The sequence below is a fragment of the Mirounga angustirostris genome, unplaced genomic scaffold, assembly GCF_029215605.1.
Source record: "Mirounga angustirostris isolate CCGP_5_RB_7025 unplaced genomic scaffold, mMirAng1.0.hap1 SCAF_4, whole genome shotgun sequence".
NCBI classification, from domain to species: Eukaryota; Metazoa; Chordata; class Mammalia; order Carnivora; family Phocidae; genus Mirounga; species Mirounga angustirostris.
The window spans coordinates 20,162,426-20,234,514 of NW_026991712.1; the positions used below are offsets into that span (position 1 = coordinate 20,162,426).

General features: G+C 39.2%; 2 protein-coding genes across 2 annotated transcripts; one reads left to right on the forward strand and one right to left on the reverse strand.

Annotated features, from left to right (window-relative positions):
* Nucleotides 1–5,535: 5,535 nt before the first annotated feature.
* Nucleotides 5,536–7,616, forward strand: LOC123860486 (vacuolar protein sorting-associated protein 45-like). The gene is given in 3 exon segments (XM_045899189.2): nucleotides 5,536–6,271; nucleotides 6,273–7,276; nucleotides 7,279–7,616. Coding segments are annotated over 3 exon segments (1,713 nt in total). The 5' UTR covers nucleotides 5,536–5,660; the 3' UTR covers nucleotides 7,377–7,616.
* A 23,687-nt stretch (nucleotides 7,617–31,303) lies between these two features.
* On the reverse strand, nucleotides 31,304–38,459 carry CCN3 (cellular communication network factor 3). Its single transcript, XM_045895999.3, has 5 exons — nucleotides 38,260–38,459; nucleotides 37,903–38,128; nucleotides 36,567–36,818; nucleotides 35,150–35,364; nucleotides 31,304–31,858 (listed from the first exon to the last, which is right to left on the reverse strand). The coding sequence occupies exons 1-5, from the start codon at nucleotides 38,329–38,331 to the stop codon at nucleotides 31,562–31,564; spliced, it is 1,062 nt and encodes a 353-aa protein (XP_045751955.1). The 5' UTR covers nucleotides 38,332–38,459; the 3' UTR covers nucleotides 31,304–31,561.
* Between the last annotated feature and the right edge of the window lie 33,630 nt (nucleotides 38,460–72,089).

The window sequence follows — 72,089 nt, forward strand, 5'->3', positions numbered from 1 at the left end:
TATTGGATTCCCTCACTTGGTATGCATTTAAGTTTCCTCCATGTATTTTCATGGCTTGATAACCCATTTTTTTTTAAGATTTTATTTATTTTAGAGAGAGAGAGCATAAGCAGGGGGAGGGGCAGAGGGAGAGTGAAAATCTCAAGCAGACTCCCCACTGAGCTGATGCAGGGCTTGATCTCATGACCCTGAGATCATGACCTGAGCCAAAATCAAGAGTAGGAAGCTTAACTTACCCAGGTGCTCTAGCCAAATAATAGTGGTGAATAAGAGTCCCTTGTCTGGATGTACCACATCCATTCACTTTATCCATTCACAAACTAAAGGACATCTTGATTGCTTCTGAGTTTCCACAATTATGAATAAAAGTGTCATAAACATCCATGTGTGGGTTTTTGTGTGTATCAATTAGAGATAGATGTATAGATCAAACCCATTTAAATCCAATCACTGGATTAGGAGGCATGAGAACCCTAGCCTTTTGCTTAGATTCATTGTACTCAATAGATTTCCAGGCAGGGCTACTAACATAATGTAGGTTTACCTTATGATATAAATATGCTCATTTTTTTTTTCAGATGAGAAAACTAAATCCCAGATAGTTTAAATAATGTGTTTTTTCCAGGAGCGCCTGGGTGGCTCAGTTGGTTAAGTGTCTGCCTTTCGCTCAGGTTATGATCTCAGAATCCTGGGATTGCCGTGTGTGGTCGGGCTCCCTCTCCCTCTGCCCTTCCCCCGCTGCTTGTGCTCTCTCTCTCTCTCTCTCTCTCTCAAATAAATAAATAAAATCTTAAAAAAAGAATGTATTTTCTAGGTTTCCGGCCCCTCTGACACCTAAACCCAGGATCCTTTCTCCATGTCAGATTCATCACTTCCCCTTTCAATGTCTATGATGCTAATGGCCCAAGCAAGAGCTCTCAAAGCCAAATTTTTCCATGTCTTCTCTCCATATTTTTTTTTTTCTCAGCTAGATTTTTCGCTGTCAGTGGCTTCGTGGACTTGGCAGCTCCTCGGGGGGATACTTGTTTGGGGTTGGAGGTGTGGATGATGGCGACACCAGGGTGTGCTTGGATTAACTCTTTGAATGTACTGCCCAGTCTCATTTCAGGTCAGTTTCATAGACTCTTTGGATAACTTGGCCTGCGCCTCCAAACAAAGACAGGAAATGGCACAAACTTCAAAGTTCCTGCATGCTGCCAGTGCCGTGATAATTTATTTGAGCTTCAATAATTGTAAATTAAGCTCAAATAGACATGGAGGCCAGAACTAGCTGGAGGTGTGGGAACAGACTGCTTTTACACTCGCTTCCTGAAAATTTAGAACATTTTCCATTTTCAGTGTTCAGAAGTTTAGGGTCAATTTGAAGGTCATAGCTATTTTCAAACCTTTAAACAGACCTGAGCTTATTCTTGGATCTTTTCCTTGATCAAGTTAATGTTATTTTATTTATGTCCCATATATTTTATCAATATTTCTTTTTTATTCATTTTCCATTCTACAGTCTTTTTTTAGAAGCAACTTTATTGAAGTATAATTTACATACAATAAATGCATCTTTGAAAATACAGTTTCATGAGATTTTATAAATGTAAACACCCACACAAACATCACTCCAGTTATGGATATTTCCACTAGCCCCAGATATTTCCCTCTTATCCTTTTGCCGTCATTTTCACTCAGTCTAGGGGCACTCGCTGATTTCTACCACCATTACTTTTGCCTGTTCTTAAAGTTCATATAAATAGTCATACAGTGTGTCCTCTTAGGTCTAGCTTCTTTTGCTTAGTGTGTTTTTACATCTATCAGTAGTTCATTATTATTCTTTTCCATTGTTAATATAACATTTAATTATATGTCTTTTTAAAGATTTATTTATTTTAGAGATAAAGAGGGAGAGCACAGGGGGAGGGGCAGAGGGAGAGGGAGAGGGAGAGAATCTCAAGTAGACTCCCCACTGAGCATGGAACCCCACATGGGGCTCGATCTCATGACCCTGAGATCATGACCTGAGCCGAAATCAAGAGTCAGATGTCCAACCGACTGAGCCACCCAGGCGCCTCACATTTAATTGTAAATTTATGTATTTTATTCTTTAAAATTTTTATTTTGAAATAATCTAAGCTTACAGAAAAGTGGCAATAAGATTACAAAGAGTTCCTATAAACCCTATTAACATCAAGGAAATACATGTGTTTCTACTAACCCATGTATACACTTATATCTATATTTATTTTTGTATCTATCTATCTGTATGTACCTACTACAGGTAAATATACAGATCCTAATATAAACACACACATCAGAACAAACATGAGGTCACACTGTATCTCTGACCCCAATCTAGCAGCGTTCCAATAGTTGGAAACCTGGCTCTCATTACCTACAACTTATTCATGAAATCAATCATTCCTAGCATACACATAAAGTACTTTTGGGATAGTTATCCATAGTCCCATGAAAAAGAAACTGTCCAACCAGAGTACAATGTTTGCTTACAGTTTTTGCCTTTAACCTTATAGCATATAGTCAAAACACCTTTTTTTTTTTTTTTAAAGATGTGTCCTTTCAGCCCTAAACGCTTTTTTACAAAGTTATTTAGGCCAGCTCATTTCTCCCCCATTTGCTCCAGTTGGGTGATGTCCTTCATCTGTAATAAAGTTAGATTTACTTGTTACACTCTGAATTTCATCTTGGTTTCTCTTCACTAACCTGGTTGAGTTTTTAAATTTTGCAATGGTAAAATACACTTTTTGTGAGGTGTAGTTTTATGAGTTTTTTAAAAAAAATAAAATCATGTATCTACCACCAATAGCATGAAGAATAGTTCCATTATTTCTTGGTATTATCCCATTGAATAAATAGTTCATTATTTTTAGTAGTATGTATAAAGCTTCTATGAACATGTGTGTGCAGATTTTCATGTGAACCAGTTTTCACATCTCTAGGATAAATGAGCAGGAGTGAAATTACTAGGTTGTAGGATTGTTATGTCTTTAATATTTAAGACAAATTTCCACATGATTTTCCAGATTGACTGTACCATTTTACACTTCCACCCAGCAATGTCTGAGTGATCCAGTTTCTCCACATCGCCAGCATTTGGTGTTGTCACTACTTTTTATGAGTCATTCCAAAAGAAGTGTAGCAATATCCCTCTGTGGTTTTAATTTACATTGCCCTTATGGCTAATGTTGAATATCTGCTTTTTTTCCAACTGTTCACTCTCTTTGGTGAAATGTCTTTTCATGTCTTTTGCCTAATTTCCAGTTGAATTGCTTGCTTTTTAATGTTGAGTTTTTCGAGTTTCCTTTTGTATTCTCGATAATACTTCTTGGTCAGATTTGTAGTTTGCTAATATTTTATCCCACAATATGGCTTGTCTTTTCAACCTCTTGTCAGGATCTTTTTTTTTTTTTTTAAAGATTTTATTTATTTATTTGAGAGAGAGAGAATGAGAGACAGAGAGCATGAGAGGGAGGAGGGTCAGAGGGAGAAGCAGACTCCCTGCCGAGCAGGGAGCCCGATGCGGGACTCGATCCCAGGACTCCAGGATCATGACCTGAGCCGAAGGCAGTCGCTTAACCAACTGAGCCACCCAGGCGCCCTTGTCAGGATCTTTTGCAAAGCAAATGTTTTTAATTTGGAAAAAATCCAGTTTATCAGTTTTTCCTTTTATGGGTCATGCGTTTAGTGTCAAGTCTAGCTTTTGATCCTAAAGATTTTCTCGTACAGTTTTCTAAAAGTTTCATCATTTTACATTTACATCTAAGTTTGTGATCCATTTTGTGTTAACTTTTTTTAAGGTGTGAGGTTTAGACCAAGGTTTATCTTTTTTGTCTGTTAATGTCCACTTGGCCCAACGCCATTATTAAAAAGGCCATCTTTCCTCCATTGAATTGCTTTTGCACTTTTGTGAAAAATTAGTTCTGTATACCTATTCCTCTGCCAGTACCACCTAGTCTTGATTACTGGAGCTATATACTAAATAATACCTTGGTTTTCAAAATCGTTTTAGCTATTCTATTTCCTTTGCCTTCCTATATAACTTTTTGAGTAATCCTGTTTATATCTACAAAAAAATCTTGCACAGATTTTGATAGCAATTACATTAAAACTTTATATCAGTTTGGGGATAATTGACATCTGTACTGTGTTGAGTTTTTCAATTCATTGTATGGTTTTCAGCATACAGATCCAGATATGTTTTATTGGATTCACACCAAGCTTTAATTTATTTAAACAGCTTCTATCTAAGCTATTTTATATTCTGGGCCTGATAGTTCTGTGTTCCAAAGTCTTGGGAGATCTAAATTGTTGGTTGTTGCTGGTAGCTTTCATTCATGGTGGCTTATCTTCTGTGCTTGGTGACGTTTGATTATCATCTCATATATGGGCTGCTTTGAATTTGTGGGAATGAAGAGTGCTACCCTCCAGAGATGGTTTATATTTGCTTCTGCTCAACTGCAAAAGTTGATTCCCACTTGGCATCTTTCACGATCATCGGTAAGGGTAGGGTCCAAAATATATCTCCATCCTTGGAACCCTCCTGTTGCAAAGCTAGTTTTCTGATTTGCATTGAAAATATATCCTTTAGGCAACCTTAGCTTTTGTCTTTACTTACTTGTCCCTCAACTAGTTTGAGGTTACTCTATTATTATTATTCTTTAAAGGCAATCTTGGAAATTTCCTTTTCTTCATTCATTTTGAAAGCACATTTTTGTGCAGAATTGATTGTTTTTTCAAAAAAAAAAGGCCTTAAATAATAGAAATTCATGCATGTCCTTTTAAATTTCTAAGTTGACTTTCCCCTCTCCTAAGCTTGGCCGACTCTAATGGATTCAACACAGTTCTTTTCTGCCTTCTTTGCATATATATTCTTCTATTATATTACTCACCTCTTTAAAATGTACCTTTTTTACTAAAGGTAAATACTTACCACCTCTTACTTTTTTTGTACCTTTACCCTCCACTACAGTGCCTTGCCCCTAATAAATGTTGGTTGAAATTTTTCTACCTTCCATATTTTCTATTGAAGTAGCCTGCACGTAGTTGGAGATTTGGAGATGTTTATTTAATGAAGAGTTTGCTAGAGTTAGAGAAAAATGGGAGTTGAATTTTCTTCTTTGGAAATATTCCAGATATGACTGTGGAAAGATTTCTGAGTGGCATGAAGAATGGAGGTAAGGGCTAGGAAATTTACATGCTGATTTTCTTTGAAAAATCACAAACAGCTAAACAAATTGGGACCTAAAGGAACTTTTCATTATCAAAACTGATTTTTGCCCTAAAGTAAATCACTTGAAATTGTACAAAGTATATGTAACTATAATGCTCCCTGGTGGCCATTTTCAGCCAGAGCAAAGAAAAGAATTGTAGTGTTCAACAAATAGATGTGCTGGGTATTCTGAAATGCAAAGACTATAATATTTTCTTTAATGTTTTAAGTTTTTAGTTAAATTCTAGTTAGTTAACAGATAGTTATAATGTTTTTAAGTCAAAACTGTTTATGCAGAAATCTAAAAAAGTTTTCCTTTCTCTATAAAACATTCCAATTGCTGCAGAAATAAAAACTATCCCCTATTGAAAAAAGGCCGGGGGTTAATTTAGCAAGACAAAAGGGGGCGGGAAGGGCTGTAGGGTTAACCTGTCAATTCACCACCATGAACGTGGTATTTGCTGTGAAACAGTACGTTTCCAAAATGATAGAGGACAGTGGACCGGGTAGGAAAGTATTCCTCACGGATAAAGAGACGACTGGCATAGTGAGTATGGTATACACACAATCAGAGATTCTTCAGAAGGAAGTGTACCTTTTTGAATGCATTGATTATCAAAATCGAGAGATCATGAAACACCCGAAAGCAATTTGTTGTCTTCGTCCTATGAAGGAGAATGTGGATTATCTGACTCAAGAGCTCCAGAGACCAAAATACAGTATATATTTTATTTATTTCAGTAATGTGATCAGCAAGAGTGATGTGAGGTCATTAGCTGAAGCTGATGAACAGGAGGTTGTGGCTGAGGTTCAGGAATTTTATGGTGATTATATTGCTGTGAATCCACATTTGTTTTCCCTCAATATTTTGGGTTGCTGCCAGGGTCAAAATTGGGATCCAGCCCAGCTATCCAGAACAACTCAAGGACTGAGAGCTCTCCTTTTATCTCTGAAGAAATGTCCCATGATTCGCTACCAGGTTTCATCAGAAGCAGCAAAAAGACTTGCAGAATGTGTTAAGCAGGTAATAACTAAAGAATATGAGCTGTTTGAATGGCACTGAGGTGCCTCCATTGCTGCTTATTTTAGATTGTTGCGATGATGCCATCACCCCGTTGCTAAACCAGTGGATATATCAGGCCATGGTCCATGAACTACTGGGCATAAACAACAATCGGATTGATCTTTCCAGAGTGCCGGGGATCAGTAAAGACTTAAGAGAGGTGGTCCTATCTGCTGAAAATGATGAATTCTATGCTAACAATATGTACCTGAACTTTGCTGAGATTGGTAGCAATATAAAGAATCTCATGGAAGACTTTCAGAAGAAGAAACCAAAAGAACAGCAAAAACTAGAATCAATAGCAGACATGAAGGTTTTTGTTGAGAATGACCCACAGTTTAAGAAGATGTTTGGGACTGTATCAAAGCATGTGACAGTGGTTGGAGAGCTGTCTCCGTTGGTCAGTGAGCAGAATCTGCTGGAGGTTTCAGGAGTTGAGCAAGAACTGGCCTGTCAAAATGACCATTCTAGTGCTCTCTGGAATGTAAAGAGGCTCCTGCAGAACCCCAAAGTGACAGAGTTTGATGCTGCCTGCCTGGTGATGCTTTATGCTCTACATCATGAGCAACACAGCAGCAATAGCCTACCAGGACTAATGATGGACCTCAGGAATAAAGGTGTTTCTGAGAAGTATCGAAAGCTCATGTCTGCAATAGTTGAATATGGTGGTAAACGGGTCAGAGGAAGTGACCTTTTCAGCCCCAAAGATTCTGTGGCTATTACCAAACAGTTCCTCAAAGGATCGAAGGGAGTAGAAAATGTGTATACTCAACATCAACCTTTCCTACATGAGACCCTGGACCATCTCATCAAAGGAAAGCTTAAGGAAAACATGTACCCTTATCTAGGCCCCAGCACACTCAGAGATAGACCTCAGGATATCATTGTGTTTGTAATTGGAGGAGCCACCTATGAAGAGGCTCTAACAGTTTATAACCTGAACCATACCACTCCTGGAGTGAGGTTTGTCCTTGGAGGAACCACAGTGCATAACACGAAAAGCTTCCTAGAGGAAGTTCTGACTTCTGGACTGCACAGCCGAAGCAGGGAAAGCTCTCAATTTACATCGAGCCCAGCAAGCAGAAGATGAAATGGTGATGGCGAGGTGAAGAGAATGGCGTGACTTCCCCTCTAGGCTCTCTGCAGGCCTTCCCCGCTGGCTAGCGGTGTTGGAGAAGAGCCTTGGGTTTTGTGCTTGTCGTTATAACCCATCTCAAAGTAGCCTGCTAATTCCTGAACTGTTGGCACAGATACCAAGACTCCCAGTCATGAGTTGTGAATAAGTCTATGCCCATCCCAACCCACTTTTCTCATGGTTTCTGTATTAAATAAACAGATGTATTCCTTGTAAACAAAACAAAACAAAACAAAACAAAACTATCCCCTTTTAAAAAACAACTTTACATACTAAAATCTTTCTTTCCCCACCAAAATTTGGACTTTTGCTCTTTGACAGTTAGCAAGTTGAATTACTCATGACCCCTGCTGCCAAAAAGATCAGAATGTTGTGGGGATATAGATATATAAATAAAAACTCTTACTGAGACAAATTCAATAATATGGGTTTGCACAAAACCCAAAGAGAAGAAAGAGAGTAGATTGAGGATGGTCTAAAGAGGAATTGATCTTTGATTTATGCTTTGAAGGGTAGGTATGCCTCTATTAAATAGAGCAGTAGGAGAAGGGCATTCCAGGCATGGTACAAAAGCTTGGACAGGCAAAAAATACCACCTTCTCAGGCACTTTCTGGTAGTGGCTTGCACATGGGCTATATGTCGGGTTCTGGCAGAAAATATTGGAAGGAGATGAGTACAGGAGTCAAATAATGTAAAAACAGTCATAGTGTATGAAGGAATTTGAGTTTATGTGTTAGAAATGGAAGATCACAGATAGATTTTTAATCTGGACAATGATTAGATTTTGGTTTCGTGAAAGATCTCTGGTACTGGTATGGAGGAGGGGTTAGAGGGGCATTAGGAGTACAAATCTGTTGTAACAATCCAGTAAAGAAGTTATAAGGTGCCTATTCAGAATGTTGCAGTAGTGAAGGAGAGCAGGAGAATAATTCTAGAGAGATTTTGTTATACACTTGGACAGACTTGGTGACCAACTGGATGGAGGAGGTGGAAATGGTGAAAGATGTTAACTGTCTGCACGGATAAAATACTACTAACCCAGATAAAAAATATAAAGAGAGAAGCAGACTTGGGCAGAGGTCAATGATAATAAGGACAGTGAATTTATTTGGGAGTAGGTTCAGTATGAGACATCTACAACATATGGTAGAGAGCTTTTACTAGGCATTTGGAAATATGAGTCTGGAGCTCAAGAGAGAGAGATCTAGAGTGGTGTTATATCTGTGAAGGAATTCCCCACACTTTGAATGTGGTTGATTTAGGGATCACATCTAATGAGTGGGAAAGAATGGAATTGATAGCTTGTGTCTTCGTAGACTAGGTTATAAAAGGCACTGTGGATTCCTGCTTGCTTTCTTCCTTGGATCACTTGTTCTGGGGGAAGCCAGTTGCCATGTTATGAGGACACTCACTTATAAAGAAATCCACATGGCAAAGAAGTAAATTCTCTGGCTATCAGATAGCAAGGAACTGGGCCTTTCTGCCAACAGCCATTAGTGAGATTGGAAGAGGATCTTTCAGTCCCAATCAAACCTTCAGATGGCTGCAGCCCTGTCCAAAATTTGGACTGCAGACTCATAAAATAGCCTGCAGCTAAGCTATTCCTGAATTCCTGATCCACAGAAACTCTGCAATAATAAAAAAATAGGCATGATTTTAAGCCACAAGGTTTGGGGATAATTAGTTATGCCTCATTAGATGACTAACACATGAGGCCATGTGCAGGTACAGGGGTCAGCATCCCTGGCTAGGTAGCTGCATCTCTGCTACAGTTCTATTATTATAGAAGAGGGAATAGATTTCAGTAGATAGCAAGTTGAATTGTCTTCTCCACCCTATGGTAATTAATTTGGATTATATTTAAAATACAATGGTAAACTGTTAAATGGACAGAGGAGTGGACTATTCACATGCTTTGTTATGAAAACAACAAAGCAGGGTTAGAGAAGAAATGGGAAGATGGGTCAGAAACCTTTTGAAGTAGTTTAGGCAAGAGTTGCTTCTGCTGTGAGCCAGAGTGGAGGCAATGGGGAGACAGATAGGTGACAACTCAAACTGTATTTTGAAAATAGTAAATATGAGAGGGCTATGGAAAGGATTAAAGTTTTTCACCATTCCCCAAAAGTGTCCAGGCAAAGGGAAGAGGCCAAAGGATGAAACCAAACAAGATGAAGACCTTCTGAAGCCAGTGTGTGAAATGAGTGGAAAGGACACTGGGCCAGAGTAACTCTCAGATCTACCTACAGAGCCCTGTGATTGACTTTGGTCTGGTTCATGAGTGTGCCTGTTGGGTGTGTTTAAGACAACCCAATGTAGCAGATGAAATGTAGATTGCATCCCCAGAACTATCTAACGTCAGGAACATATGTGAGGGTGAAAGCTGCTATATTTTGATTATGGTTCCAACATTACATATGTTATCACATATAAAAATTCTCATGACAAACCTGTGAGAGAGGTCTATTAGATTTTCATTTTGCAGAAAAATAAACTGAGAATCAGAGAGATTAAGGGACTTGACCAAGTTCACAAAGCCAGAGTAGGATTTGAACACAGGTATGTTTGACACCAAAGTCCTTCCTTTTAACCACTAAGTCCACTTCCCAGCCCTGCTCAGAACCCAGCACCTCTTTAACACTTCCAACCTGACCAGTTTGGGAGCTTCCAGAGACAGCTCCCTTGGCTATTATATTCATATTCTCAGGATGGTTGTTGACAATGGCAATGGAAAACCTATTTCAAGCAATTTCATGGACAAGTATTGACTCAAGGAAATCAGAGCCAGGTAGAAAGAATATTGAGGATTTTCAAATGGTGTCAGTAGCTAACAGATTGAACGTGGGGATACACAAACATTTATTTTGGAGGATTCTCAAAATGCTTGATGGAAAAATCTGGGGGGTGTGTGTGTGTGTATGTGTGTGTAAAGGATTCTGCAGATGTAGTTCAAGGTCAAGAACAGAAACTTTGATTATGGATGTAAAGGTCACTTCATTTGTATCTGCAGACAAGAAGGATCCGGTGACTTTGAGTTACAGCAGTGCTTGATCCAGGGAGTAATTTGTGCAGAACTGATAAGCCATCGATTTGAATAAACCTGAGTAGACTTGAATATAGAAGCTTAGAGTTAGAAGGACTCTTAGAGGTCATATACTTTAGCTCTCTGGCTTAAATGAGAACACTTTTCTTCGTAGGAAAGACAATCATCTCCCTCATCCTGGCCTCAGAATGATAAAAAAAATTATATTCTATGTTTTCTTAAAAATGTAGCCTTCTTACAGAATGCAAATATTTTATGAACATTTCTCCCACATTTCTCTGACATTAACTGGAATTTGAGATAAAAAACTCGGGTTATAGACCATGGCCTAATATTTTGGAGGTATAATAATAACGATAATAATGTATCATAACTATTATCATAGCATAATTTCATAATTTGATTATGAATTAATCATAATACTGTTTTCCATATCTTCTGAATTTGAAACATCATCTATTCTGTTGCTTTATAATAATAACGATGATGATAGTAATTGTTATTGTCATTATAAAGCAATAGAATTAGGCAGTCCTTCAAATTTGAAATACCTTATGAAAAGAATGGTATTTGATGTTTGTACATACAACTATCTCATTCATTGGTGAAGTAGGTATGATGATCTGCATTTTGTGTATACAGAGGCCCAAAGAGTTTAAGGCACTTGTTCAAACTTAACATAGATAATAAATGGAAGAGGTAGGACCTGGACATATGGCCTATTAATCTTGTCTTGCTAACATTCATTTACCTTTATCAGAGTATTACTTCAGTCCGTTGTTCTTGGGAAACAGTGCTTTCCCACATGTATTTCATGGATTGCCTTGAATTGGGTTGACCATACCCACAATGCAATGGATGATGCCTTACTGAATCCAACCAGTCTTAGTTGGATAGCAACCACACTTCCTATTGTATTACCATGGTCCTCCACCCTAGTCCACCTCCTTCTTCTTATTGCCCCCTCTCACCAGGGTGGGAAATTTTAGGCAATGAGAGAAGTTCAACTAATTCTCACCACACTATCTATCCATCTGCCTTAATCGATGCTTACTTTCTCTGCCTTGCCTCTCGTTATTATGGATAAAATGTCTATATACATATCTAAGGCCAGTTCTTTTGCTTGGGTCTTAGATGCCATAGCCCTAGCAATTCTCTTCTTTCCAACCCCTGATTCAGGGAATTTTTTCTCTCTTTCTCTAGTTCATTCCCATCAGCACACAAAAATTCTATAATGCCTTCCATATTCAAAACAAAACAAAACAACCTTTTTACCCAATATCATTCTCTTTATTTCATTTTATTGCAAATTCCCTGAAATGTTATCTGGAATCAATATCTCTGATTTATCTCCACCTATTCTCTATTGAACCCAATCCATTCAGGCAATCACCCCATCACACCCATGCAACTGCCCTTGTCAATATTTCCATGACTAGGGTGACTCACGTCTCAGTTTGTACAGACAGTCCTGGCCTCTGCCTGTTCTCCAGGAATAATTTTTCACTCTCAAAGTGCCTTGATTTGGATGATAAATTATATGTTCACTATTTGTGACCTCCACACTGATAAATCCAGCTAAACACAGCACTTCTCAATGCTCATTATACTTAAACTAATAACATGTCACACATCTTATCACATCTTTCTTTCTTCACTTGTCTTCCAAGATCTCACGTGGTTCTCTTCTTATATTTCTAGTAGCTTCTTCTTAGTGTCCTTAACTGGTTCCTCCTCATCGCCCCAGTTAGTGAGGGTTGCAGTGCCCTAGGGAGCAATCCTTTGAACCTTCTTCTTCTCTACCCATCTATACTTATTCTCTTGTTAATCTTGGCTTTAAACACCATTTATGTATTAACTATACCTACCTTTAAATCTTTATCCTAGATTTTTCCCCTGAGCTTCAGACTCATATACTATCTATTTAACTGATAGCATCCCAATCATAACATATCCAGAAGTGAACTTTTGACATATTCCCACACAAAAAAATTGCTCTTACCCCAATCTTCCCCATCATAAGTACCAACTACAGTTTGCAGGAACTGAACACTTTGATCTAATCCTTGAGCCTCATTTTCTCTCATATCTCGCATTCACTATGTCATCAGATCCTGTTCTAACAGCAAACCCTACACTCCTCTCCTCCTCCACTACTTCTGCATGTATCTCTCACCTGAATTACTGCGGCATCCTCATAATAGGCCTTTGCTTCCGTAAGATATACTCTCAACAGAACAGCCAGAGCAATCGTTTACACAAATGCGACATATCATACGTCACTCTTCTGTTCAAAATTCTTTAATATCATATCTCATAAAACCCAAACTCCACACAGTGACCTACAGACCTGCTATTATCTTTCTTCTTTACCCCTCTGATGTGACTGGCTCCTTTTTTCCTCATTGCTCACTCTGCCCACAAGGGCACAAGGGCATCCTAGTGTTCTCTCCACCTCAGGGCCTCCACAATGCTGTTTCCTCAGCTTGGATTCCCATCACACAGTTATCCTTGTGAGTCACTCCTTCGTCTTCTCACTGAAGCTTTTCCTTGGCAATTCCTTTCCTTCCTATATGAGTTTCTTAGAGCTACTGTACCAAAGTACCACAAAGTGTGTAGCTTAAAACAACAGAAATGTGTTCTTTCACAGTTCTGGAGTCTAGGTGTCTGAAATGCAGTTGTCAGGAGGGCCTTGCTCCACCTGGAGACTCTGGGTAGAATCCTTTCCTGCCTCTTCCTCACTCTGGTTGTGGCAGGCAATCTGTGGCATTCCTTGGCTGGTGGCAGCATCACTCCAGTATCTGCCTCTGTCATCACTGAGGGTCCTTCCAGTGCGTCTCTGTCTTCACATGGCATTTTCTTTCCTTATAAGGACTCCTGTCGTATTGGATTGGGGCTCACCCTAATGACCTCATCTTAACTTGCTTACATTTGCCATGAACCTATTTCCAAATAAGATCACATTCACAGGTACCGGGGGTTAAGACTTCAGTCTATGTTTCTGGGGACACGATTCATCCTATAACACTTCCTTCACACAATATTTCTTACCTGATTCTCCTTTGAAATTTTCTGTGTAGCACTTACTATCATTTCCCATACAAGACATTTTATTTTACAGATTATATTACTGACTGTAAATATAAGCTCTACAATGACAGGGATTTTTGACTCTCTTGTATTTTGCTGTTACCCTGGTATTTAGAATAGTGACCAGAACATAGTACACATACAATAAATAGTTGTACTAATGTTACTGATTAAATGTTGATGTTGTTGGGGCGCCTGGGTGGCTCAGTCGTTAAGCGTCTGCCTTCAGCTCAGGTCATGATCCCAGGGTCCTGGGATCGAGCCCCGCATCGGGCTCCCTGCTCCGCGGGAAGCCTGCTTCTCCCTCTCCTATTCCCCCTGCTTGTATTCCCTCTCTCGCTGTGTCTCTCTCTGTCAAATAAATAAATAAAATCTTAAAAAAAAAATGTTGGTGTTGTTTCTTTTTGCAGTGATTCTTTCAAGTGTCTTGAAATTTAGGGGGGTGGAGGGGAGAGTTGCTTGTGCAGATTGAGAGAGGGTAGAAATACTATCTTCCTTTGCAGGGGTTGGTAAGCTATTGTCTTCAGGCCAAATCTGGTCTGCTGCCTGCCTTTGTAAATAAAATTATAGTGTAATGCAGATAAGCTTATTTGTTTATATATTGTCTAAGGCTGCTTTTGTGCTACAATGGCAAAGTTGAGTAATTACAACAGAGATCACATCCCCCACAAAGCCTACAATATTTACTGTTTCGTCCTTTATAGAAAAAACAAGTGTTCCAACCTCTGTTCTTCTACTGTTCCCATAAGTTTAACCATGGGGATTGGTGATCATTAAAAGGGGATCAGATTTAAGAATTAATAAACATTCCTCAAGTGAAAATAAAAGGAAGCGGGAGATGGTTTTCAGCAGCTCAGTTAATTTAGACCACTGGGTGTCTCTCTTCCCTAAACTTTACTAGTAAATGTGGAGCCAGACATCAGCCAACTGGGACCGTGACATACCAGACAAATATTGACAGTTGCTAAGGCAACTGGGATAAAGTATTGGCCAAAGGATAATATAGGCGCCAATTGTGCGTGCCATGTTTCTCACATAGGGGAGAGACGGAGAGAAAATGAATGAAAAATATATTTCAAGATCCCTCTTTGACTGTGGCTTAAGAACAACTCACAGCTGATGTTTATCTGAACTCCTTTTTTGTTTTTTCTGGAAATTAACACTTTGGGGACTTGGGGGTCCTTAAGTCAGCTAGCATATGTCACAAGAGGGAAATCCGTTCGGGTATCAATTCTCTTTTCCAGTTATCCCTGGAATTTACTGTTTTACACTGTGTTCTCATGGCCAACTATAAGGCCACATATATTTTTTGGCTTGTTTGCTCATTTCACAGAAGTGGTTTCTGCAACACCTCCTTTCAAAGATTTCTTGTTAGTCAACATTGGAATAATTAGCCTGCCTTTTTCTTTGCCTCCTGCACCATGGTCTGAGGGAGTTTTTAACCTGTGGTTGAATTTGAGCTTTTGTCATTGATTAATCTTAAGCTTTTGTCATTATGCTAGTGCAAGGCTTCCTAACAGTGGCATTATTGACATTTTTGGATGAATAATTCCTTGGTGTGGGCTGTCTTGTGTGTTGCAGGGTGTTGAGAAGAATCTTTGGCCTCTATCCACTAGATGCCAGTAGCAGCCCCCCAGTTATTAGGATCAAAAATGTCTTCGGATATTACCAAACATCCCCTGGGGAGCAAAATTATCCTCAGTTGAAAACGTTGTGCTAATCAATGCTTAACCATATATAAATATTTTTTTTTCCAGTTATTCTTAAAGCCTTCTCAAGTAGAGCTTGAGTTTCAAAACATGAATGGGAGAGATTTTGGAGATTCTAGATTGTTCAAATTGTAAAAGAGAACTTCAGTTTTTCACAAAGTTAGGAAATTCAGAAATTAAAAACATTGATGATAAGCCCAGAGAGGTCACTAAACAGGAACTGCTTTCATTCAGTGAGAAACAAAATAAGATCTCCCATAGGAAATTTTGAGGTCTCTTTCTGTATGGAATATTTAGAAGTCATGCTATTGAGATCTCTTGCTTAGTGAGAAGTCGTTTGGGATGGTCTCAGAACATGCCCCTGCTTTGCTCTCCCCAAAGCCTTTCAAATGACTAGAGTTTGACTGGCTGAGTTTGGAGCAGCTGGGACTGATAATGGCATGGCATCTAGGAAAGTTGTACATCTGATATTTGTCTTCTGGAAAACCATCTGCCTGTCCACAGCCCCTGTGAACTGCCCGGTCTTTGAGTCTGTCCTTGAAGGCTGAGTAATCCCATTTCCCCACTGGACAGGAGGGGCTGGCTGAGGTCATTATGACGATTCATTAGCAGCATGTTGGGCTGTAACTCCCAAAGGAGCTTGAAATATTGATTTTATGCATGTCATGCTAAAGATTGAGCAGTTGTAATCCTACTTTATATATTACTTCTTGCAGATTTAAAACAAGATGGCTTTGCCACCAGGGTAGCTGACATGCTCTAATTAATCTTTGTGGAAAGAGTTTGACATGTTTAAATGAGCTCATCCAAATAGCATCAGTTATCCTTCTCTGATACTGAGGATATGTTGGAACGAAGCATGATTTGGGAAGAATAGAAATCTCACCCTTCTTTCTTGCTTTTTCTTGGCTAGATTTGTCATCTGCAAAATGGGTTATGATTTATACAGTCTATAAGAGTAGTGTTGTAGAACATATTTTGCTATGCCTTACAATACAGAGAAATTGGCATATTCCCAGTATGCCTATGTATGACCATGGGGTGACATCCATTTAATGAAGATTGTCTTTTCCAAGTTCTCTAATGGATACTGTTTAAGAGCTTTCTAGAAAAAGCCATAAGCCACAAAACCAGCAGGATTCTTTACTATTCCTTTGGAAAAGTTAGGCAATTAAATCTTACATCATTTGTGGGAAACATGACTGATGGTTCAAGTGAACTTATTATAAGTTATTTCTTTTGAGCTTACAGACTGCATATTTTTCTCTCAAATGCCAGCATCATTAACTAAAATGTGAGAGCACTGGAACTCTAAGGGATCTTAACAAGTAAAATGGGCAGAAAAATCAGTACCTCAGTGAGTAGTTATGAGAATTGAATGAGATAATGTGTGTAAGGATAATTTGGATTGAGAACCAATCTAATGAAAGTTGAAGCTATCTCATTAGGGTGGAAGAGCATATATCAGACCTAAGAATCCAAGGCTCCTTCCTCAAGAATTCTATGGTCATTGTTTCCACAAAGGGTGAGGTCAAAGTCATGCTGAAAGGAAGTATATCAGTTTTCATGTATCACAATAGACTTTTTTTTTTTGGTTTGAGCTTGTTTTGTTTTTGAGGAAAAATCAATCCTTGCCCTGAGATACTGTACCTTCTTAGGTTAACTCCTGAGGATATCAGTTGAATCTCTTGAGGACAAAAGGTGAAACTCAGAACATTCATTTTTTGCCTCATTCACAGAACTCTGATCCAGCTCTACCCTCATAAGTCAAACAGGTTATTGAGTAGAACTTCCTTCAGCCTCAGGCCAATTCCTCAGGCACTTGAGTTTGTAAAAGTTAAGTAGCCCTAAAGGGACTTTATTGGGGAGAGGTGGAGTTATCTGAGAAATCATATTGGACTTTGGAGTGGAGGGCTTGAGAGAATGTTAATGTGAAAAAAATAAGGAATATTAAGGAAATATAAAGAATTCATTTGGAGCTATCTTTCAAAGATTTCCTTTGCTAGTGAGGCACAAAGGAATGCCTAAGTTGGACAAAGTTAACCTCTCCTTTATTACCACTCTTCTTTTGAGATCTACTCTACCTCTCCCTTTATATGTTTCCATCATAGTCTAGTAAATATTTGGTATAAGGAAGAAAGGTAAAGTGGCTTTCAGGGAAGAGCAGGTATTAGTTTCCCAGTCATCTTGTGGACACTTGTGATAATATAACTGGGAGAACGCATTTCCCCTATCTTATCCCTCACCTTACCATAGATTACCAAACGAAGCTGTTATAAGTATTGGCATTATGGAAGCAGGTCAGAGGCCCAGAATCGGGTAATAGCAGCAGGAAAGTTCCTTCCAGGCTGGAGAGAAAATAGAACTGAATTCTTTGAGTACCCTACATAGGTTAGCAATGAGTATCTTCTACAATAGAAAAGGAGGATCTTGCTATATTTGAGTTTCATATGTGCTCAGTAAATGTTACGTTAATTAATTCTCACATAATGATATAACATGTCTTCATGGAATTAAGTTTGGGGATTCCAAACATCAAAATCATAGGGCATTTTGTATATCACCTTCTTGAGAATGACCTTACCTACACTGATTGCTTAGTAAATATTGTCTTGTTAAACTGAATCAAGATAGAGAGGTATTATTTGTGACACATCATCTTGTGTCACATAAAGAATACTTGTAACAGGAGTTACACTCTAAAACATTTGATATGATCTTCTGCAAAGCACAGAAACATATACAAAACCAAGATAGTTGTCTTGTCTGGTAGGGGTCATTGATTCTTTTAGCTAAATGACTCACATATATTGACCATTTTTGCATATGGTCAAAAAATTTTTTTTTTCTTTTTTTAAAGATTTTATTTATTTGAGAGAGAGAGAGCACATGAGAGGGGGGAGGGTCAGAGGGAGAAGCAGACTCCCCGCCGAGCAGGGAGCCCGATGCGGGACTCGATCCCATATGGTCAAAAATTTTAAAGCCTAGCTATAATGTTTCCTTTTCTGTTTGCAGCACAGTTAAGGTACTTAAACTTCGTAAGGAAAATGTCCACAAGATGACAAACATTGACTTTTCCTCCTTATTGCTCCACTAATCATCCAGGGGGTTGGGAGTAGAATGCCAAATAGGCTTTTTCAAATATCAAGCATCTGGATGATGAAAAATTTGAATTTATATTCACATGTCTTGGAGTTGTATAGACAGTTAATGACCCCTAATAAAAACTTACACCAAATGGGAGTTTAGAATTTACAGATTACTTTTATAGACATTTCCCCCCTAGAGCTAAGAGAGTAGTACCTTCTTTAAGCCACTATGGCCTTAATCCTGATAAAAATTGGGTGTCTCGTGGTGAAGAAGGACCTTTAAAACACAATGGTGTTAGAGCCTTTTGTTATCCAGGCATGGACAAAGAGAATCAACAATATCATTTAAGACTGTGCTGGTGTTAAGTCTAACAGTTCAAGTAAACTATCCAATTCCAATTCTTGCCTTGATGGGTAGGTTGGGGGATAGAGGGCCAACGTTGCTGTCCAGACTCAAAGAGACAGAAAGGGCAAATTTAGGGAGAGCATGTTTGGAGGACATACATCAGAAATTGGGCCAGGTTAAGGCTAAGGATAAGACTCAACAGGAACAGTCCAAACTAAGGCATATAACTAAAAGGAGGTTTGCTGTTAATCAAGAAGGGGAGCATGGAGCAGTAGGTGTGGGCAGGTGTGAACCTTGGACGGATTCCTGAGATCATCACTGATGGAACTTTCCAGAATTTTAGCATCAATTTTACAAAGGTAAACTGTTTTATTTAAACTGTTTTGTTTGCTTATCAATTAATACCTTTATTCACTCATCTAATCTCTCTATCTAATGATCCTTCCATCCTCTCATCAATTTATTCTTTTATTTTTTAATAAAAATAAAATTTTAATAATGTATCCAACATTTATTGAGTACCCATCTTGTATAGAATTATTGCTTGATATTTCATAGAGGAGTGAAGAGAGTTAAATACAGCCCATGAAGTGTTATCTATGACCCATAATAATGGCTATAATAATTTCAGATTGAGCATGAGGCTGCTCAGTGGACTCTATTATGGATGGATAAAGGCTTTTTCTTAGTTGTGCTTATGTAGAAATTTATCCTGTGTTTGTTTTCCACCTCTTAAGTTTAGGGATGATGCCAAGATGGCTCAATAAAGGCAATCTGATAGTTTAGCCTAGAAAAGAGGTCATCAGTGGGCACACAGCAAATGTTACAACTCACTGTCATCCCAGTGGACCAATGGACTAGGGAGTGCTTGCACATTCTAAAAATCTTTTGAAGAAAAGAAAGCAAGAAACTAGTTAAGTTGGAGAGAGAGAAGAGAGGGAGGCAAACATAAAAGCTTGGAAACAAAGCAACACCCTTTTACTATTCCTCTAGGTGGTTCCTCATGAGTTGTGATGTATCAACTCTCCCTTAAAATCAAATCATGTAACTAGCAGGGGAATCTGAAATAGCAAAGAACACCTAAATAGGCTTTTATCCTATAGAAGTCACAAATCATGAGTAGTTTAAAATTTGGCCAAGTGCCTGCAAGAGCTCTATATAACCAGTCAAATCACATTTGCCTCTGTGTTTACTGCCCCTGTACAACATGTTGCCCCTGTACATACACTTAGCTAGCCAGGGTGGGAGCGATGGCTTGTAGAAAAATTCAGGGGGTCTTGGCTATTACTATGTATTTCAGAGTGAGACTGCAGAGTTCAGGGGATACCCAAGTCAAATAATAGCACTCCCCCCATCAGAATACAATAAAATAGGGGCGCCTGGGTGGCTCAGCCGTTGAGCATCTGCCTTTGGCTCAGGTCACGATCCCAGGGTCCTGGGATCGAGCCCCGCATCGGGCTCCCTGCTCCGCGGGAAGCCTGCTTCTCCCTCTCCCACTCCCCCTGCGTGTGTTCCCTCTCTCGCTGTGCCTCTCTCTGTCAAATAAATAAATAAAATCTTAAAAAAAAAAAAAAGAATACAATAAAATATCTTCTCTGGACATTTTAAAGCTATTCCCTCATCAAAGAAGAGAAGGGCACAAAACTAAAAGAGTAGTGGAAATTAATGTTGTGCAGCTTATGAAATTTGAGGCCCTTATAAATCCACAGTTGACTTATATAGGATTGAAGAAATGTATAAATCGATACAAAGTCTTGGGAGAAAAACATGCCCACTAAACAGCAGGGCTTTTAGAAAACAGTACTTGTACTTTACTTTTGTTCCAAGTTTGAGAGATCTGTATTGCATTAAACCTCCTGGTGTGGTATGAAGTTCAGCTCTTTTTTTAAAGACTCTGTGTCCAACATTGTAAGAATGTATCTGTGGTGGCCAATCTAATATGACAAGAGGTATGTGGTCAGACCTTAGACAATCCCAAGCTTCAGTTAAGTAAAAGTATTAGCTAATTAATGCATTTCTCTTGGATATATAGTATAGATTGATTTAAAAATGTCAGTGAAGACCTACCAAATGGATGAATTGTTTTCAATATATTGAAGGAGTGGTAACGAGTGAGTAACTTGGGTTATAAACAAATTGTTTGAATGAAATCATCCATTTCAAAAAATGATCTGATTCAATGATTCTGTCTACAAAGCTTTGTTTTTATAGATGCACCTTGATATTTTATTTGAGCAGCCTAACAAAGCAAGTGGTCCCATAAAAAAAAAAAAGTCAAATTCATTGATTGGTTGGTATAGTTTCTTTTTATAGCTATTTATGAAATAAAACTGTTTTCTAATTGAAGTATAATTAAAGTACAATGTTATATTAGTTTCAGGTGTACCTGTATTGATTCAACAATTCTTACATTACTCAGTGCTCATTGTCATAAGTATAGTCACCATCTGTCACCATACAACATTATTACAATATTACTGACTGTATTCCGTATGTCACACTTTACATTTCCATGACATTTATTTTATTACTGGTAGTTTGTACTTCTTAATCCCTTTAATCTATTTCACTCATCCCCCCACCCACGTCCCCTCTGGAAACCACCAGTTTTTTCTCTGCATTTAACAGAGAGAACTGTTTGTTCTCTGTTTATTTGTTGTATTTTTTAGATTCCACATATAAGGGAAATCATATGGTATTTGTCTTTCTCTGTCTGACTTTTTTCACTTAGCATAATACCCTCTAGGTCCATCCATGTTGTTGCAAATGGCAAGACCTCATTATTTTTTTTTATGGCTGAGTAATACTCCATTGTATATATATATGTATATCACATCTTCTTTACCCATCCGTCAGTGGACACTTGGGTCGCTTCTGTATCTTGGCTATTATAAATAATGCTGCAATAAACATAGGGGTGCATATATCTTTTCAAATTAGTGTTGTTGTTTTCTTTGGATAAATACCCAGTAGTGGAATTACTGGATTATATGGTAATTCTATTTTTTAATTTTTTTGAGGAACCTCCATACTATTTTCCACAGTGGTTGCATCAGTGTGTATCACCAACAGTACACACGGTTTCTTTTTTCTCTGCATCCTGGCCAACATTTGTTATCTCTTGTCTTTTTGAGTCTAGTCATTCTGACAGATGTAAAGTGATAGCTTATTTTGGTTTTGATTTGCTTTTCTCTGATGACTAGTGATGTTGAGCATCTTTTCATGTGTCTGTTGGCCATCTTTGTCTTTCTTGGAAAAATGTTATTCAGGTCTTCTACCCATTTTTTTTAATTGGATAATTTGTGGTTTTTTGGTGTTAAGTTCTTTGTGTATTTTGGATATTGACCCTTTATCAGATACGTCATTTGTAAGTATCTTTTCCCATTCAGTAGGTTGCCTTTTCATTTTGTTGATGGTTTCCTTTGCTATGCAGAAGATTTTCATTTTCGTGGAGTCCCAATAGTTTATATTTTTGCTTTTGTTTCCTTTGCCTGAGGAGACATATCTAGAAAAATGTTGCTAAAACCAATACCAAAGAGCTTACTGCTTCTGTTTTCTTCTAGGGGTTTTCAGGTCTCCCATTTAAGTTTTTAATTCATTTTGAATTTATTTTTGTGTATAGTGTAAGAAAGTGGTTCATTTTCATTCTTTTGCATGTAGTTGTCCAGTTTTTCCAACATTGTTTATTAAAAAGATTGTCTTTTCCCCATTGTATATTCTTGCCTTCTCTGTTGTAGATTAATTGTCCATATAAGTGTTGCTCTATTTCTGGGCTTTCTATTCTGTTCCATTGATCTCTGTGTCTATTTTTGTGCCAGTACCATACTCTTTTGATTATAAACTTTGCATTTTCTGTTGAAATCTGGGGTTGTGATACCTCCAGCTTTGTTCTTCTTGCTCAAGATTACTTTGGCTATAAGGTTGGTAGGATGTAGTTTTATAGCTGGTTTCTTGGTTGGCTTTTTCATATCTCTACCACTTTGAGGGATGTTGTATAGATATAGTTTTAATTAATATTTGCATTGTTCATTTCATTACCAGTGCCTAAAGAGACCAGAATAAATCTGAAGGCTATGGTTGTTATTTTCTAATCCAGAAACCAGAGTGCTTTTATTGTAAAGAGTTCAGCCTTCAGAATGCTCATTATAATAAAAGAGAAAAGAAGGAGGAAGGGCATTTCAAGCTCTTGGGGGCTGGTGGCAAGTCATGCTGCAGGCAGTCTGGCCTCCACAGCTGGGTGCCCCTGGGTTTGAGTCCTTATCTGTCTCATCTATAAAATAGGGCAATAGTACTCATCTTGTAACACAGAAATATTAGGTTGTAAAGATGATGTTTATAAGTGCATGGCACATAGTAGGTACTCTATAAGTCAGTATGGATGGGACCACAGAAGTTGGTGAATTCAATATCCTTGTTTTGTGGACATAGAAGTCCAGAAGCTATGCAAGTAGAACATGTTTTTTTCCAAGTTCAGTGTTTTCCAATATGTTCTGCTACTATGTTTTTGCCTTGGCTGAAGAGGAACGTGGTAAGGGAGGACTGAAGAGAAATTGGGAAAAATTTAGTGGATAGCATTTTGTGATGGGCCTTGAATGATAGATTAGACTTCAAAAGGTGAAGCTAATGGAAGAAGGACATCCAGTTAGATGATATAGCAACAGGAAGAGTCTGGACACAGTAAAACTTGAGCCCTTCTGCCAAAGGGAAAAAAGATCACATGATCCCTCTGAACAAACCATTGGACATAGGCTTGGAGGATAGATAGTTCTCTTAATGAGGGCTTATAGAGAAACCTCTGAAACTCTTGCCTCTCTGTGTCATGAAATCTTCCAGGTATGTGCTTAGTAGGCATGCGAGACTCCCTTTTCCCATGGTTGCTGCAGAAAGACCTTTGTTAGTAGCTGACCTTCAGATGAGAAACTGGTTTCTAAAGAGGCTTCAGATGAGGAACTGGCTAATATAAGAACAGGGGTCTGAACTGCCCCAGACTCAGTTTTGGGACATTACTTTCTCTGGATCCTTTCTGGACTTTGGGGGGCACCCAATATGGGACTGAGCTCTAGGGAGCCCATTGTCATGAAAATAGTCAAAATGGCAAGCAGAAGAGGAAAGGCTAGAAAGATTTGATAATTTAATATGAAAAACTGGGGTCTGAGGAAAAACTAACACAACCCCCCCAGACTATAAGGTTCCTGAGGGCAAGCACTGTATTTGCCTTGTTCTCTGCTTCAGTTCCAACATATTACTTAGAAGGAGGTAGATGATCAATCCATATTGTTGAATTGATTAATTACTCAATTTATTAACACATAAAAGAAATAACCCTTGCCTTCATCCCAGTGGTTGGTGAAAAGCTCAGGACCACATTCCTGACAGTTCTTGGTCTCAGAATTTGTACCCAAATTCAATGGGGTTTTTTGGCTAAGAACTGCTTATGTCCCCCATGCCTCCTGTCACGGAAGTTCCTTAGGTGGTGACCAGTATCCAGAGCACAAATTCTCAGAGCTTAGTACTAGCTCTTCATCCATTTGACTCTTTTGAACATGGACTACCTACTTCCTCAACTGGACTATATGTAATCCCCAGAACATAGACAATAACACAGAGGGATTAAATGCATAAATTCTGGATTCTGAATGTGAGGGTTCAGATCTGGGCTTTGCTACATAATAGATTTATGATCCTGTGTAAGGTACTTATCCCCCCAAAACTTTATTTTCCTCATCTGTAATTTTGAGATGTAACAGTACCCAACTCATAGGATTTTTATGAGGACTAAAGTAAATGTGCTAATCTATGTAAAGCACTTTGCTTATTGCCTGGTACTTAATAATCTTGTAAATATTATTTCTCTTTCTCCTCTACTTTGTCCCTTTTTAAAAAATCTTTTTAAATTGTATATATTCTTTTTTTTTTAAGATTTTATTTATTTATTTGAGAGAGAGAGAATGAGAGACAGAGAGCATGAGAAGGAGGAAGGTCAGAGGGAGAAGCAGACTCCCTGCTGAGCAGGGAGCCCGATGCGGGACTCGATCCCGGGACTCCAGGATCATGACCTGAGCCGAAGGCAGTCTCTTAACCAACTGAGCCACCCAGGCGCCTAAATTGTATATATTCTAGTGCTCGCTTCGGCAGCACATATACTAAATTGTATATATTCTAAAAGCAACATTTAAAATATTTCATATTTATGAAAGTAAGATAAATCACACAACTGACGGTGTGTCCTAGGTGAATTGGCATAATTTTTATTTCTTTTTGCTACATAAATTAATAATACATCTTATTATTGATGGCATCTAAAATGAGATAAAATTGGAAATTATTGTTGTTACTGATAGTCTGACTACTACGTGAAGTATGCAAGGAGATATGAAACTTCAGTGTAGACATTGCACATCATTCTGAGGCATCAATTTTACTTGAAGATTTGGGTGGGAAATGTTGAATATGCTAACCAATTAGAAATCTTAAATGCTATATTTTTATATTTAACAAACATGGATATAGTAAAGAGAAGTCAAGATTTACCTGATTTTTAATTGAAAAATGTGGTGTGCCACAGAAACTTTGACCTGAAATGCTGGATTTCTGCTATAGGTGTTCATTACACTTATCTGCTTGAAGCAATGTGACAGAAAAGTATGAGAAGCACAATGAGAAGCAGTGGTGAGAAAATCAGACAAGGTCTCTGCCCTCATGGAGCTTAGCGTCTTGTGGGGGATGGACTTGAAAACTAAGAACAGAGATGGGGTGTTTTAGCTGCTGTGATAGTAATTGTTACAAGAAGCAGTTGAGCACAAAGGAGGGAGTGGTCAGTTCTGTTGGTGGGAAAAAAACGCCAGTCAAGAAGTCTTCTCAGAAAAGATGAACTTAAAAGTAGATTCTTGAACAAGGATACAGAGTTTGGGGAGATGACAGGGCCCACCCAATAGGATCCTTGTAGTCTTTGTCCTTTTCTTCTGGGGGCTGAAATTCTCTGCAAAGTATCAGGGAAGATTCTCCCTGCTGAGATTTAGGAAGTTTTAGAGGAACTAGAATATGCATTTACTCGCATCTCCCCTGCCAAGGTCCTCCGAGGATCCTGTGGGTGGCCTTGCTTCAGCAGGACAAATCTGGGTCCATTTGGGGCATACTGATCCTTATTTAACCCACACAAAGAACTTTGTAACCTCTTCCCCAACCTTTTCACCAACCACTGGGATGAAGGCAAGAACTTTGTAACCTAGTAGAGGTTCAGAAGCCTGCTTCTCAGATTTTGCTAATAAAATATAAGTCCAAGCAACATTCTCTTCTTGGATTATAAAACATTTATTTTCAGGCTCCTTCCAGTAGAACCAGTGGTCAATTCATTCTGTGAAATTCTGCCATTTGAATGCAACTATATCTTCTTTTGTAGAGCTCCCTGGGCTGAAATTCAGACCTTCAATTTCTTGTCCTAAGGAGAGATACACATCCTTTAGGAAGAATGGTACAACAGTGACATCCTTACCCTTTGCACCTCCTGATTATCCCCAGAACAGCTGGCTTAATGTAACAGTAATTCACAGTCCTCAGCTGGATGGCTGCAGAGAATTTGTCATTATTCAGAGTTCAGCAAGTGCCAGTAGTGTTATTGAAGTGGTAATTGAATTTGGTGAACCCTCTGTGGTCCAGACAGCATAGCACTGCAGCGAGAACCATGCAGTGCGGTTACGATGAATACATTTCCAACAATAATGAATCTTCAAACTAAGCTTGATAGCACATAGCCAAAAGGACATTCTGTTTTGATAATGTGATTTATGATACTGAGCATTTTGGATTGAAACCCGGGCAGAAGCATGACAATGTGTACCTATAGGAAGATCCTGGAAAAAAAAAAAAATCCAGTACTGCCTAGAAATCTCTGTCGAAAGTTCTACTGAAAATCTCATCAAGCACAGATAGGTATATGACAAATTATTTCCTTGTGTAAAGATGTCCTTGCCACATTCTTGAACTGAATCCTTGTGGGATGGAAGAAAAATTCCCAAATAATTTTCAATGAAGTGTGCCTTATCACTAAAAGGCAATTAAATGCTTTCAAAATTTCACATTCACAGAATGATCTCAACAATCTCACTACTTTGCAATGCTGTTTCTAAAAGAGAACATTTATAGTTTGGGAAAATAGCACAAAAATGAAAACTGCTGGAATTGTTTTGGTTGCTGAAAATACACTTGGCCTCATGGCTGTGGTGCTGAAGAAAGGAAAGAGCTTTGGCTCTGAGCTCAGGCAGACCCTGAGTTTGAACCCCAGCTCCTTCATTTACTGTGTCCTTAATAGGCAATTAGCTTCCTTTATACTCTCCATATTTCCCTGTAAAAATGAGGTCAGTAATATCTACCTCTGAATAGAACAAGCAGAGAATAAGGGGCAGAGCTTGGCTCTACTGGATCTTATTATTATAATAGCTGTCATTTGCTGGCCTACTATGTGTCTGGCACAGTCAAGTGCTTATGAACACATATTATCTTAACAACAATGTGTGGTTGATACTTAGGGTAACCAATTTGGCCCAGTTTTCCTGGGACTGTCCGATCTTACAAATAAAAGTCCTGTGTCCCAGAAATCCTCTCTGTTTGGGACAAATGAAGATGGTTGGTCACTCTATCAATATTATGGTCTCCTCTTACAGGTGTGGAAACTGAGACTCAGAGAGTATGTGCAAATTGTTCAATATCCCACAGCTGGGAAAGAGTAGGCCTGGTATTCAAACCCAGGCTTGAGTAACTCCAAAACCTGTACTCATTCTGCAGCCCTCAACCCTGCTCAGTAAATGTTGCTTTCCTTGCCATATTCCTAGAACATTCTGGACTTAACGGATATTTTTAGATCAGGTCACATTTTTTCAAATGTTTCAAACTAAATTATAAATTTAGTTATAATTTCAGGACTGCATGCATGCATGTGTGTGTTTGTGTGGGTCTCAGAGTGGAGGATTGCTCTCCAAGTGGCAGTGATAATGAAAATGATAGTTTAAAAGCCTAACATTTATTTCAAAGAACATTCTATCTGTTGTCCATCCATTCATTTTGTCCATTCACTCATTTATTTATCCATCTGTTCAACGGGTTTATAGTGAAGTCTTACTGTGTGCCAGATACTGGGGCAGATACAAAGAAGATTAAGATGCTGGCCTGGAGATGCTCAATGTCATGGAATTTAAAGAACGGGTTGTAAAATACTGTGACACTATGAGGCAAGCCCTCCATCATTCCCACCTCCCCTTGCACACTCAAGCCATGCAGATCTTCTCTACTGAAGTTCCAAGCTTATTCCTGATACTAGGTTTTTTGCATTAGCTCTTACTTCTGCCCAGAAGATTCTTTCTCCTAATCTTGGTCATTCAGATCTAGGATGAAAAGTGACCTCTTCAGAAAGAGTTTCCTTGACCACCTCCAGCTAAACTGGCTACCAAGAAATTCTCTATTAGATTGCCCTGTTTGGTGATCTTCATAGGGTTTATTTATCACTATTTGATATTCATCTTCATTGATCATTTACTTGCTTTTCACCTGCTTTTGCCAACAGAGAGAATGTAAATTCCAGGAAGGAGAGGTAACTTGTTTATTTTATTGTTTGTTTTATTTTCCCAGAACTTAAAACAATGCTAGGCACCCAGAAACAGTCAGTAAGTGTTTTTTGAATGAACAAAATGAATGAATTAGCAAGTATTTTGGATGCTGGAAGGGGCAGCCCACTCAACATGAATGAGAAGAGGTATGAGGGGAACTTTGCTTGAAAGGATATCTTAATTTAGCCTTACCCTTTTATCCCCCCTGCTTTAAAAGGTAGTATGTTCTCAGTTAAAAAAAAAAGAAAGAAAGAAAGAAAAGAAAAAGGTAAAGAAATCACAAGCAACAACAAAAAGGCCCAACTTGGCATAACACTATAATACTTTATTGTATATTGTCTCCTAGTTCTCTTTACATTTGTATTCACAGATAATTTTGGAACAAAAACAAATCACTTTTTTCACAGTTCTATACTTTTTGTGGGAGGTAAGTATTTTCTTACATTTTCATTTTAAAGATAGCTTTGTTTTCATCATAATGGCTGTACTGGGATTATCTAGCCAAATCTACATTGTTGGAACTTTGGATATTCCCATTTTGCCATTGTGGACAATATTGGACTGAACAGGCTTGAAGAGAGATTGTCTTTGCATGGATTCATGTGATAGCTTAAATTAGAAACAAAAGGACTTTGAGTTCTAGATCCATCAGTTTCTTTTTTTTTCCTAAAGGTTTTATTTATTTATTTGAGAGAGAGAGAATGAGAGACAGAGAGCATGAGAGGGAGGAGGGTCAGAGGGAGAAGCAGACTCCCCGCCGAGCAGGGAGCCCGATGCGGGACTCGATCCTGGGACTTCAGGATCATGACCTGAGCCGAAGGCAGTTGCTTAACCAACTGAGCCACCCAGGCGCCCCCCATCAGTTTCTTTTAACTGTTTAAAATTTTTTAAGTTTCCTCATATGTAAAATGGGGAGGAGTGCTTACTTCACAGGGCCATTGGGCAAATTAAATGCTGCTAATGAAGGTAATGTGCTCAGCACAAATAAGTGGGCAATTAATGTTAGCTGTCCTTAATAACATCCTTTGATTAAACTCTAGAAATCAAATTCGCTTTCCAATTTATCTTAAGGGACAAATAGTAACTTGCTAAATATATGGGTCGGGCAGGAGGCTGTAGGTAGGGGAAGTGAAGTTGGGGATAAGGTTTTTTGTTTTTGTTTTGTTTTTTTTTTTAAACTATGGAAGAACTCTAGACCCACTGCATCACCCAGAAACTTTAACATAAAAGTTATATTAACTTTGACCCTCACACTGCCCCGATAGCAGTCCTGTTCACTGCTGGGCTCTGCATTGCCTCTGGAAATATGCTTTTCTAGGGACATAGTAAGAGTAGGTTGATCAAGATAATGCTGGTGGTTTAAGCTGGGTAATTGGGAGGATGGAGAGCAATTTGAAGCCAGGGAGGCAAGTTTTGCTTGGCCCACATTCAATTTTTAATACATAGATGTGTCTAGCAGGTTGTCCAGAAAAACATATCAGGGCTTGAGATGTTGGCTTGAGTAAACAGTGTGGAGACTATCCGAGGCCTTGGCAGTAGAGATCACCTAACTCAGAACTATCTTTTGTTTCCCTTCTGATAAGAAATTGTAAGCTCATCTAAAAATATCTGCTTTGCTTTCAATAGATGCTGTCGCTTAGTGCCTGATTTAATTTGTAAATTTTAATTTTATTTATATTTCCTTTTTTATATGGAAGTATAATTAACATATAGTGTTATATTAGTTTCAGGTGTACAATATAATGAGACAGCAATTCTATACATTACTCAGTGCTCATCACGAGAAGTGTACTCTTACTCCCCTCTGTCTATTTCACCCACTCCCACTGAAAACCACCAGTTTGTTCTCTAGTTTCTTTTGTTTCTCTTTTTTTCTTTGTTGAGTCTGGTTTCTTTTGCTTGTCTTTTTTTCTTTGTTTTGTTTCTTAAATTCCCCATATGAGTGAAACCATATGGCATTTGTCTTTCTCTGTCTGACTTATTTCACTTACCATTATACCCTCTAGATCCATCCATTATTTATATTTTCAGTAAGCAACTCGTAAGCACATAAGTAATGGCAGTCACACACTGATAAAATCATATTTATTTAGTGATGTCTGACAAATAGAGAAAGTAAAAGGAATATTTAAAAAAATGTATAACTTATATATAAATACTTTAAAAGAGAAAAGCTGAACACACATGGTAACATTAAAGGAATGTAATCATTTAAGTTTGCAGCCTATCTTATAGCCTGACAAATTAGATACACATATGTATACACATATATCTTGTTTGTGAGTTTGCATAATTAGGGCCCAAGGATAAGTTTTGGGCATGTCTACAATAATTCTGAACTTCCATAAAATTTGTGGTATTTTACCACCACAGTCTTGTTGATTTTATTCTTCTTTCTCAAAATCTATGACCAGCACACTTGAAAGTCATCAAAGGTTGTAATCTGGTGCTTTGGGCCCCAGTTTACTCATCAGTAAGATGAAAAAAGTCTCGGCTGATATGTTCTGCTTCTTCTGAACGAAAAAGTAGTGAGCCCCAGTAGCCTCCAGCATATAGAAATGTATGAAGGCTGAGAGGCCAGGTCATCTCTGTATTCGCGGGAGTTTTCTGTTTATCTCCTTTCTTTGGAAGGGAGTCAACTTGTCTGCAACAGAGCAAGTTTATCACACCAGTCCACTTAACTAACAACATTCCATTCCTGTAGATACAGCTTGTTTCCTAGTGTGCAACGCAACAGAAGACTAATAGTCTCTGGATTTCACACTGAAGAGCTACACATTTCCTCAGATCTTGAATTTGGAAGTTTAGGGTTGAGCCACCCAAAAGGAGAGTTCAACAGAGACCCCTCAAGTCAAACCTCAATATATGGCAAAATATTTGTATGACATGTTCTGTATGATATTGAACTTCACTGTGACATTCAGGACAGTGACATTTTCTTGATATTGCACTAGTGTATAACAAAATAAGAAGAGTGTAATGTGATAGTCTACATAGTAAAACATGTATCTGATTTCTTAAATTTATACAAATTTTCATTTGTAGTCAATATCACAGAAGAGTAAATCATCCCTAAGTACTATCCTGAGCTCACCTTGATTTCAAGTTTACAGTTAATCGTATCTTTCATTTAAAAAAAAAAAAGACAGATATAACTGACCTCATATGACCACAGAAAATACATAGGACTCAGGGGTAAAATAATAATTCTTCTTAATTTTTCTTATATTCATTTGATGTTGGGTAGCTACATTTGCCTCTGTAGGATTACATGTTACATTTCCCCTCTGCTGGTGTTTGGCTTTAACTCTTGGAGGAAGGCCTCATGGTTATGAGGACAGTTGCTGTGACAGGTGCAGGTCCCAATGACCATCACTGGTTTCTTGATGATCTGCCCTGGGGAGCACTGGAACTCCACCTGGATGGTTTTGGTGTTGTGGGGGGTACAGCATCGGCCATCACTACAGACGCCACAGAACCTGGGCTTGTAGGTGTGCAGGCTGGTGCAGTTCTTGAACTGCAGGTGGATGGCTTTGAGTGACTTCGTGGTGCGGAGACACTTCTTTCCTTTCTAAGAAAGAAGAAAGGAGAGATTCGTGGAATGGCTACCATTCCTCTGAGGGACCATTAGGGATATGGAATAAATTGCTAGCTGCCTACCCCCTATCCATTGTTCTTTCTTCTTTGCTAACATGACATTATAGTGTTTGGGCAATTTGGTCAGCTACTAGTATTTGCTTCCCCAGAATATCTGGGAGCTTGGGATGGCTTTGTGATCAAGTTCTGGCCAATGATACATAGGCCAAGGGATCCTGGGAAGCCCTTTGCCCTTCAGATAGGCACAGTTCTTTATTGCTTCCTGCATTCATTGTCTTCCTGCCTAGAATGTGGAAACCATGCCTAATGGTACACAACCATCTTTTGACCTCGTGGCGATAAGCATGAGGGTGAACGTGTATATAAATAAAGCTATTTTTTCAAGGCACTGGAACAGACTTTGATGTTGTTTTAGTTTATGCATTCTTAGGCATTATAAAAAGAAAGGGAATATACCTGGCAGCGTTGCATACCTCCTAATGCTTCAAACACTTTTCAGACATTAATTCACTTAACATTAACAACATTCACTCCTACTAGGATCAATTATTCATGTAAGGAACAACTGTGCAAGCTTCACAGATGAGTAAATAGAGTCTCAAAGGCCTAAAGTCTCCAGAAACATCTAGTGATTGAGTGTCTGACACAAGCCCATGTCTTCTATTATACCCTTAGGAACATCTAAAACAATAGGATTTAAGGTTATTTTCCATGAAAGTGGGGTAAGTGGAGAATTTATTCAATATGCCATTAGTAATGGTTGATGAGGAACCTTCATATTGATAATTCAGCACAACACTGACTCTATGTTTATTTCTCACTTAGATTTCTTCACCTACTAATTTGCCATAATTCTCTTCTGCTTTTCACTTTCCTAGGCACAGCCCACAGCTGTGGAGTGATGAGGCTTGGGATTCTCTTAAATCAGTGGCTCTCAAACTTTACATCAGAATCTTCTAGAAGGTCTGCTAAAACACAGATTGTTGGGCCTTACACCCAGAGTTTCTGATGCAGTAGGTTTGATGTGGGCCCCAAACATTTACATTTCTAACAGGTTCTTAGATGATGCTGCTGGTCTGGGGAGCCACACATAGAGAAGCACTGGCTCATATTTAAGCATCTTTTGGTGTTAGGAAATAATGATTATTATGCTAGTATTTCCCCAGATTCCAAATAAATTTTGGAACCTTTATGAAATGTATATATCTTAAATATAATATCTCCCAATATAAAACTGGGTGCAAGTTACACAAACAAATATAAAAATTTTGGCAAAAGAAACAATAGAAAAAGCAAAGTTTTGGAGGCATGACATGGAAAAGCCTTATTTAATAAAGAAGTGTGTCCTTGACAATATTAAAGGCCTCCTTTTTCTTCCTTTTTCATATTTAATGAGTAGCCTATATTCTTGCCAATGTCCTCAAAGAGGTACAAGGTCAGCAACATCTGTGTGTGTGTGTGTGTGTGTGTGAGAGAGAGAGAGAGAGAGAGAGAGAGAGAAGCAGAGAAAGACAGACAGGAGACAGGAACAGAGACACAGGGAGAGAGAAACAGAGAGAGGCAGCTTTGTGGGTGAACCTACATAACTGTGCCACATGCATGTTGGAATTCCCCTAAGTGTGGGGAGGTGCAGCTTCTAGCATATAATTTTAGGGATGTTTCTATGTGTTCTTTCAAAATTGGTGGAAGAAACATAAATTAGGATGGACCCCCAAAAGTCATATAGCCATGTAGCCATATAACTAATACGACTGTTGGAGACTTATTCTAGCAATAAATAGAAATGATGCCTAATGCTAACAAAGTCATCTCTGCCCAGCCACTTTGTAAATTCATTCTATTTAATCCTCATGACAACTTTGAGGTAGGTACTGTCAATGGCCTCATTATATGGGGGAAGGAATTGAGGCTTAGAGGTTAAGAAAATTCATCCAGATCCCACAGCCAGTTCGTGTGGTAAGCCAGGATTTAGGTTGTCCGGCTCCAGAGTCGCACCCTTAAGCATTAGGTGATATTGCCTCGGTGTAGAGATATGTAAATCTTTCATTGTTAAGACACTGTTTTGGGGCACCTGGGTGGCTCAGTTGGTTAAGCGACTGCCTTCGGCTCAGGTCATGATCCTGGAGTCCCTGGATCGAGTCCCGCATCGGGCTCCCTGCTCGGCAGGGAGTCTGCTCCTCCCTCTGACCCTCCCCCCTCTCATGTGCTCTCTCTCTCTCATTCTCTCTGTCTCAAATAAATAAATAAAATCTGGGCTCCTGGGTGGCTCAGATGGTTAAGCGTCTGCCTTCGGCTCAGGTTATGATCCCAGGGTCCTGGGATCGAGTCCCGCATCGGGCTCCCTGCTCCTTGGGAGCCTGCTTCTCCCTCTGCTTCTCTCTCTCTCTCTCTCTCTGTCTTTCATGAATAAATAAATAAAATCTTTAAAAATAATTAAATAAATAAATAAATAAATAAATAAAATCTTAAAAAAAAAAGACACTATTTTGGCCTTAGGTTTGTACAAATTTCCATATAATGGTTCAATTTGAGTATTGCATTTATCTGATCTAGGGCTCTGGTAACAAGGCCTGTGATGTCATCAGGAACCAATCAGAGCTTCTGATCCACATGCCTTATAGTCAGTGTTAACACACTGAGTTGATTCATTTCCAGCAAAAAAGGGAAAGAAATGTGCTATTTTATTTGGCACATATCGCCTTATGCTGGCAAATGTACTATTTCCACTAGACTTTTTAAAATACTGAAAATAATTCCCAGACATCCATTCATTTATTTATCAACAATTGTTTATCAAGCACACAATATGGGCCAGGTAGGATGTTGGGGACTGAGGGTTCAGTGAGGAAGATACAATTTCTATCCCGTGCTTCCTACAGATCGAGCCTAAGGGGTGAAAAAACTGAGGTCAGAAGTGACCACTTTAAAATCAGCTGTGCTTGGCAACTGAGCAGCCCGTTTTTTTCCAGGAATGGAATGAGATTTGCCAGACCGTCTCAACTGGGGACACTATTATAGTTGGCCGGCTCCTCCCTCTACCTGTGGACCTGCTGTGAGTTGCTTGGGATATTTCAGTACATGAAAGAGAAAAAAAAAGAAGGTAAACTCCCTCATTGCAGGAAGCTCTCTGCCTTTTCTCTGGGGTTCACTCCCCGCTAGAGCTGACCTCTGAGTCAACTAGTATCACGGTGACTTTCTAGAACCCAGACGCCCATGAGGCAAAGCTACCTTGCTCTGGGATGGGAGGCTGTCCTCAGGCTCCTACCTTATCTGCTGGTTGCTTGTGTTCTTGTTCACAGGGCCGCACCATGCAGAGGCGAGTCTGCTTCACCATTTCACACTGTGGATTCCTGTTGGTGACCCGAGTGGAAAAACCCATGCCACAGCTCTTGGAACATGCGCTCCACTCTGTGGTCTGTTCAATGCAGTTGCTGCTGGAGTCAGAGACCGCAACTCCTAGTGTGGCTTCTGTCCTGTAGGCTATGGGATGGACCATTAAAGGCGGCCACATTGGGTAAAACATGGGGATTGCCGAATGATCCTTTCAACCATCATTGGAAAGAGGGTCTCATTCAATTCTGTACCTACTAAACTCAGGTGCTCTCAGAACTGGATCTCTGTATTTATAAACCCTAAAGAGGAGGCACAATGCCGGAACATTCTAGGCCTTCAAGAAAGATTTGTGGAATGACTGTCCAACTTGTCCTGAAGAAGCTTAGGAGAACTGGTCTTTAAGAAGCCTAGCAGTTTGAAGAATGTAGAACAGGTTAGCATCAACAACCATTCCATAAGCTGTAATGTTTTCAACATGTGATTTTATACAGAAAAAGGATCATGATGAAATTTTAATTGGATGAGTCATTAGAACCTACTGACTCAAAATAGTGACGAAAGCTATACTTTGTTCTAGGGAGGTAAAACCAGTTGCTTGGATTATTGGGATATAGACACTTGGACTTTGATTACAAAAAGTTCTGTCTCAACACTTCATATGTATGGCTTGGGGCGCTTCTACATGGCAGTTCTCCTATCTGCGAGGCATGGCTGATAATTTCTGACCTCAGAAAAGCTGGAAAGCTCTGTGTACGCCCGCATAAATAATCTGGCTGATTCATGGCTTCTAAAATATTCTCTACTGGCTCTTGAATTTTTTTCCAAAAAACCGTTTCCTTTAGAAGATAAAACACAAAGAAAAAGCAAAACAAAGATCCTTGACCCTTCCTACAGCATCTGGAAAGGCGGCATTTCTCTGTGACACCTGTCCAGGGAAAAGTAGCATTCTTCAGGAAGGCTGGTCTTGAGAGCACATGGGTAATATCCAGAATCTGGAAAAGACTGATTTTTTTATTTTTTATTTTTATCTCTGTGATGTTAATAAGGGTCAAGCGGGGGTGGACTAAAATATAAACAGTAGTCAGGCAGTAAGACAAAATCAGTCCCCCTGCTCAAAAGAACCACTGAATGCAGCAGGTTCTCTTTGGGAGAAACTGCATGCATACTTCAATACCTTGGCTTGGATCCACACACGTGACGTGTTTGTTCTTAGTGGGCAATCTGGAATCCACAACCGGATGGCCAGAAATGGAGGCCAGTTTCTTATGGCAAATCCCAAAGAGCACCGATGCTTCCTGCCTGCCTTTAACCTGTGTGGTGATCACGTTCAGGTATCTGGAGTTTCTTACCTGGAAGGGCAAGGCCTCCCAACTGCCCCTTCTCATCTGAGTCACAGATCCACTTTTCACAGCACTCCCCGGGCACTTCAACTTTTCTGGGAGCTGGGCAGTCGGGCTGGGGCAGGAGCAGGTCCTCTCCACAGCGGGGCACACAGCCGATCTGCCCATCTCTGCAGGCACACTGGTATTTGCAGCTTGGCTGGAAGGTCTCCCCGCTTTGGTAAATGACCCCATCAAACACACAGTTGTCGCCTTCTACCGCTAGAGCATTGGGGAAGCAAGGCAGAGGGAAGGGCAGAGAGAAAAATCAAGAACAGAGTGTCATGGAGAAGCTATACAAGCTACATGCAAATCCCACATCCCCCTTTTTCTCATTGAAGTGATCTGTTTCTTCTCTCTCTCTCTCTCTCTCTGGCAGAGAGATGTCCTCCTGGAGGCCTCCCAGAGCAAGAAGAAACCTTGAAGACCATCCAATCCTGCCATTTTATTTCACAAATGAGGCAGGGGGAGCGCCACTAAGAAGTGACTCTCCCACAGCTGTTGTTCCCATGATAAAGTCATTTTGCTAGAACCTCCTTAGATTCTCCTACTCCAACAGCTTAGAAAAAAAAAAGGTACACTTCGTATTCTCCCAATAGGTTAACTGGTCAAATAGGGAAGGGTGCTAGGATTCCTTGGCATTCCAGCACAATAAATAATCAGTAACTTAGAGAAGAAAGTAAAAGGCTATTCGAAGCCCTCTTATCCGGGGAGTCCGGGGCAGCCTCCGACTCAATGGTGCACCGCGGTGGGAAAATGATCCCCCAATCAGTTTCACCAGCCTGAATTGGTTGGTTGTCTGCATTTTATTTTATTCACAGCCCAGACTGGGATTACATAGTCGTCCAGGAGACCAAAGGCTGCTTTAGCTCATTACAGGTGTGAAAACAAACCTGCTGGGCGGCAGGTTGGGGGGGTGGAGGGGGGAACTGTGAGCTTGTAAGCCCAAGATTCCAGCACCCCCAAGCACCCCCTTGGAAATGTCCAAAGGAAATGATTTCACTGGCCCTAAACTCTGCTCTGTTCCCCGGCTAGGCTATCCAGATCCCACTGTAAGGAGGCAGGTGATGAATGTGCTTCTCACCTTTGCGGGCAGGTTTCCTCTCGGCTTCTAGCGCTCCCCAAAGCTGCCAGCACCCCCCCCCCCCACCCCCGACCATGCCTGGCGCACAGTAAGCGCTCCACAAACATCACCTGCTGTATCATCCCAATTATTATTTGCACGTTCCCCTCAGGGAAGGGGAGAAGGCGAGGAAAGGGGCAGCAGGCGGGAGCGGAGGGCGGGCGGCGCGGGGGGCCGGGTTACCCATGCAGATGCCCGTTCCCGCGCTGGGGTCGGCTCTGCGGTCGCAGAAGAGGCCGCGGCTCTCCTCGCACGGCTCCAGCGGGGAGCAGGTCTCGCCGCGCTGGCGGGCGCACACCACACAGCACGAGCAGTCGTCCAGCACGGCTCGCACCCCGGGGGCGCAGCTTGGCGGCGTCTTGGGACACCGGGCCGGACACTGGGCGGGGCAGCGCGGGGTGGCCGCGACCTGGAGCGGGCGGGACAAGAAGGAGAAAGCTCTCAGCAGGGACTGTCGAAGGCGGGGTGACCCGGGCCGCCGAGCAGGGGCCGCCCTGGGGGGCACAGTAAGCAGAGGCACCCGACGGGAGCGCCGCTCACCTGTCCCAGGACGTGGAGCAGCAGGAAGGCCAGGCCAATGCACCGCTTGGGCAGACTCTGCGCCCTCTGCATGGTCAGGCTTTTCCCTCCCGCTTGGACGAAACAAGACTGGGCGCTCCAGATCCGCCCCGCTCGCCCCGCTCGCCCCGCAGCAGGTCGGGCGCCCGCCTCGGTTCCCCGGCGGCACCGGCTCAGGTTTTATAGCGCGCTCGCGGGACGCGCTCAAGCCGGTTGGCTGCAGGGCAGGGGGGAGGGCGGGGAGGGTGGGGGGACCGGCTGGGTGGGGAATGGAACGAACCCGGGGTTGCCGTGGCAATTGGCCGTGGGCGCCGCTCTCCTTAGGGCGCGGCCCTGGGGCCGGCGTGTGCCTGTGTGTGGCGACTGGCTTTTCCCGGAGCGCCGGGAGGGGCAGGGTGGAGTCGCGCGGCCGGGACCCAGGGCTCGCTCGAGCGCGTGGGAAGGAAACGCCCGTTTCCTCCTGGAAGCTGCTTTGCCTTCCCCCAGGCCCGGGACGCCGCTGCGCGCTGGCCGTTCCAAGCTGGGCCGCAAACCGGGGGCTCTCCTCCAGGGGTGCCTGCAGTTCGGGGCCATCTGCGGGGGGTTGGCGAGCGGCCCAGGGCTTGAGTCATAAAGGAAGCACATGCAAGTTTGTCACCGTTTAGGGCACTCTTTGAATGTGTTGAGGGGAGGGGAGAGGAGGGAGGGAGGGAAGCAGAGAGAAGAAAGAAAGTGGAGGGAAAAAGCAAGAAAAGAGAAGACAGAAGCAAAGCCAAAAAAAAAAAAAAAAAAAAGCAAAGCAAAGCATCGCTTTAGGATGAGGGATGCTATTGGCCAAATGGCAAAAAATTCCTTTGAGGCTAATCATTCCAAGTCCCCACTGATTCTTAACCCCCCTCCCCTTCCGATTCCGCAGGCTTGGAAGAAATAAAATTAAAACATAATAAAATAAAAAACGTAAGAGCCTGAGGTAAAATACAAGCTTTTTTCCGAAACACCTGTTGTATCATGCCTAGGGTAAATCAGCACATGTCAAAATCCAAGAGCCTTCGAGAGTTGGTGAGGAAGGCTCAGCTCAGCCACTGTCCAGACCTCAGTGAATTAGGTAAGGCGCGAGGACGTGTTTGCTTTACTTGGCTGACCCAGCCAGCAAATCAAATCTTTCTCTCATTTGGCATCCACGTTTAAAACATGGCTGCTTTGAAGCACTTGTCATCTCTCATGAGAATGAGAGCAGTTTTACTGCTCAAGGTGATATTGCCTGATGGATTAGAAGAAAGTTTCTCCCCCGCTTCAACTTTGCCACTGCCTCTGGGATGGCTATGCCCAGCAACTCTGAGGATAGCCACATTGGAAAGACACTTTACAAGAAAAATTATGCAGTCTTGTGATGTAACTCTAGACTTGAAAAAGAAACAAATTTCCTCTACATCGTCCATCTCCAGCATGAAGGAAAGCAAAGGCAGCTTGTGGAAGGGGTCAGGCGTGTTCCTCATGCTGAAGTCATCCCAAGCCCCTTCAGGAGAGTTCTCTGAGCACCTTGAAACTGCTATTACCTATTCCCAAGCCGGCGATAATTCTGCTTTCTTTGAGGTAAACCAGACTCAGCAGTACTCAAAGCTTGACAAGAAGTTGAACCGTTAATCTGTGCCACGTCTAGGACACTCCTCCACTCTTCAAGTTGACAAGCTTCATGGGTCATCAGGCCAAGTGATTCTTCTACTCGGCTGCACATCAGAATCAACCAGGGTGTATTTTTTTAGAAATACAGATTCTTTGGCCCCACCCTTGGCCTACTCAGTTGGATTCTCTGGTGAGGGCTCTTGGTAGACAGCATTTTTTTTTTTTAAAGATTTTATTTATTTATTTGAGACAGAGAGAATGAGAGAGAGAGAGAGAGCACATGAGAGGGGGGAGGGTCAGAGGCAGAAGCAGGCTCCCTGCCGAGCAGGGAGCCCGATGCAGGACTCGATCCAGGGACTCCAGGATCATGACCTGAGCTGAAGGCAGTCGCTTAACCAACTGAGCCACCCAGGCGCCCTGACAGCATTTTATTATATTTTGAAATGGGAGCTGGCTTTGGGAAACCTATAGTTCCAGAACAACTGGAAGCATAGCTAATGGGGAAGCAAGAATCTTGGCCAGATTTTCAAAGTATGAACAGCCAGAATAAGGAGAAACCAGCAGCATTGAGGCTGGGCTGACTCTTCTTGGGAAGGGGGAAGATGAGAGGAGAAATGTGAATTCAAGATAAGGAAGAAAATGTCAAGAAGTCACAGCTACCGTGAGCCTCTTGACTGCAAGCGATAGAAACCAAGCTGGAACTAGCCTCAGCAAGAGGACTTCTGTTGAGATGCTGTGGTATTTCACAGACAACTAATGGGAAAGGTGCTAATGGGCCTCAGAGGCCACTAGGATCAGGGCCTTGGAGCTACCAAGACTCCATCTCCCCATCTGTTTTCATTGCTCTTCTGGGTGTCAGTTTTATTCTGTCTCACCAGAGACCAGCTTCTCCCATATAAGAAGCGTCAACTTTAAGGTCTCCCTAACCTCTTACATTGTGACCTTATCACTGCAGAAGGAATTTGGAAAGTTCCAGGAGAAGAGCTGGATTGAGGGAGACAAGAAAGATGAGGAATGGGGATTAGCTAACACCACATAGTTGGAATGGGGTGGAAGAAGAGTTCCCTAGGAAAGAAGGGGTGATTCTTTAAGAAGAAAACCTGTGTGACAGGCCAAACAGTACATATCCACTCTACCATCTGCTGTAAATGCTCCTGGGTAAGGAGCTCCACATTAAAACAATTGGAAATTGAAAGTGAAGCCATCTGATGGTAATCAGGTCATGTTTGCTGCACTAGGACATCTTCTGTCAAATCCTCCATGCTGAGGTAGATTTTGTCTTCTCCATTGGCCTGGCACTGGTGGTGCTTTTCCCATCTATCTCTGAACTCACTGAATAACAATGATGTGACTCTGTGTGTGCTTGTCTCCCTCTCCTGACCAGGAACGCTTGAGAACAGTGAGCACGTCATAGTTTCCATAACACTCCCAGGGATGGACAAGTGGTCAGTTGTTCTTGGACCTTTTGAGATACTGCAAACCTTACTTTAAGTTTTGTCCCTTGTTACTGGTTGAGGTAAGAAAGAACTGGAGGTGTTGTTCCTCAGCCGCAGCTATCCGCCATCACCATCTGCTTCTGACATGCACCTTCTCTCAGTCTTTCTTGGTGCTATGAGTCGAAAGGGTGGCATACAGGCTGGCGACCTCCTCCTGTTGGAAATAAACCCTGTGTCAGTGGAGATGTCTGAGGAAGTCAGGGGACATCACATTAGAAATTCTTCATGAGTTGCTGGTCTTGGCTGCCCACCAAGATGTCAGCTCCACTTGGTTATGAGGTGCAAGTACTTTGATGGATTCACCTCTTCATTTCATTTCATTTCATTTCATTTCTTTCTCTCCTCCTTTTCCCTTACCCCAGATGTGACACCAGAGACGCATTGCTCCTTCTCTATCTCAGATAGGCTGTTAATTGATTTATATACATACATTTTAAAGATTTTATTTATTTTGAGAGAGAGAGAAAGCAGGGGAGGGGTGGAGGGAGAGAGAGAATCTTAAGCATTCTCCATCCTGAGTGTGGAGCCCCATGTGGGCTCGATCTCATGACCCTGAGATCATGACCTGAGCTGAAATCAAGAGTTGGACACTTAACCAACTGAGACATCAAGGCGCCCCTGATTTATATTCTTATTACTCATTAGTCAATACTCCTACCCAGAGTACATTAGAGAACTTACATTTTATAAAGGTAAAATTTTATAAAAGTTTCCATTGTTTTATTTTTTTCAGTTTTAAAAAAGATTTTAAAAATATACTGGCACTGATTTCTGTAGCAGGCAAGAGAAATATAAAGCACCCCATATTAAACATATTAACCCCATATTAAAAATGACACAAAGAAAAAGCAGTGACTATGATGTTATCACCTCCAGGACAACTCTATCCCTCTTCCCTCCTCAATGATTACATTCTCCATAAACTCATAAACATCGATTGTGTCTTCATTCAGTCATTATTCAGTGAAGCCACATGTACTTAGCTCTGGGAATATGCCTCATAAATCTACCTCACAGCCCTTTAATGATTCAGTTGTTTTTTTCTAAATTTCCTTCATATGTCCCTTTCCTGGGGCCCCAGGGAATTGGTAGAACACAAGGTAATTCCCATTATATGTTATGCTGGCCAGCTCTACAAGGTGTACAATTCTATGGCTAATATCAATCACACCCTCTTGCTTCTCTGACAGATCTCTTCTGTTCTTACTTTTCTGGAAACGATGAGAGACAGAGAAGAAGCAGTGACAGGAGGTGAAATATTAAATATATAATGTTTAGTGTTATCCCCTTTGGAAACATCTTCCTATCACCCACATTTTTAAAATTTATTTTTTAGTGCATTTCTTACAGAAAACAAAAATCCAGAAGATTAAGTAAAAAGAAATTCAAGCTAGAAATTGACTAGAAATGTGAGAAATAAGTTATTTTCTCCCACTGCTAAATGACCTCCTTATAGGGAAATGAGCTCTTTGAAACTGAAATAATTTTTTAAAAAGTTTTTGAAATGGGGGGTGCCTAAGTGGTTCAGTTGGTTAAGCATCCAACTCTTGATCTCAGCTTAGGTCTTGATCTTAGGGTTGTGAGTTCAAGTCCTACATTGGGCTCCAAGCTGGGTGGAGAGCCTACTTAAGGAAAAAAAAAAAAAAAGGTTTTGAACTGGAATGGAGTCTCTCAAGCTTTAAGTACATGCCACACTCCTAGCCCCCAGGCACCAGCATTACCCATGCCCACTACCAGCTGAGGAAAATGGCCCTGAGCAGTTCTTTCTATGTGACTTCTCTACGGCTTGTAACAGTCGGGTAGGTATAACCAGTTATGCTTCACGGACCAGAATCCTCTGGACCAGGCATTTGTGTCAGAGACGAAGGCACATGCATATGGATTGGACATCAGGTTAGTCAATAGCCTCTCAGGAGTGCTCCATATTGGATGACAGTGGACCCAACTCATAAATGCTGGTGGCCAGGTAAGCACAGAGAAGGGAAATAATATAACTTGAATATAGGCAAAGTTCTAAAAAACTTTAAATGATTGTTTCTGAAGAAAGAAAGATTCTTTTTTGGGCAAGTCCCTATTCCCACATAATATCACAGAGCCCAAAAAAGCCTGTATGGCCTCTCTACCCAATTTATGAATTCTCAGCAACAAATAATATAGACTTTTGGGGGTGTGACCACAGAATTATGTTGCACTTGACAATGGGAATATTCATAATGTCTAATTCATTAAGTGATCATTTTTTATACTTCATGGTATGAATAAAAAATGAATACAATGTTTTGTATTTTCAAGGATTTTTTAACCTAGTAGGAAGATGAAGTAAAAAAATAACTCCCAAATAAGGCAGAATGTGATAGTTTCTGTCCATGAATATAGGCAAAGTAACATGGGAGCATAAAGGAAGATGAAATTAATTGCTGTGAGAACATGGGAGTAGTGGAGGTTGGGGAGTGAGTGTTGGGAAAACTAATCATTCCATGTTCATTGTTTGTCTTTTCACTAGGCCACTTTGCCCTGAAGACTAAATAACACTGAGTTGGATAATGCATGGGTGGGATTTTGAAACCTGGAGATGTGGGTTGAACAGAGACAATGGAAGAAAAGTATAAGGATAGGAAAATTCAGAACTTGTTCAGGAAATGAAGAGTGGTTTAATTTATCTGGAACAGAGCAAGGTAATGGGAAATAAAGTTGGAAAAGTGGACCACAGCCACCAACCCTTGGAAGAAAATAAATGCCAAACTGTAGAGTTTAGTTGTTTTTTTTTTTTTAAATCTATCCATATATTATCTATCTATCTATCTATCTATCTATCTATCTATCTATCTATCTATCTATCTATCATCTATCTATCTATCATCTATCATCTCTCCCTCTCCCTCTCTCTCTCTCTCTATCATCTATTAGCAAGGAACTGCATGATCAGGGCCATATTTAGGAACATTTTCTTCAAAAACTTATGATTACAGAAGAGAGTGACTGGGGATAAGTAATGCAGTCACAGTGTTTCTATAGCAGCGCAAGGAGAGATAATGAAGACTGGAACTAGCAGAGTGGCACTGGGCATGGAAAGAGGAGGTTGGAGATAAAAGATGATTTGCTTTCCATGGAGCTCTGGGTGGCTGTGGAAGGCTGGGTATGATCCCAGGTTTTGATCCTAGATGACTATGTAGCTGTGATGGCATTTTGGCGGAAGCTGAATAGCTTCTGTGATAAAACACCTCTCCCAACAGACTACCTGGGCTCAAATTCTTAGATCTTAGACGATTTACCTGGCTAGTCTGTGCCTCAGTTTCTTTCTCTGTTTGTAAGATAAGAATGATAATAATTGTTCTTTCTTTCTAGGATTGTTGATAGTATAAATAAGATGATAGATGGAAAGTCCTACAGCCTTCTCAATGGGGTTCTGTCAAAGAATGAAACCCTAACACCATGATGCATCCCTTTCAATGAATTGACTTCTTTTTTCTGCATCTTGAACAGTGTCAGCATGTAACACACACTATGGGGAACCACAGGGCATCTTAGGAAGAAGTTAAGAGAGACTTATTATGACATTCAGGCATGGGTTAAGTGATCTTGAGGACAATTCAAGGAACCTGAGTTCTGTTCTGACAGGAAGTAGAAGCAATTTCACAACGGGTTATCCCAGCAATCTTTATTGCAAAGGCAGGATGAACAAAGCATGGATAGAATTGTTTTGGGAGAAGAAACAATAGTTGTTCAGGTTAGCTGGATCAGGGGAAACTTGGTCATTTTTGTGGTCGCAGAGTGTCTTTATTTTAATTTCTGTCACACATGATTATAGAGTGGTCTTGTCATGGAGAGTCCTTATCAAATGTTGATAATTCACAGCAGAGGAAACTCACAACCTAGTTGGTAGCAACAGTTATAAGTAGTCAAGTAGTTATAAGTATTGCTTCTTGTGGATAGGTTCGATTTTTTTCTTTGAAATGAGTAGAAATAGAATTGTCAAAGCAAAGGTTTGAGTAATTTATGGTTTTGGATACAAATTTCCAATTTGCTTTCCAGGAGTGTGTATCAATGTACTCTTCTGCTGGCAGTGTATGATAGTGGGCTAAATGTTGGATGGTTTCCAGAAAGCCAGTCCCTTGGGTGGTTGGGGTGATTTGTTAGAATGACCCAAACCTTTGGGGCACCTGGGTGGCTCAGTTGGTTAAGTGTCCAACTCTTGATTTCAGCTCAGGTCATGATCTCGGTGTTGTGAGATCAAGCACCGTGTCAGGCTATGCACTCAGCATGGAGTCTGCTTAAGATTCTCTCTCCCTCTCCCTCTGCCCCACGCCCTGCTTGCACTCACTGTCTCTTTCTCAAAATAAATAAATAAAATCTTAAAAAAAAAACAATGAATGACCCAAACCTTTGATGCTTTTAGTGGTTCTACTTACCTCATTCTCTTTCATTAGGTTTTACTGCTGAATTTGCTGGTCACATAAGAAAGAATCATTCATATACATTCCTTCCCACTATTCTTCCCTTCTTCCTCCAGACTCTTTGCTTCCTGTTGATTGAGATCAACAATACCAGCCAACTCTGGGAACCACTTTTTTCTTGTTACCCAATCCTGGCCATTTTGTCGTCCTCATATCACTAATCAGGAATTGCTATTGTTCGTTCCTTCAAGTCATGTTTCCTTCAGGTTAAATGGACAACCAGATGTCACTAATCAAAATTCTCTCTTCCATTGTCTTTCTGTACTTTCCAGTGTCCTGCTAGATACTGCCAGTCTTCTTTCAGAAGGATCTCCTCTTGCTGGTGCTAGCCTGTGTATGCCAGGTTACCTGTAAACCAACTCGAACAGTGACTCTCAAGTATTTTTGACCATGACACTCAGTGAGAAATACTGAAAATATATATCATGAACAAAAATGCATAAATCCATGTTCACATATACACGTACCAGTTTATATAACTCATTTCACACCCATAACTGTATGATTGGAACTAAAGTTTCACACAAAAATTTCCTTACTACATGGCCTGTGTTTGGATATTTGCTATTCTAGTCTCTTCTATTTAAATAAAAAGCTTGTCATGATACTCTAAATTCATGTTTTAGCTTCACACTGATAGGGTAGTGTCTCCTTGGTTAGGGGAGGTGAATGGTAACATAAAAAATCTGTTCCTGCATTCCTACATTTTTTCCATCTTAGAATTTCTTCCTTTTTTTTGGACCAAGAAATTTCAATTTTGATTGGTACAGCTCAGCCCTGATTCCAGGTATTCATTACTAACCCCCAGCTACCTAAGCTAGAATACTGAATTCAGAATCTCTGATAAATTCAACCATAACTGTAAATTCAGCTTCTGTCCTCCTTAATTGGATATTATCAGCATCCATTTTCATGAATACAATCCCATATTTTTTTCCCAAAGCTTGGAAATTATTTTATCCTTCTTTTTGACACTTAAATGTTTTAATTTTAATTTAGTAAATGAGCATTTTTTTTTAAAAGATTTTATTTATTTGACAGAGAGAGACAGCAAGAGCAGGAACACAAGCAGGGGGAGTGGGAGAGGGAGAAGCAGGCTTCCCGCCGAGCAGGGAGCCCGATGTGGGACTCGATCCCAGGACTCTGGGATCATGACCTGAGCTGAAGGCAGATGCTTAACGACTGAGCCACCCAAGCGCCCGTAAATGAGCACTGTTAAATTACAAGTGTATATATATATATCAGATGATAGTAACAACTTTAATTCTCTGTATCAAGGAGCAGTTTACTTGGTGATAATATTTAAAATATATGACTATGACACAAAATAATGGATTTACTCTCAAATGGAATGGAGATGTCATTTTAAATGCTATTCCACATTATAACTCCAGTAGACAATGACAGATGTAATGGTCTAAGGGGATATTATCAAGGGATGGTGTTTACATTGAAAATTTCCATCTTGAATACCACCAGAAGAAGAATTAGATGTATACTAGTCTTCTTCTTACCCACTGCAAGAATATTCTCAGGAGAAAGCTTATAGATGTATTTTTAATGTTGTGATATTAATACTGTGAACCATAGCATGTTTCTGTTTGAAATTAGTCACCCATTTGGCAGTTATCTTATTAATTTTAAGTCTGTACCTCCTTCTTCTGGATTCTGAGGAATGGGAGGTTAGAGCGGGAGGAGAACTGGACCACCTGGGCAAGCTTAGAGTCTCAGGGAAAGAGGAGGCCTACCTTTAAGGACGAGAGAAACCATCTTTATTAGAAAAGGAAGGAGGCGTTCTTTCAGTTGCTAAACTATTCTTCAAGGGATCTGTAGCCCCTAAGCTCATAGGTCTTCCCATTTCAATTCCATTTATCAGCATCCAGCACTTTCTTTATCTCCAGGATACTGCTAAGGCTCTGATGTTGATTTCACTGACATTTCTCCACTGTGAAAAATTTGGGTTTGGTTTTGTTTATCTCAGTCTTGCAGCTAAAAGAGATGAGATTCTTTTAGCTTTGTTAAGAGGTTGTCCCTTCATCCTCTGCTATCCCGTCAGTACTACACAAAGTGGGAACTTTCCCTCAAGATGGATAGAAAGGTTCAATATTAAAATAGATAAATACCAACTGTCCATATACTATGAATAATTTTCTAGCTTGTCCTGTACCTTTAAATATAATTTTCATCATTTTTGATGTACAGAGTTTTATAAATTTAAGCTAACAAATTCATAGATATTCCCTGTGTGTTTTTTTCATTCAAGTAGTTATTTTAATTATTATTTTTTTAATTTCCATCTTTCAACTGAAAATCTTATGGCTTTTTAAAGTTAATTTTTATGAAAATTTTACTTAGTCTAAAAATGTTGACAAGTGCTATATAACCGTAAGGAACAATAGTCTTCTGCCCTACCCTTACATTAATTTTCATTTTTTATAGTCGAACATTTAAAAATCTTTTAGCTGTATTCATCTTCAAATATTTGCCCATGTATCTTCCCATACCATATCTCCATATTAGCTTATACTGCTATTTTTTGCTTTCTCAAATTTTCCTATCACCCACTGACTTTCTTCTTTGGAAGATGAAGGTTTAGCTTTCTTACATCACAATCACAATATATTCTGATGCTTCCTTCTTCTCCATAGATTCTCTCTTTCTTCATTTTTCCTGTTGTCATAATTTCTGTTCAAATAAATACTGTTTTTAAAAATTTTTATTTTTTAATTTTTTAAAATAAATACTGTTTACTTTATCTATTGTAATATGAGTTACAGGTGACAATGTACTATACCTACATTTCCTTTTTTTTTTCTTTTAGAGAGAGAGTGGGAATGGGGGGAGTGGGGGGCAGAGGGAGAAGGGAAGAATCTTAAGCAGACTCCCTCCAAGTTGAGTGGGAAGCCTGACGTGGGGCTCGATCTTGACTTGGAGATCATGACCTCAGCAGAATTTAAGAGTTGCGTGCTAACTGACTGAGGCGCCCAGGTGGCTGCTACATTTCCTTTCTTGTAAAACTCTTTGTTTCTCCTGGAGTTACTGTTTCATCTTTTTATTTGCTTTTCTTTGTACTCATTAGTAATTAAGCTTCAAATTTTATGAAAAAATTCCTCATAACATGGTCAAGAACTTCAGATAAATTACAGGTTGCCTTTTCTTTTCTCTTGGCTACATCTTACCTGGACTCTGCAACCTTTTATTCAAAATTGGAATGATACTTTCCAAATCTGCCTATTAGTTGTTGTACTGAGACCTCCTTACATCTGGGATCTCCTTTCTCTATATTGCTGTGCTGAATCTTCTATTTTTTAAATCTCAAGGATTACTTTACAATTTGGATAATAACATTATTTAGGTAGAGCTGTATTGATAATTATTAAATAGTGGAATGAAATGATCTACAAATACAGTGGTTCCTTTGTCCATGGGGGATGTGTTTCCAGACCCCCAGTGAATGTCTGAAACTGCTAAGAGTTCTGAGCCCTATATATATTGTGTTTTTCCTATACATGTTTTCCCCCATGATAAAATTTAATTTATAAATTAGGCACAGTAAGAGATTAATGACAACTAATAACAGAATAGAACAATTGTAACAATATACTGAAATAAAAGTTATGTAAATGTGGAATTGTCTCTCTCTCTCTCAGAAGATTTTACTGTACTGTACTCACCCTTCTTCTTATGATGATGTGCGATGATAAAATGCTATGTAAAGAGATGAAGTGAGATGAATGATGTAAGTAAGCATTGTGACATAACATTAGGCTACTATTGACGACCTGATGCTACATCGGCAGAAAGGTCATCTATTTCCATGATGTTTGACTATGGATAACTGAAACCATGGAAAGTGAAACCACGGATAAGCAGGGGGGAATATTGTAATCCAACTCACGAGTTGACTGGGTGGAACAAGAGGGTGTGTAGGGAGACCAGTTAGAATACCATTGCAGTTGCCCAGCTAAGAGATGATGGATGGCCTGGACCAGAGTGTGGCAGTAGAGATGGGGTGAAGAGAAAATGTTTCAAACAATTACAAAGTGAATGATGTGGATTTATGATTTTTAGCAGAAGTGACAGAAACCAACCAAAACTAGAAGAACAAGCCTAATTATAAGATTACGGGGATGCCTCCAAGGAAATGAAGTATATAGCTGAGACTTAGAAAGTGCCTGGAACCAAGAAATGGAAAGTCTTAGGAAACTTATGCAGTAACTTGTTTTTATCCCTCATTTCTGTTTCTAAATTTTCACTGCCTTCTCTATCTATGCACACTGGCTTAATCTACTCCATGTATATATGGTGGAAGATGGCCATAGCACATTGCCTACATTTGTACATCTCTTCTATTCAAAAGAAAGCATTAAAAAACTGTGTTTTTAATTTTTTAATTTCAATTCTAATTCTTCAAGAGTGTGAACCAGGTTGGTCCACTTTGAATCTTTTTAAGTGGATTCAGGGAGAAGCTTTATGGTAAAAATAAAATTCTGAGTACCCACCATATTGAATGGGGCTAAGGTTAGGGTTAAAAATCTAATGATTTTGGGGGCACCTGGGTGACTCAGTTGGTTGAGCCTCTAACTCTTGGTTTCAGCTTGGGTCATGATCTCAGGGTTGTGAGGTTGGGTCCCTGTATCAGGCTCTGTGCTCAGCACAGAGTTTGCTTGAGATTCTCTCCCTTTCTTCTCCCTCCCCCTCTGTCTCTCTCCCCATGAGCGTACTCTCATTCTCTAAAATAAATAATAAAATCTTGACAAAAAATCTAATGATTTTTATTTCTTTATGAAGAGGTAGATGGGGTAATTGTTGGGAGTAAGAGAAGATGGTAGAGTCAAAGATTTCAAGAGACTGGTTAAGGTTTGAAATTATAATTGCAGAAAGAAAGAGACTGAGTAGAGAGACTTGGTATGACCCTAGGTAACATTGAGAGCCCAGCTGGGATGAACAAACTTCAATTTATGGTGGTACTAATCAGCAAATTGACAGAGGCACAAAGAGTTTAGGTATTAGACAGTGATGGACCATACATATTAAGTATGAGAACATGTAAGAAGAGAGGAGACTCATGGGGAGAGAGAAAATAGAAAAAGCAGCATGTGTTAAGGCCCTGAGGCAGTAGAGATTTGGTGTCTCTTGAGGCATCATGAGAAGTCTAGACTGGGAACACTGTTTGCAGGCTGGAGTCACAAGTTGGCTTTTCTTCATCATGCAGCAGAGTAACTCTAGTGTCCAACCCAGTACCTATTTGTAGTAGGTGCTCAATAAATATTTGTCGAATCAATCTAACCTTATCTCTATACAGCAATTTTCCTTCAAATTTTCTGTCCTCTAGATGGCACCCTTCCATAATTTACAAAGATAATTCAGGCTTTCATTTATTTTTATATCGGAAAAATTACTTAAATATTTTGGGTCTCTGTTTCCTCATAGGTATAATAAAACCCCCCTCCCCCATTTCATAGGTAGTTGTGAGGTTTCAGTTGAATAAAACATATAAAGTGCTTACTTTTAGATTTGGTAGTCAATCAATACTTACTACCTAATGTAATTATTATTTTTATTGTTGTTACGGGTATTATTTCAGCCTGTGAGATTATTTGTGTTCCTGCCATTGTCTTGTACAAAAATCTTTCAATTTTTACTGGACTTTTCTAAGTTGAAGGACGCCAAACACCCTTTCCCATCTTAATTATATCCTGAGTTTTCCTTTGAGATCCTAGCCCTTCCTAATTCTGAGTCCAAGTGTTGGGTTTTTTTTGTTTGTTTGTTTTGTTTTGTTTTGTTTGAGTCCAAGTGTTTTGAGTGAGATGTCTACTCCCAGTTACAGGGTAGCACCCTGGGGACTTAATGTCAATGCCTGTATTCTGTATTTCATCCCCCCGACCATAGGGAGTTTGGGAAATCCAGCCAGAGCCAATGAAATGTGCAATAATTTGGGATTTTGTCTCTCCTCTGTGGAAATCCTGAGAAGAGATCATCACTTTTCCCCACAATCATAAGAGGTGAGGTCGTGAGTTCGGTATCTGTGAAACCATTGCTGTTAGAAGGACCTCTGAGAGGGTCCTCGAGGAGAGCCTGAGGGTCAAGCAAAGAACAGAACAGAGAGAGGCTTAAGAATGAAGTTCTAGGTGATATTTTTTTAAGCCCCTGGATTCAATCCTGCCTGAAACTAGTTGTATTTCTGATCTTTTGCAATATGTGAACTAATACATTTCATGTAATTTAAGTCAGTATTTTGTTACTTGCAACATATAATCTTAATTTACACATAATTTTTATTGAGAATGCAATCTGTCCACTTTGTATCAAATATATACTGACAGAAATAGAATATCCTTTCAATAATCTTTATCTAAATATTCCATTAGTATAATAATCAATGGATGTTATGCCACTAAGTACTCCACACCTTAATTTTTTCCAGTATAAATCAAACTCTAGGACAATGTGGTCTTTTGAAAATCAGTAACTCTTTTAATAATTATGCTGTGGTTCTCATGGGCTATCACTGGGTAAAGATATTCCTACTCACAAATTAGTTTTTCTTTTATGGTTTATTTCACTTTTTAATGTAAACAAGAACATTATTGTCCACTTATTATAAAGCTGAATTCACCTTTTTGCTATTTAAATCCATTATTTAATTTCTACTTTTCTATTATATCCAAATTTTGAGAGACCATGGTTTTTATTACTCACAGAGGGAACATTTGAAGTGGAAGGAATTTTGGAATCAGTCAGAGCTGGGTTCCAATCTCAGCTCCGCTACTTGCTAGCTCAGTGAGCTTGAACTAGTTATTTAACTCTGAGCCTCAACTGTTTGTTTTTCAAATTGGGAGTGATAACAGAAACGTTCAAAGAGAGACATGTAGTGAGGAATACTGAGAGAGCACACGTAAAACTTCTAATGTACTAATTATGATACCTAAAGGCTTATAGCAAGTGTTATTGCCCTTTTTCTAATTAGTACATTTAGATTTGTCTCCAAAAATTTTAGTGAGAAGTCATGCCAAGCAGATATATTGTTCTGTTAATTAAAAGTATTAAATGTTTTTCTTTATTTACCAGTTTCTAAATGCTCAGTGAGAAACTAATGTGTATTTATTTATTTATTTATTTTTAAAGATTTTATTTATTTATTTGAGACAGAGAGAATGAGAGAGACAGAGAGCACATGAGAGGGGGGAGGGTCAGAGGGAGGAGCAGACTCCCCGCTGAGTAGGGAGCCTGACGCGGGACTCGATCCCGGGACTCCAGGATCATGACCTGAGCCGAAGGCAGTCGCTTAACCAACTGAGCCACCCAGGCGCCCCAGAAACTAATGTGTATTTAGATTAGATCTTGTTCATTGCTAATTTGATGTCAGGTTTACGAATTACTTGAAGTAGTATATCCGTGGAGGATGATAGGAATACCCATATTTCTTCGCACAGCATACATTTAGAATTATGGGGAGCTTAGAAAGCCATTAAATCCCTCTCTTATCATAATGTCCATACATCAGTTTTTCTGTGTATTATTCCAGTTCCACTGGAGAATTTTGGCTTCATGTTTTTTCATTTATTTTTCAACTTTATATTATTTTGTGTTGCTAGCTGTGTAGCTCATAATAAGGAAATTGGAAAAATATGTGTGCAATCATGCTACAAACTGAGACCCATGCATTTAATATGAGCTGGGAGAGACGTAGCTCCCCCTTTGTTTTATTCATATTATTGAAACACTCTCAACATTTGGATCTCAAGTCCAAAGGAAGAGTTTTGTTCTTCATAGTGTTTTTTTTTTACAAATGTCTTGAATGGTTTTCATGTGAAATAAATTTTGCTTTCCCCTGGGCCTCTGTTCTAACTCTGACAATCAGAAATCATTTTAAAATCTCCCAATTACATACCCTACTCAGTGGTCTAATGGCCATGACCTTTTCATGCCAATTGGATCCTTCCTCACTTCCCAGCTGGAGACTGAGCTGGAGTAGCTAAGGAACCTTCTTAAACAGAGGGATAAACATATCCAAGTTTAAATTTGTCTGAATACTAGTATAATTACACGAATGACTTAGCTTTTTTCTTGTTCAAGATGAATTCAGGAGGGAGAAATAAGCTCCTGAAAGTTAATCAAGACAGAAGTCAGAGAACAAGAAAGTATCACCAGAGATGTCTCTTTATATGTAATGATACAATTTATGACCAAGACGCAAGATGGTATGATGGTTAGAAGCAAGGGCTCTGTTGCTGTTGGGTGGAGCCCAGATCTGCCACTTACTAAGCGTGCAATGTTGAGAAGGGAGCCTCCTTGTGTGCTTCTGTGAAATGGAGATGAAAAACAGGACCTATCTCATGGATTCTCGGGAGAAGAGGTAAAGGTAAATTAAATAAATGCACTTAGAACAGTACCTGGCATGTTGTAAATGCTCAACAAATGTTACTTTTGGTTATTATTGTGTTTCTAGATATTTAATTTAATAATACTTTACAGAAATTTCATATAAATAAATAAATACCGACTAAATAAAAATAAACATAATTTTAGGATTCCAGGAAATTCGATCATGTGGAAATCAGTGAGAAGATATTTTATATTAATCTACATTAATCAAAATTATGTAAATCATGTAAATTTTACAGAAGTCTTCAGAAATTACTTCATACGCACAAAAAATAGCACTTTACAAACAGACCCTAAAGGAAAAAAAGGGATGAAAGCATTTTGACTTCCAAGCAGTGTTTCTGTTATTCTTTTGGAAACGGAATCCTATTCCTTCTTTGAGCTATTCCAATTCTCTCCTTACCTCCTTTCTTAACCAAAATTATTGAAAGAATCCTCTCTACTTGAGCTTGCAATTTATTACCTGCAGTTTTCTCCTGGCCCCAACTAACCTCACCTTGCTGTTCCTCTGCAGCTGTCTTTTCAAAAGCCATTGGAAAACCTTAAACTTCTAAAACTCAAGAATCCTTTTCAGTCTTTACTGATGGATGCTTCAAAGCATCAGGCCATGTTTGCTTTTCTTTCTTTCTCGAAACTCTTCTCTTCCTTTGGCTTTCTTATGCCTATTTCCCTCCTCCGTCTCTATGCACTTCTTAATTTTCTCAAATACCTATTTTTGTAGCAGTTTTGTCAATTTATTATATTCCTTAGGATTTGTGTCTCAGACATATCACTGTTAGACTCTCCTGGGTTGATTTGACCCAAGCCAATAATTTCTGGTTACCACCCAAATTGTTCCAATTTATATTTCTCAATTTCTGTTTCAGTTGTTTATATGTCTGTCTCTTAGATACCATGGTGCCCCATAAAGATTTCAAGGTCATGGTGACCTCAACTAAAACAAGTATTTTTCTTCCCACTCTGAAGTTGCTTCTACTCTTAATCCTTGTTTAGATGAATGATTCTACCATCAACATGCTTATCTAAGTTAGAAACCTTGAAAGCAGACTAGATTGTTTCCTTCACATTTTCTGATATTTCCCCTTGGTCCCCACGGCAAATTGAATTTACCTTTGAAATTATTTGACCTATCCTTTTCTTTATATCTATAGTCCTACTACTTAGTTTTGTTTTTCCTCATCTTTTGCTTACATTATTACAACAATGCCTACTTTAGAAGGCAAGGAAAGACCATAAAGGTAACTGAAGAACATTGAATTCTCAGAGAAAAAGAAATCTAGATAAGTAGAACCTTTAGTGTAAAGTGGAGAAAGGTGTGGCTAGTTGGCATTTGACTGAGAAATTTTGCAATAAGATGAAATCTTGAGCTGCTATCACTGAAATGTGTTATCTCAAAGGTCAGATAATAATTTAGGGGTCATAGTGGTGTTTGAAGACTACTGAGGGATTGTCTACTCTGATGATCAGCCATGCCAGTCAATTTAATTAATTTTAAAAGTATTTATCAGTGTGTCATAAAAATTTGGTAAGCACAAATACAGAGCTAAACCTATTACCTTACCGCCAAATCATCCTTCTTTCTGTTTTCCCTCTCTTGGTAGGTGGTACCCATAGATGTCCATCCTCCCACTCTAGAAACTTCAAGAAGTTCCCTGCTCCCTCATTCCAGAGTACTCACCCTGATTCCTGACTTCCCATGGCTTAGTTCAAAGCTCACCATTCATTTTCTTGAGAGGTGTAGTTAATATTGGATCTTTAGCACTCTACTGAACATAGACTATTTTTAAATAAATGTTTGTTGATTCTCATTTCAAAATCCTGGACATTGTTATCTATGATGTGGACTACTCCAATAACCTTCTAACTTGATTTTCTAACATTTTTTTCCCAGATCAACTTACTTGTGTTGTTAGCACAGTTATCTGCTTAAAACTGAAGTCAAATCAGTCCTTTCTTCTTCTGGCTTTCAAAGGCCTCAAGCACAAGCTCAATGCCATCCACTTGCCAGCCTAGGCCTTTTACCAGTTGACTCCATTTTCCCCTTATAGTCATATTCCTGCCACTTCCCTTCCTGCATCCTATGCCGCTGTTACTTCTTGTGTTTCTTCAAATAAGTTAGACCTTCCTCCTTGTCTTTTCGTACATGTTGTTCCCTTTGCAAAGAAACCCATCTCCCTTTGTGGACACCCAGCCAATTTCTCTTGTGCTTACAGGTCATCCAGGCAGGTAGCCTTTCCTCCACCATCCTCACCACCCTCATAATTCTCCATTATACCTTTTGGTATTTTAATAATTCATTCTTGTCTATTTACCCCACTTTGTGAGCACCTAGAAGGCATGGATTTTGATTTGGATACCTCAGAATTCTCAGAGCTTCTTATGCAGTGAGTACATAGTTGCCTCTAGTAAAGATTTTTTTTTAATGAATAATCAAATTCTAGGATGACATTCTATTTTCAGTTATGTACATATTTTAATAACTTACACACCATGCGCAGGTACATTTTTAAAGTTTTGTCCTAATCTTTGACCAGAGAGAAATTTTTATGTATATCCTACAGGAAAAAAATAGAGAATCATTGTAATTGTATAAGATTTCAATTGAAGTATTTAGTGGTATTGTTAGCTAGGTACTCTAGGCTCTTGAAAGAAAAAGAGAGACAAAAGGAAGGAAGGAAGGAAGGAAAGAAGGAAAGGAAGGAAGCAAAGAAGGAAGGAAAGGAGGAAGGAAGGAAGGAAGGTTGATTAAATACAAATGCTAGAAAAACGATAGACTAGCATGGGCTTAAATATGACCTGGCCTCAGTAACTGAGACCTTTTATCATGAAAGTTCTGAGTTGTTATCTCCCTGGCAGTCATTCCACAGTGGCCCAACCCACTTTTTCATCCATATCTTCAACTTCGTCCAACCAATAAGCATGATTAATTCATTACTAAGAACACATCTTGGATTTCCACTCTATTTTGTACTCCACTGTTTCCTTTGTCAGAATGCCTTTAATCCTCTATTCCTTCTCTCCTCTCAAGAGCCTACCTAGTACTCAAGACGCTTCAAGATGTCACCTCTTCCAGGAAGATTTTTCTGATCCTTGCACTAACTGAAAACTTTTTTCCTCTTAACTTCTTCAATACTTTGTACTTTTTTAATGGCACTTACCACAACCTACTCTATACTATGATTATTTGTGTACTTGGTTCATCTTACCTATTAGAGTTTAAGCTTCTTAAGGTCAAGAGATTTCTCTTATTTTTATCCTTCCGCCTTCACTCAAGCAGTGTTTGGTACAGTTTTGGTATTCAATGAGTATTTGCAGTATAAAATTGAAATGAGTTATGGGCCTGAATTTTGCCATTGATAAGTTTCTTGGGGCCTGAACTATCAGGTACATACATGTGTATGCCTCAATCTCTGTTGAATTGTATAGAATGTCCCTGTCTATTTATTTCCACTACTAGAAATCTCTATTTTCAGAGCCATTACATAACAGACTGTCATAAAAATAAGAATAACCATAAAGATCTTTAAAGTATCAATCTCTAGATTTCTTAGCCCTGAAACAGCATCATGTTGAGGAGGGAATCAGGTGTATCATCAGGAGCACAGACTCTGGATCTTAAGTTGCTTAGCTCTGAATCCTGGCTCTGCCACTTATAAGCAGTGTGACCCGAGTAAGCTACTTAACTCATCTGTGCCCCACTTTTAGTATCCATAAAACAGGTATTGTAACAGTACCTACCTCATGGGGTTTGTGTGAAAATGGAATGAGTTAATATATGTAAAGTGCTTAGAAAAACATCTGGCACATGGTAAGCACTCAGTTGGTTTTATTTTTTACTTTATTATTACTATTATGTGCACTTAGTGTATATGCCTGCCCCTCCCTCGAAAGCATGAGCTTCTAAATGGTTGATACTGTGTTTTCTTGGTCTTTGTATTTCAAGTGACTGGTACAGTACCTCATACAGAGTTAACACGGAAGAAGAACCTGGAAGAAAATTCTGAGTTTTTATCTCCCTGAACTTGCTTGCTCCTTGTCATGGATATTCAAAGAACTTCCTTTTTTATGCTCTCAGCAACCTCATATTAACCCTGCTGGTTTTCATTTACTTTATAATTCAATCATAATGAATTTTAAAATCCATTCTAACTTCCAAAGATCTCTAGAGATTTGCTTCATCAGTCTGACAATCACGTTCATTTACATTTCTTATTTTTTCATTTCCTTGTTTGAGGTCTAAGAATTGTTCCAATAAAACACTTTTAAGATTGTATTACATATACTGTGTCCTTTTATTCCTGGCTACATGTTCAAATTAACAAGCACAAAATTGCTAATGCCCTGATCAACTATTACAAACTGTAATGCTAGATCTGTCATAATTGAAAAAAATTGGAACTGGACTATTCTTTTGTAACCATCTAAGCTAATAGTTTACATGGAAAATATTTATACAAAAAACATGGCCAATTGAAGTTCAGGGAATTGTTAGAAGCCATCTAGCTTTGTCACTCTCCCAAGGAGGTAAGTTCCTCAATAGCCCCCATGATAAATAATCATCTTTTGCCTAGATTGTTCCAGGAAGAGAGACACATTGATTCTAAAGTCATCTTTTTACTTTGATGGGCAATTTTAATTGGTGGGAAATTATTTCTCCTGTTGAATAAAACCCATTGCTCTCAAAAACAACATAGGTTAGAGTAGATGACCATCTTCCATGATGGCCTTCAAATATTTGGAAACAGATACTTTATTTCCTTGATATGTTATAAGTCAACAGATTGTACTGATGGAACTCAAGAATTTTTAGACCTAGAAGGCACATAAATATGATTTAATCTTATTATTTTACAGATGAATACATTAAAAAGAAGAGAGGTTGAGTAGTAACAGGCCCACATCACACATTTGTTCATTCAATCAGTGTGTCCTTAGCCACCAGCTTAATAAATTTATAATTTTGTAATTTAAAATAATATATAGCTTTATAATTTAGTATAACACAAAATTTTACAGTTTATTATAACAAATAAATTATGAAGAAATTTATAGCTTATTCCATAAATAATACTGAAGACCTTGGTGTATTACAGCCAATCCATTCTCCTCCCTCTTTCCCCAGAGGCTCTCACTAACCTGCATTTCTTATTTAAGATTCAAACATATGTGTTGTTACTGCTCCAGCAGAGAAACAGAACCACTATGAGTGATGTGGAATATGGGATTTATGATGGGGACTCGACTTTACTTGGTTTGTAGGTGCTCTGGAAGAAGTGGAAGCCTATTGCCTCTGCATCTGGGTCTGAAGTCATTGTTGGTTAGTAGAACTGGCAGTTAAGAACACAAACCAGATGCGAAGTGGGGTGAAATGAGAACAAACAGGAATGTACATCCATCTGTCACTGCCTCCAACCTTGACAATGATGGTAAAATGGAAGGAGCTGGTCCCCATTGCTATGGAACTGCACACATGTCTGCCATTGGACTGAGGAGTTGAAGGAGGAGTTGTGAGCCTGGCCGCTGTTCCCTGCAACAAGATGAGCACCAGTCAGACCACAGTGTGCATAGATTTAGTGGCTCCTGACACCCACGCTGACCTTTGGAGCAAAAGAGCTGCCCTACAGAGCTCTGTAATTCTCTGAATGCTATGAGTTGCCTATGGTCCAGTGTTTAACCTCTGCAGGTCATCCAGTGCTGGGACTCATCAGCAGCGATGAGCTATAGGTCTCTTCTCTCACTCTATTTACTCCAGCAACTTTCTCTATGTGGCCCAGTTTTTTATTTTCTATAGGCTCCTGGCTTGGACTAAAAATGGCATCATGCTGGTCAATCTCAATATCTGAAACATTTGCTCCTTTAATCACTTGCAAATGGAAAACGGTGATGAAAAATAAGAATCAATATATTGCCTACTTTGTCTTGAGGGTGAAATAGATGTTTATGAAGTAATTAGTTTAGTGAGAGGCATATAGTAAGTGCTCAATAAATCATTGTAAATATTAATACTGTTATTGCACCTAAAATCTCTTGTTATTTCTACTTGATGTGTCTCACCATTAAACTATGTACTTCTTGAAAATAGGATCTGTGCCTGAGTCAGTCCTACATCCTTAGAAGCTTAGCTAGTAAAGCCATCAAATTGAGGGCGGAAATAGGTAAGAATGAACATGAGACCTTGGAGCAACATTTTCTAAGCATGTCACCAAAGAAAGAATTGATAAAAGATTTAATATTACAAAAATAAGAAAAATTGTCTATTTAAAAATCTCAATGAACTAAAGAGGAAAAAACAAATTGTAGTGATATTTGTAAACTATATGACTAAGTGTTAATGTTCTTAAAATGCAAGAGACTCCAATAAACAAGCATGAAAAATAAAAGCAAATCAATAGAAAAATGGGAAAGAGGATGAACATTATTTTCCAAACATTTTAAAGATTTATTGATTTATTTTAGAGAGAGAGCGCACATGCGGGCAGCAGGGAGGGGCAGAGGGAGAGAGACAATCTTAGGCAGACTCCCTGCTGAGCAGGGAACCCACCGCAGTCTCTATCCCATGACCCTGAGATCATGACCTGAGCTGAAATCAAGAGTCAGTCACTTAAACAACTGATTGTGATTATACTGGGCCTATTGGATAGCCCAAAATAATCTCCCCACTTTAACTTAAAAATATCTTCAAAGTCCCTTTCGTCATATATATAAAGTAATATGTTTTTAAGATTCTGGGAAGTATGATGTAAACACTTTGGGGAACCATTATTGAGCCTACCAGAGTAGGTTAAGAATCGTTCACTATTTATCTAAATTTGTCACACTCTTCTGCCCTGGGAGGAGAACACTGATACCCAGAGCAGTAGGAAAAGTAGACTAGATAGCAACTAGCTATGTTAGTTTTCCTGACATTTGAGTGGTCTGGGCATGGCCACCTGACTTCAACTTTTTCCATTTATTTTTTGTAACTTAAACACAAGTGAGTCTTTCAAGATGTTGGTTCCAAACCTAAAAATAATTTTTTTAATAAAAAAATCAAGTAACCATAAATATTAATTTGTTTTTGCTTCTTCATCTCTCATTCCTCAGCTTTATGGTATGTTGAATATTATTTAAACCCCAAACCATTTTTTTGGTATTAAATTGAGGGCTTCAACAAAGGAACACACCTCATCAAGGAGCAATGATATTCTCTAGCACCATAAGGGGGAAATCTCCACTCTTCCACCTTCCCACTCTGGAACCGTCTTGTAATTCTCATGGAACACATGACTGGATTAATTCTTTTCTAGGATTTCCCTACTGAAAATACCATGATGCCATCCAGACCCACTGACCCCCAATACATCATTCAAAACAGCCATGAAATCTGTAAAAGGAAATTATAGCAATTCTTACTTTGAACTTAGTTGCATGTTTATTTGTCCAGCATTGGCAGGAGACCAAGTTTTCTGAGGGCATTGATTAATGCTTTATTCAGCATATAACACAATGCCTGGCATGTAGTTGTTACCAAAAAAAAAAAAAATTGTTAAATATGTGAGTGAATGGAAGAAAGAATGACTTCATTTTACGGCAGCCTGTCTATAGATTGGCCCCTGACATGGATAAGGATGGTTACTATGTAATTTTAGTACCTTCAGTTTAAGCAAGAAGGGAAATATTTTAGAAAAAAGTGTTCATTCTTCTTGGGTGTTTGAATATATATCTGCCTGCCTTTGGCAGTGGAAGAACAGCCCTAGGGGTCCGGAAAGGCATTTCTTAGGCATTTTCCAGAAATATTCAGAGATTGCAATTCCTGGGGAGAAAGGTTGACCTCAATGTTGCCCAGAGCAGGTGTGAGGCTGCCTATTGGTTAATCAATTCCCAGGACGCATCAAGCATTTTCTTTCTTCAAGCATCACCTTGAGAATGCTGGAGCAAAACTGTGAAAAAGAATAGAACATTCTTAGAAATGCTTTGGATTTTGAGAAGAGGTTCCTTAAGAGGTTCCTAAGATTTTTAGGAATCCTAAAATTCCTTAAGAAGGTCACATTATCAAGGAAGAAAACAAACGAGATATCAATGGGAGAGAAAGAGACAGATGAGATGCATTAATCTTAGGGTGCAAAGTTTTATTTTATGTGTAGAAACGCACATAGAAAATTACACTTAGAAGACTAGAGCTGGCTGGAAACTTTGGGAAGAGTTGATTCTGAGTTCTTCATTCTACACATCAGGGGCCCGTGGCCAGGGTGTTTAAGCAAATTGTCCAGAGTGACATGGAGAATCAGCCATAGCGCCAGGATTGTAAAGTGGGGCGCCCAGTTTCTAACCCCTCTTTCCACTCTCTTGAGCTGGCGGCCCAGCCCTGGTGCAGAAGGAGAAACCACTCCTGGGGTTATTTGGAAGAGCATCTGTCATCTGGCTGCCACGCTCATGGAAGAGCCAGACCACTTGATGGTGGAAAAAGAGGATGGAAATGCAAAAGGCAAAGATGGAACTGCAGATTTTATATGGAAAACATGAACCAACTATGGTTTGAAATATTAAAAATAGGTTAGATTCAATTTAAATTCTATTGGACACTGACTTCAAGGCTATAAACAAAATATCTGGAAAAATTTATGCGGCTATCTCTCTTTTTGTTGCATTAGGCAAATTAATAGGACTGTGCCCCTCCTCTAGGAACTTATTTAAAGGTTGAAAACATTAACCTTAATAAATAAAAGGGAATGAAACATAGAACAAAGATTACTCCTATGATCTCTTAGCCTTGCCCTCTATAATGTAGAACCAACAGCCCTGGGTTGGAAATGCAAGAACCAGATCCTAATCCTGTTTAAGCTATGACTTCAACTCACCAACAATGCTCTGGGGTTCAGTTTATGTAAAATTAGGGGATTAGGTCAGATGGAGTGTCTTTAACAGTCTGTCATATTTAAGATTCTAGGACTGAACTTTTTCTTTTTTTAATGAGCACACATGTTCATTTATTAACTACTCGCTATGCATCGGGTACCATGCATGATGTTGTGCATACAGTGATGAACAAGACAAATATGATCCCTGACCTCATGGACCTTAGAGAGACAAAAAGTAAACAGGACACACTAGTAGATAACTTACTACATTTTATCCAAAATAAGTAGATAATATAACTAGTAATAGGAGCTAAGCAGGGTTGGAGAGTAGAATCAATGTCAAGAGAAGAAGGCCTCCTTTGAGTCTCATCCATGGAACACCTCAAGCCTCAAGACAAACATTTAAATAGACATAGGAACAATGTGCCTAGCAGAGAAGGCACCGTATGCAAAGGTACTGAGGTCAGAAAGAGTTTGCTATAATTGAGGACTTGACAGAGGTGACAGTGGCTGGGAGATGAGGATCAAAGGAAAGGAGGCATAAAATGAGGACAGAACAGGTCTTGCAAGATATTGCAGAGCAGGGGAGGCAGTTTGGATTTTGTCCCATGGGCAATGAGAAGCCATAGGAAACTTTAAAACAAATGAGTGTCATGGTTTAATTCATGTATTAAAAAGATTACCTTCAATTCTGTGTAGAGAGAGTGTAGCAAGGCCAAGGTACAGAAGGGAGACTGGGAAAAGGTAGTTGCAGAAATTTCATTAAGTGAGGTGGTGGCTTGGATGAGAGTTACACAGTGGAAATGAAAAAGGGTGAGTAGATTTAAGATACATTTTAGAGGTGGTGTTGCCAGGACTTAGTAGCATATGGTAGGTGGGGGGAAGAGAGAAGTTCAGGTTAGAGATGATTTGAGTAAGTAGATGGTGGAGCCATATATTGGGGAAGGCTGGAGGAAGAAGAGTCAGGTGGGGACAGAAATCAGTGATTCAGTTTGGCCTTGTCAACTTTGAGATGCCCCTTAGACATGTGCAGGGACATACTAAGTAGATCATTTGTTAGAGGAGTCTGGAGATCAAAGGAGTGGTCTGGGCAGAAGAGGTATACAATTTTGGAATTGTTGGAATATAGGTTGTAGCTAAGACACTGAGGATACTGAAAGAGGGTGAAAATAAAGAAGAAGCCCCAAGAATTGTGGCCTAAGTGGAAGGGTCAGGTACAAAGGCTAAGAAGGGATGACCAGTGGGGTAGTTGGGCTAAAAGTCACATAAGCAAGAAGAGAATGTTTCTTTCTTTCTTTTTTTTTAATAGGAGAAAAACACCAAAGTTTTATTACATGCCCACAAAGTGCCAGTGATGAAATTGAGACAAGAAGAATGACCAAGGAAGGCAGTACATTTTAGACAAAGAAGTATAAATCTTTGACAATTATGTTTTTCATCTTTAGGCACTAAAATTAGTAAGGAATTCTAAAGATGATTGGGTCTGGGGTTGTAAATTGATAGAAGTAACAATATTTGTTTATACAGAATTCTTGGACCTGAATTCTTTGACATTGAGAATGTCTCTCTACTTCCCGGTGTGTGAAGTGGTACCTTTCAAATAGGAGATTTACTTCCTTCTTTCTGGAGACAAAGGAAGGTCATAGTATTCTTCTCACAGTGGATATTTCTTAAGTAACTTTAATTCAAAATAATCAATATGTCACTGGGAAACATTTTGTGGTGGACTGCCCAAGGCCACTAGAGTTTCCTTCTCTAGAACTTCCCTGGAATATTCACACCCTAAAAACTGTGGTGGTAGTTTGTTCTGTCTCATAGAACCAGTTGTAGGTCCTGACAATGGGTCAGTTGGGTTAAACTTAGTTCAGGAGGTGGTGATGCAGGTGTGTTCCCAAAGTTAGGTCTTAGGTTCAAGTAGTCATGTATTAAGTTACAGGTATTTCTATTCAGATAAATGAGAAACAATGGTTAACAAGTGTAGTAAATTATAAACCAGTTTCTCAGTTCTGGGTGTAGCCAATTGAGAAGATTTCTGACATCAGCGTCCAAGCATCTTTAGATGAAGTGAAGGCAGATAGTGAGAATCAAGAGGTTTTCCTGGTTTGCAACTGGTATATCTCTGGTGGCTTTTTTTCCTTCTTCTTTAAATCTTAATGAAAGAACACGTTAGTTGAAAGATGCATTACACACAATGTAGTTTCAATGATTTAAGCATACACTATTTTCATATGTAAGAAGAGAATGTTTCAAGGAGGGAGTGGTCAGCTGTGTTGAAAACCACCAAGAAATTGAATAAAATGTAGACTGAAAAATATCATTATATTTGAAAACATAGAGATAATTGGTGACCTTTGCAAGAGAAGATTTTTTTATAGTGGCAGGATGAAAACTATATTAGAATGCTAGGAAATATAAGTGAGAGCTGAATACATGGAAGAATGCATAGAAAAAAATTTAAAAAGTTTTGCTGTAAAGATCAACAGAGAAATAATATAGTAGCTAGAAAGACATGAAGAGTCAAGAGAAGATAAAATTTTTTAACAATGTAAGACTCTAGAGCATATAAAATAGTTGTCACTAGTCTGCTAAGTAGTGAGAGAGAAATAATGTAGAGTAGAGATTGGCAAACTATGGCCCATGGGCCAAATTTGGCTTGTTGCCTATTTTTGTAGACTACTGGTAGTCTTTGAGCAACGAATAGTTTTTATGTTTGTAAATAGTTAAAAAATTTTTTTAAAGGAATAATATTAGTAATGTGTGCAAATTACATAAAAATCAGATTTTAGTGTTCATCAATAAAATTTTATTAGAACACAGTTATACCAATTAGTTTCTGTATTGTCTCTAACTGCTTTTAGGCTATGAAGGCAGAATTCGGATGTCACGATAGAGACTGTATGGTCAGCATAGCTTAAAGTATTTACTCTCTGGGGCTTCAGAGAAAAAGTTTATTGACCCATGGTGTAGAAGAAAAAAAATTATTAAGTGAGATTAAATTGAGAAGGGAAGGAGTCTGAGTCCCAGAAAGTGAGGGACTGGCCTCTCATAGGGTCAGGGACGCTTAATCAGTAGAGCTGGAAGGAAGATGTTAAGCATGAGTACAGATGTACAAAGTGTCTTGAGTTTGGTGACTGTGGGACAATATCACTCTCCATTATGCCTCTTTTCTCAATTACAGGTAGGTTACCTAATGTAGGCATAAAGTCACCCTGGAAGTCTGACCTAAGCCTTCTTTCTCTCAAGAAAGAAATGGCACAATGAAACAGAGATCAAGGCATAAAACTCATGAACTTCAAGTCTCAAAAGTGAAGTCTCAAAAGTGAAGTATAATGAAATATCTTAAACTTGAAACAATTCTCTGAGCTGGGGAAGGAAAGAGAGATTCTGAGGGAAAGCCAATTAGTTTGACGCTAATGGTTCTCCGAGGAGCTCTGCTCTTTCCCTTCTCCTAGGATTAGTCATAAGGGGAGGGAGGATATAACTCCCAAGCAATCTGGGGCAAATTCAAATGAATGGGACACAGCTTTGATCTTCTCCTTTGAAGCCTGGGAACCACATGACTTGGAAACAGTAGAGGAGATGGCTGCCTGGGGGACAGAGCAGAGAGAGGTGAGGCAGTCTGGCTGTAGCTACAGAGAATTGTGGTAGACAATCCAGCCATGCCATGGGGCCACTGCAGTCAAGACAACAGCAGTGGATGAAAGTATGGAAGTGCGTGGAAACAGAGGATAAAAGACAGGGACCAAACATGAATGACAGAAATGAGGACAACGGAAGTCTAAGGAAAACCCCAGATCAAATGGGGCTTTATAAACCTTGGTGAAAGTCAGCAAGGATAGCTGAGGACCGAGAACCATGTCTTACTCGGGATGCTAAGTAACTCTGAAGACCCCTTAATTGTTGGAAGCTACTACAAATGGGGCAGGTGTTGAACCATACATTGACTGAGTTTACTTTGAATTAGATTGACTGAATTTTCCTTGAAATTGCAAAATCCAATTTCTGCTCTAGGTGCCATAGGAGTTTTGGACAGAAACTAGGAAAAACACTTACATTTTTTGCATACTTGAGTTTTGTGGTTTGAAAATTTAAAAATCTTAGCAAGTTGAAAGAGAGAGGGGAGAGTTTGAAATTTTCAGTTATGCCCGCTGGAAAGAGAAAAACGTTTTTACCACATAAGTCATTTCTTCTTCCTTATACACTAAGTTTACTTGTTGAATCATAATTGTCATGTATAACAGCTTACTATGTGTGGAACATGATATAAAACACTTCATGTGCATATTTCGTTCAATGCCTACATTATTCTATGAACTTTATAATTCCTTATGGTTTAAGGAATTGTGATCATTTTATTAATGAAAAACCAAAGGTCTATAATATGTTAAATATTTTGCCAAATGTATTTGAGAACAGAATCCACTTAATCCCAAAGCCTTTCTTTCTCTCTTTCTTTCTAGCTTCCATTTCTCCCAGTCAATAGCTATTAATAATGATTTCCATTTGGTTAAAACTGCTTTTTGGTGAGTATTGAGCTAATTGCTTTTAAATATTTAATTTCCCTTAGTCCTTGTAAAAAAAGTCCATGCCATATTATTATTCTGATTCTTACAGATGAGCAAACTGAAGCTCAGGGATGCCAAGTAATTTATTCCAAATCACCCAACTAGTGAGCACCAGAGCCAAGACTTAAACTAGTCTGTCTCAGAAACCCATGTTCTTAATACTATTCCCCTTCTACCACTCAGATACCTGAGAATCAACTGTACTTGGAAACCTTTTCTAACAAAAAGCAAGAGTGATGACAAATCATCTTCTCTCTGTGTTAACGTAAAGGACATATACTGGCCATCCGCAAAAAATTCATGCCCCCTTCTTCTTGGGCACTTAACCAGGCTCCTTTGCAGCTAGCCAAGCCATGTATGATATGAGTGGAAACGGTATGTGTCATTTCCAGGCTTGGCCCATTAATCCTCCTGTGCCCAGGATCTGTCCCCTCAATCTGGCTGGATACAAATGTAGAGGAGACCCTAGGAATTGGCAGAGCCACAAGATGGAAGCAGCTGGGGTCCCCGAATGACAGCTTTAACAGAATCATCCCCAGAGAACTGATACTTTCTCAGGACTGTTATCTGGCAGGGGATGCAGAAGAGAGGAATGGCTTTTATTTGCCTATTTAATATTTGCTACAGTATCTTAACTTATTCTAAAAAATACGAATGGAAAAGGACATTTCAGGTAAAACACACCAGAAGGAAGGAGGGGAGCTATGCTGAAATCAGACAAAAAGCATTAGGTGAGATTATAGGAGGAACATTGTACCTATCTTGGAGACAGCATTCTGGCCATAATGCGGTTTGGGTGGAAACAAGCCCAGAACAACATTGGGAGGAGGAAGGTCAATTAAGAAGCTATAGTAGCAATTCAGGAAATAAATAGTGGTGCAATGACCTGGAATGATAGGAGAGGTTGAGCAGATTTAAGCTATTTTAAGATTGTAACATCAATAGGACCTATAGCTGAATATATGTGGACTGAGAAAGGGGGGGCTTCCAGGATAATACCGAGGTTTCTGGCTGGACTATGGTGCCACGTGCCAGGTGCATTCACACAGGTGCATGTAACACAAGAGAAAGGGCAGGTTGGTGGGGTGGTGGTGGGACATTTCTTATAAATAGATAAGGAATCCAGGCATGAGAAGGTTTAATATCTTTTCTAAAATCAAAGAAGCTATTCTTCTGTCTTCCAAACCTAGGTTCTTCTCACTAAGACAGGTTGCAAGAAAATTCAGAGCTTCTAATTTCTGGTACCTTTCTCTTTGCTCTGTTCGACACCACTTTCTTATAAAAGTGAGTTACCTTTATCAGGTGTGGTCACTGGAGTGTTTAGGAGAGTTATGTGCAAAGATGACATTTCCGTGGCTAGAAGAAATTCTCAGGAGGATTCCTTTTGAATGAAATGTGATTCCTTTCTATAGGGTTATATTTCTGATCCACAATACTGCTTTGTGCCAAAATTAGCTTCCCATACTCTTGCCTCCCTCTTGGTACCTTTAATGCCTAATTTATTTCAGCTCAACACCCAGTATCTGTACCAATCTGAGTGATTCATGAAGCTTAAAGCATAGCTGTATTCAAAGTTGTCCTGGGTGACCTGCGTTTCATGGTCTACTGCGTCAGAGCTAAGCATGGTTCCCTGGATTTCTGTGATGCTCTCATCTGCCAGAGACTGATTGGAATGTGCAGTTGCTCACGGTGGAAGGGGAAACATGTTTCTCATTCAGCAAGAATGTGGTCCCATCCACAGAGTTTACAGCACGGTTACATTTGAAGTTCAGCCCTAGAACTCTGTGGCAGTAAAAATGGTCATGATTTACAGAAAAATGTCACTCTGCTGTCTCCTTTGTAAAAGCCTTTTACAACTCTCATTGAATATAAATCAGAATGTATGCAGCCAACAAAATGATGGTTTTGGCATAACATTTTCAAGACAAAAAGAAATGGACTAGAATTGTCTTGGCTTTTTACTGAAGACAGATATTACAGGAATTTACTGCTGGTCCAAAATCAATATTCTTGTTTTTAAAAATAGGTATGAGTAAATCTATATCTTGGTGAAATTCCGGACTAATTAAAGCTGTCATTATAGAGTTTACCCACAGATACTGAGGGTGCCATTCTTTTGTAGTGTGAAATTTAGCTGAATGTGTTTTTTTGTTTGTTTTGTTGTGTTTTTTTGTTTTGTTTTGTTTTTGTATTGCTAAACCATATTCTTAGATATATAACTTAAGCTTGAAGCTGTATTTCATTCTAAGGGGGAGAAAATAGTTGGTCTCCAAAGGATTGATTTGCTAAATTCATTTTGGAGATACGTGAGAAGCTGCACAGTATATTCTTCTCCAAGTCTCAAAAAGATGTTAAAAACAAATGATCAAACAATTAAGATCTGTGTTTGAAACAGCATGCCCCATTTCCTTGTGTACTTTTGCATCATAGGGCACTCAAAGGAGAGATCAGGATAAAGAATTGAGGGATGGAGGGAGCCCGTGGTTCTGTGAGAATCTGGAAAGAACATCCAATATTGTGGCAGGGGAGAGGCAGAAGATAAAAGGTCTTCATGTGATTGCTTTGGGGGTGGAAAAAGAATGTTGAGAATGCATGTGGGAAGAATGATACTATAAAAGACTATCAGGAGGTTTTGAGAGAGCAAGTCAGGCAAATGGCAGAAAGATTTGGCTTCCCTTCCTGGCAACCATCCTTACTCTTCCCTCCCCCATACCTACCTTGGCCAGACCCCACCTAGAATATTGTTTTGTGAGTGCTACAACTGGGAGGATCAATAAAATATATTATTTTAGGAACTATCAAAGGACTCAGAATAGCTCATTCCCGACAAAGAAAGCCCTCAGAGAACATGGTACCTGTTGTTGGAAGAATAAATCCACCTCTTGTGTGAAGTCTCAGTGGTCTTATGTAATACCAACAGGAAGATCTTACATTCATTCACTCCATGAAATGTTTGTTGAGTGTTATGTGGTGGGTGGAGATTTAGGCACTGGATTCCAGTGCAGTGAGATATAGTTTAAAATAAAGAAAACCATTCTTCCTCTTCCATAATCAACATTATTTATTCTAGATAGGATTCTTAAAAGTCATTTGATATATGGTTCCAGTGTTTTTTTCATTGGTCCCTATTCACTCTGAGTCTTTCTTAATATGGACATGTAATCTCTATGGTGGTTATAAGGACCAGAGACAATTCTATATTTTATTTTTTAAATTTAACAATAAATCAATAGCTTCCTACAAGTATGAGGTATGAGCTTTTCAGTGATGGGCTGAGCTGACTTAAAATCTGTAAGTTTCCTACCCTGGGGTCTTCTAAGCAGAATCTAGATGATTACTTGGAAGAGATAATGTAGAAGTTATTCTAATATTTATGACAGAGAGGTGGGGCTTGTTTTGAGATGATATAAAAAGAAGCATAGTGTCGTGGAAACAGGCCTAGTGACTCAGAGGTCTGGTATCAATGTTTACAAAGAGATTTAATATTAAAGCAGTATTAGAAGCAAACTCAGAGAAGCTCATATTCCTCTCTCCTCCCATTGCATATGTTCATGTTTCAACATTTTTGGATAATAGTGTTTTCTATTTTTCCCTAGTTATTTTCTTAACAAAACTATGACTTTTTCTTCCTAATATCCCTCTGATAAGGAAAAACTCTTCTCATCTAGAAAATTCAACTACCTTGGGATCTTCTAAACATACTACCATACTTATGGTATTAGGCTAAGTATCTCTAGGGAAGAGACAAAGTTCCTGGGTGAGATAGTGCTAGGTTTCTATTTTCCTGCCTTTACTTTAAATGAACAATCATGGTAAACAAGAGGACAAAATTGAGATAGAATTAACAACAGGTTATACTAATAAGACATATAAAATCTTTGTAAACATGTTTCTGAGTTGCATTTGAGCCCTGTGAACTCCATGTCATGGTTGGAGCCATGAGCCTAAAGTTAATATTGTATAAAGTTCGCAAAATTCTCCTAGCTACATGATCTTTAATTCTTCTATGTTTACTCTAAGATTATGAAGTGTTATGACATAGGTCCTAGTACTTATAAAATTAACAAATGGGACATATTACCCATTGAGTCATGTTAAACTTTTCAAATGGGTAAAAAAATGTATATAAGGAAGCAGGGTTAAAAAATCAGAAAAAAAATCAGGTTGAATAAGACAATGGCAATCTCAGTATGTTTGGAGTTTTATATAATGGCTTGAAAAGCTAAAGTCATTGTAGTTTGCTTTATTAAAAGACCCATTTGCAGAAGAGAACCATAAGGGTATCATTGAATTTTGCTCAGGTAAGAACCCCTCTGGGGCATAGTTCCCCTTCTGTACACTACACCTTTATGAGCAACATTGGAAAATGAAATGTACCCAGAATTGGTTCCTGGTATGTATAACAAATCATCTGCAAATGATTGAAAGAACTGAATGTGACTTAATTGAATATGACTTAAATAGTGACAT

Bases quoted from the DNA above. Each gene is read 5' to 3' on its own strand.
- CCN3 (XM_045895999.3), bottom strand. From the start codon at position 38,331: ATGCAGAGGGCGCAGAGTCTGCCCAAGCGGTGCATTGGCCTGGCCTTC. The intron at 36,819-37,902 runs GTAACCCGGCCC...CCAATGCTCTAG, and splicing joins GGGAACGGGCATCTGCATGG to CGGTAGAAGGCGACAACTGT. The intron at 35,365-36,566 runs GTAAGAAACTCC...TCCATCCCATAG, and splicing joins GGGAGGCCTTGCCCTTCCAG to CCTACAGGACAGAAGCCACA.